The following is a 72,089-nucleotide window of genomic DNA, read 5'->3' on the forward strand; positions in this document are numbered from 1 at the left end:
TTGTTTACCAAAAGTGGCTTTTTCGACCACGAAGGAACCCAGAAGCTGCCATAACTTGAAATGTTCCAGAATCCGTGAAGTTCTGTGATTTAATTTCCATTATAATAGCCAATCTACAAGCTCACAATGCGTCGCAATGTGACAACGAGTTGCGAGCTTGTAGATAGCAATTTTGTAACCCTTTTGTAAGCATAAATTATGGGTTCCTATAGAACTCCGGCTTAGTACCACCTCCTGAGCAGGGCCCAAATTAGGTTCTGACAACCTTATCTGAAACCAAGCGTGTAGCATATGGAAACAAAAAAACAGAACCTGTGAAATATTATTAACAAAACACGGCACGGTTTGCTTAGTTCTTGTAGTCGAAAAGAGCCAAATTGACATCACTCAGTGAGGTCATCATCGCCCACAGGTTGAGAGGGGCTGTCTTGATCAAAGTCATTCCACTCTTCATCCTCCTCCACCTCCATCCATCCGTCTGTCTCCTCCTCCTCCTCTGGGGCGTCAGGGACCTCCTCGCCGTCCACCTGGCTGCTCCTCAACACCATGGTGAGCTCCCTCACTGCCTCCTTCACCACCGACAGCTCGTTCTTCATCTTCAAGATGCTGTTGTGAGCGTGCACGGCGTCCAGCTCCTGTCGAATCACTGCGATCTCGTTCAGAGACTTCAGCATGCTATCCTCCGTCCCGTACACCTGCATGGTCACCTCCTCCAGGCGCCTCTCCGCCGCGCTCAGATCGCCCGTCAGCTTCAGGATGGAGCGCACGGCCTCCTCCACCTCCGGCAGATGAGCCTCGCACTGCAGAGCCTTGGGGATGTGCTCCTGGAGCTGGGAGCTCAGCTCCGCTTCGCTCCTGGCCAGCTCGCTGATCTGACCATCCAGCTTGTGGATCTGCTGGGTGTTCCAGTCCAGCTGGTCCTGGGTGCGCTTGAAGTCCCCCTCCTCGGCACGCTCCAGAGCGCGGGCGTTCCTCTTTGTACTGTCCTCCAGCTCCTCTAGCCGCTCGCTGAGCGCCCGGGACCTCTGCTCGGCCTCGTTGACCCCCTCGGTGGCGGTGGCGTGCGCCTCCCGCGCCTCCGCCTTGAGGGCGACCAGGTCGGAGTGGACGGCGGACAGACGCGCCTGCCACGTCTCCGTCACATTGAGGAAGCGGCCGTTGACCGCTTCCAGCTCCCGGGAGGCAGAGTTCTCGTCGTCCTGAATGGCCTTGACGGCAGTGTGGAGGACAGAGATGTCCTGTTGGAGTCTGGCTGCCAGGGAGGCGGTGGAGAGCGCCTCCTGCAGGTCGTCTTCAGAGGCGTCAAGCTGCAGCCGCAACACAAAACAGGATGCCGTTTCTGTGGGCGCTCTAGAGTCCTCGTATTTACAGTATATATACACAATATAGTAACAATAAACGAGCACATGTACACAAGGAAATGCGGAAGCATGCTTAGCGTGTTTTTAGAGAAGTGCTTTTTTTATGTCAAAGACCTCCATTTGAAAAGATTTTGTCCCAGGGACCCCTATATTATTTTTATTTTTTGTTAGATTACATTTAGTACAGAGTTCTACCACGGTCTAGTGATTCTCAACGTTTTACAGCATGGCTCTGTAGGAGGCACGCTGTCTATGTGTTTCTGTTTGTCCAGACCTAACCTCTCAAACCACAGGACCAATCAGTGCCACATTTGGACGAATCGGCCTGAAACCTTGCGAGATTTTGGTGTCATGCGCTAAAGATACGGCATAGGTGACTGACATCATAGACTGGCCAGTGGCCACATGAAGCCAAGCCATTATTAGACCCCATTTTGTTTATCTCGGCACCTGGAAAGAGTCGAAGTCATTCTTACACATTCTCTCATTGGGCTAATAATACCTTAGCTGCTGAAATAATAGTAAAATTAAACTGTTTTCCCTTTTGCTGGAGAACCCCAGCACCCCCTCAACGATCCCTGGGGGTCCCCGCCAGGCCCCACTCAGAGAACCACTGTTTTAGAGAACAGAACATAAATGTGTACCATTGACTGCACATTTGCTGCCCCCCCACAAAAAAAGCTTAACAAAACCAAAACATACGCACACAGACATTATTAGAGTTATAGAGTAAAAAGCAAAAATTCTCAGTGTTAATTTATCTATTTGTGACTCGAGCGTCCTTTTGGTTACGAAAGGAAAGTTACCAGGGCACTTCAAAATAGACCCAAATAAACAACGCTGAAGCGCGTTGGTTACATTTGTACACTCTCAAGAGTTTAAATAACACTATGGATTTTTTATGAAGTGGTTTCAAACAAACCTTTTTGGACACCTTGAGGACATCCTCTTCCATAGCGTACAGACGTGCCGTCTGTCCATGTAGAACGTTGTACTTGTCCTCCATCTGAGAGAAGCGTTCATTCTGCTGTAGAACCACCCTGGAAGATACAACCACAGTCCAAATGATCCATTTAAAATGATCCGTCCAGCCTAATATTGACTATCTGGCTACTACCTTATAGGGTGATATGTTTTTACAATAAGTGTTAAATAATCATATTTATATAACTATTTACTATATTAATAGAACGTTTGCTATAGTGTTTGTTCAGTAACAGGAGGAATTCCCCGTCTCTCCAGCTCTTCAGTAAACAGAAAATGCATTTTCAGGTTAACTTGGGATACCAATTTAATTAAGTCAGGACTCAGAAAGAACTCATACAGATCAGGGTACAGGATAAACAAGTGGAATTGGAATTGATGACACAAAGGAGGGAGCAGACAATATTTAGACTGGAACACTATGAAATTGAAGCAGATAAATGGGTTCGCTCTCCTGATTCATGGATGACATTTGCAACCTAACCTGAAAATGTATTTTCTGTTTATTAAAGAGATGGAGAGACAGGGAGAGACCCTGAGATTGAACAAACACTCCATTAGAATATAGAAGAGCTTTAACTTGGTAACAAAAACTTGTTTTGGCTTAAACAATATCACTTACCCATACCTTTAAATAGTATTGATGGTTTTTAACAGTAGTGTAAAGTAACTAAATACATTTACTCAAGTACTGTACTTAAGTAAAATGTTGAGGTATTTTTTTTTACTTTACTTGAGTATTTACAATGTTCAATACTTTTACTCCACTACACCTCAGAGGCAAATATTATACTTTTACTCCACTACAATTATGTGAAGACTTTAGTTATATAGTTACTTTATAGATTTTGATTATTATTACAAAACATACAGTAACCACTTCAGCCATATACATTTCGGCCATTTGAAAATAGCAGATCTACAAGCTCACAATGCCATGCGTCACGTACCATGCCAGGCATTGTGAGCTTGTAGATCTGCTATGTAGATATATGTAGATATGCCAATACTTTTGTGCTTTTACTCAAGTACATTTTGAATTCCAGACTTTTACTTGTAAGTTGTAACAGAGTATTTCTACATTGCAGTAATGATACTTTTAAGTAAAATATCTGAGTACTCCTCTCCTTCCACCACTGGTTTTTAATGAACTTACCAGCTCAGAAACGCACACGCCGCCACAGAGAGGACACACACTATGGTTCTGACGTCCACGCATGAAGAAGAGGAAGCTGAAGAAGAAGTCTTCACCTTCTGCGTCTCATCTTTGCCGTTTGCGTCCGACGACGACGCTTCGGGCGACTGTTCGTCGTTTTGTTTGGGCGTCTTCTTCCTCTGCTTCACCTCATTAGCAGGCATTTTATTGATTTGTTTCGGCACAGAGGCCACTAGTCTAGTCTAGTCGTGTTCACACAAACAAGGTCTATGCTTTCTTTCGTATATTAAAACGCTCGCCCCAAAACACAGTCGCCCCCCGGGCAAATCCAGCGACCTCGGAACGGTCGCTATACCTGGTGTTCGTAGACGTTACTTCAGTAAACTATGCTTAACCTAACCTTATTCCTAAACTTAACCTCAGTAAACTATGCCTAAACCTAACCTTATTCCTAAACTTAACCTCAGTAAACTATGCCTAACCCTAAACTGATATCTAACCTTGTCCTCCTCAGAGTAGCCTCGATCTCCAGGCTTTTATTGTTTAGTTTTCCTAAAAAATCCTCAGAGTAAAGCAAATACAAGAACCGCTGGGGGCGAGCAGTCCGCGAAAAAAATAAGGAAATGGGGGTGAGCGTGTTTTGGGGCGAGCGTTCCGGTTACTTTTCTTTCTCTCCTCAAAGATCTCAGTGTGGGGGGGAAAAAACTTTAGTTAACTAGTATTATTCTTCGCTCCCTAAAATAAGACGCACAGTTCACAAATAAACTCATAGTAGCCTTACAAACAAGTATTATTATTAACACTAGGCCTACTGCTGACCATAAACTAAGGATTATTAAGTGTCCATAAAACTGCTGGAATTCCCTGATCCTGATCCCTCCTCCTTGGAACATAGAGGAAAATTGTCAGCCACGTAGACGCACTGCCCAGTGTTGCCAGATTCTGCGAGAGAAATAAGCAACCATACCAGTAACCTGTGTATGACGTTCTAGAAGGCTCTGCATGTGAGAGTTGTCAATGTAACTCATTTAATGTAAATCGAAAACCAGGAACTCTCGGTTCCATGACGCTTGTGGCAGACGAGCGTCATGTGAACCATGGCTACCTTGTCTACTGTAGGCTATGTACTTATTCTTCTGCCTACTGATATGTCATGTCCTAGTATGAGCGAATAGGGGAAGGGAATCAAGGTCACGTGATGCCTTTGTTTGGCCCGGCAAAAAAAGATGTGTTTCAAAGAAAAATATTTATTGGCAGAATCGCGGGAACGTTTAGAATATTTGGCAGCCCCATTTTCATTTTTCACAAGATCGGTGGTTGTTGCAATGACCTGCACTGCTATACTTCACCATGTGTTGCGCCATGACGAAATAATCCCATAAAATGTAACAATGTGTAAATTCCCTAGTGCAATTTGTGTTGTTTCACCCGAAAAGGTAATGGTGGATTCGGCCACGCCCCGAAATACCCGTATGTGTGTCTCAAAGAAAGTATGGACTGTTGATTTATGCAACAGGTTTTTAATTGTAAAAATGTAAATGCATATTTACTTTATCTTGAGTACTTTATCTTGTTTTTATTTGCCCACTATCCATGGAGCTGACTAAAACTTTACTTTACAACTGCAAAATTAAAATAAAACTTTGATTAGCCCCAAACTAATGTGTAATTGTTGCTGCAATCCGCATTGAAAAATATGAAAGATACACAGATAATAGTTTAATTATGTTTTATTCAATATAGTACAAGTTGAAAATGATACAAGAAAGCAAATATTCATTACCTTTTTTACAAATATGGTATTTATCTATCCTCCAAATAAACATTTTCACATCCAGTAAGAGGACCTAAATGATAAAGTATGCACACACATGATCCAAAACTTAAGTCCTTGCCACCCCAGTTGCCACCCCAATTTCAGATATCATATAAAGTTGACATAAATCGCCCCAAACACCACTTTATAATTAGCTGTTGCTATGTTAGTCGCTTCATGGGAATGGGAAGTTAATTATTACAACTCACAGCAATGTCATGTTATATTATTTTGAAATCACAATTCTGTAAGTAAAATATATATTTTTAAGAGCAGCATGGTGAAGTTGTCAATGTCAAATTGTTTGCTCAACTGTGCTTACAGTATTCTGAAGAAGACCTATCCAGGTCGAAACGTTGGTACTTGGTACTCAATAAATTATCCTGCATCGTGGCTATGAGCAACCCTTTCTTCACTTTTATATTTTGGGTTGAGACACTCTTGATGAAGGTCCAGAGGGACCGAAACGTCTCAATTTGAATAAAAAACGATGCTGCTGAGCAAGAGCAGTGTGCGGGACCTTTATTCATGAAATACCTTTTTCATGTTTGCTTCAGTTGATGCAGCATATTATCAAATTGGCTTCCTTTACAAAAACAGGTCCTGTTTTTCTTTTACCAGCAGAAATCTGTAACAATGTCTGTATTTGACTATGGGGATATACTGTATACTGTATGCATGCTTCACTCTCCACACTGAAGCCTCTGAAAGCAGTCTACCACAGTGCTTAGCGTTTTATTACTGGCGATGATTATCTCACCCATCACTGTATTTTATATGATAAAGTGGGTTGGCCATCTCTCGCAGTTCGTACAGAGCAACATTGTATTTTATGTATTTATAAGGCCTTGTGTGGTAAACTTCCTTTATATCTATCATCGCTTTTGGAACCAGAGGTTACTGTACATTCAACACGTAGATATACCAGTCCACGTAAGAGCAGTGAACAAGGAAAGACTGCTGTCATGTATTATGCTCCACACAAATGTAACAAACTTCAGGACTCTCTTAAACTGGTGCGATTGGTCTCAATAGAGACATTTAGGGTGCTTCTTGAGGACACACTACATAGTGACTGCACCTGTTTCATCTAGCACTATGTTTATTTGCATCTGTGACATTGTAATGTGATTCAAATGTTTGTTATTGTTTCTCATTATATATATATTTCATATGTTATTATCAGGGCGTCCTTGAAAAAGAGAGCTTGCTCTCAATAGACCATATTCACACGGCGGCCATATTGGAATTTAACATTGAAAGTGCCGCCACCCGGGGTGGCTACTTTCATTGACTTCATAGAAACATGGCCGCCGTGTGAATATGGTCTATTGGCTTCCCTGAATAAATAAAGGAAAAAGCAAGAAAGAAAGTTGTCACTGTCCAACGCACCTGCATCTGAACAAAGTGGATGTGGTAATATTTCCTCTGCATATATTTTGGGTTGACCCATAGCTACTAATCAACTAATTGATTGTCATCTTATATGAATTAATAATTAATATATTCATTATAATTATACCTTTCAATCTGGGAAAGCGTCTGTGTCATTTCATGTGTCTATCTGCTACAGAGGCTGAGAAATAATTAATAGTTAACAAACATTGAGTTTTTCAGAAAACTGGTGGCATTTAGAAGGCGTTTTTAGAATCGGCCTCAGGTCTGAATGGGTTAAAAGTAGCATCATACTTGTTCGTATGACAGTATCAAACAGAAATGGCTAAAATAGCCAATGTACACACTCACAATGTGTCACATTGCAACGCCCCCCCCCCCCCCCCATTTTTTTAAAAATGGGGGGGGGGTGGGGGCTAAACTTAAAAGTTTTCTCTCAAAATCGATTATTGTATTATTTATTATCAATTAAATAGATTAGTTCGATTAACTGTTGCACCCCTAATTAAAAGGAGGAACAATTCTGCAAAATCTTCCAATTATTATTAATTATGTGAAGAGATGACAAAATATTTGTATCATTTTGGAGCTCTGGCAGATTCACTGCAGCTGTGAGAGAAGGACTGTGCAATCCTCAACTCTTTCAAGCTCTTCGACTGCCTCAAGCAGCCCTTCAACCTTCTCAGGAGGAAGTATTGCTCCTGCGTTATCACAGAACTTCTGCCTCAGGCTTTCAGCGCTCAGTGGGTTGCGCCAGTGACCGTAGAAGGTGTCACAGCGGCCCTTCAGGATGTCTCCTCCGGCCAGCGTCACCTGGACCTCGGCGTACATGCGGTCGAAGTTGGCTGGGTTGTCGTCCGGATGCTCCACACGGACGCGACTCAACAGGGCCAGCAGTTCAGGGCGCTGCAAGGCGGCCGGGGAGAAGGACCAAATCGTCACCTCACCGTCCAGGAGAGCACTGCAGGCGGTCAACTGGAAGGAGTGGCGTGCCTCGTGCTCAGAGTTGGGGAAGGGCCTGTTAACAGGCAGGTCACAGTTATTACAGAATCACCTGATGGCTTAAGGGAGGACCGGCCGGCGGGTGGGCCGGCGATAATTAGTAATAATCATCAGAATCATTTCCATTCATCTGTATAAATTCATCTGTTAAAAAAATACGGAAATAGCCCATCTACAAGCTCAGCGTTACACTGCGACGCATTGTGAGGTTGTAGATTCCACTATTTGTTTTACAATTTTGAAAGTATCAAATGATTAAATACGGCCTGTTTTGGCCATAGTACATTATTTATTTTGATTCTTTGTACCAGTCATTGTCAGTTATTTTGTTGTATATTTGTTATTAGTCATATCTGACCCGTGCAATGTTTGTTTACAAAAGCAGAAATGTAATCTTTATATGTTCCAGTGTGCAATGACAAAAACACAATCGCAATTATTTGTGTGACAAATGAATCAACTAAAATGTCATGATCATGACAACCCTACCTGTTGATGTACTTAGAGTGTGGGATTCGAAGCAGGATGTCCTGCACCTGAGCGGGAAGGACGGTCGAATGGGACTCACCGCCCGTGAGCCGTTCGCGGGCGGCGGTGGCGGCCTCCGCCACCCAGTGCATCCCCAGATGAGCAGGGAAGCGTTTGAAGGCTATGTCCTGCTCCTCCAGGAGGAATGCATGTTCTTCGTCGTCGGGGGAGGTCATATGGCGTGGCACGTAGTCTTCATAAAAGGCGTTGAAGGTGCTAACCCCTGGCACAGCGTCCAGGACCAGGGGGCTGGCCTCCAGGCCTCGTGAGGCAAGCAGAGCCGCCTCCATCCCTAGGCGGGAAGCGTTGCCGATGTGGAAGGGTTTGGTCTGGGTGGCGGCGTTGCACATGGGTGCTCCAGCTAGAGAGGCAGCTATGGCCAAGGCATGGCTGCACTGAGAGCTGTCCAGCGACAGGAGATGTGCACACGCTGCGGCGCTTCCCATGGTGCCGACTACGCTGGGAGGGTGGAACCTGAGGATGGAGAGGGTTCAGAATTCAGCGAGGGACTGAGAGACCCCTAGGTGATTTTATTTATTGTTATTGTATCTAAGAATACAAATTATTTTGTTCTGGTTCCTCACCATATTGTAGTAGCAGCATTAATACTAATAATAAATATATAGCTGCAAGCAGCAATACCGGAGGCCGGTATTGCTGCTTGTAATGGTCGCAATACGCTTGTAATGGTCGCAATACGCTATAGTGACAGCAGGCAGTAAATCGGCTTCATATTCCTACAATGGTCATTAAGCAAGGGATAATCAACATACAGCCGGTCATCATGTAAGGGATAAATAAAAGGATTTCCCTTCAGGCTAGTGGTTAAGATGTTTGGCTTTAGTGTCCCTTCTCACACAGGAGACCCGAGTTCAAATCCTGGACATTGAACTCAAAGGGGCTTTGCTTAAGATTCCTACTCCTAGGTTATAAATATCTATTTTAACCAACTGTGTGCATGTAAACGCCTTGTTCCTTGGTTCAGATATCTTGCTCTAATGCCCGAGGAGCTGTGTTTTTTGTTTTGTTTTCATTGGGTGCATCAGCTGAAAAAGCCTTCATTTTGTTGTGACAGCAGAGCTGCTAGGAATAAAGACAGCTACTGTAAGCATGTGTTGTGTGGTGGAGCACCATGAGTAGAGACGCTGTGTTTCAGGACAGCACATTTGACTCATTGCAGTACTCTTTCATAAAGAAAATGTATTGGGTCACAATATGTTTTGAGTCAAATATGGCTCTTGAACTACCCTAGGAGCACTTCAAGCATTTTCAACCTATCTTCATATAATTGGTCCTTACTAATGATCATTATAAGATGGCAACGTTTTTTATTTTTCTATTACGTTTTTCATTAAATACTCTATACTACTACAAAGTTACATTATTTAATTTAATTTTAAAAAAGGGGGGAAAAGTAATTGACTTACCCTAACGCATTAGAAGAACAATATCAGTCACCAGAAGCAGGGACGTGTATTTTCAATGAGTAACATGGTAAATAACATGGAGTTTGAAGTTAAATGGATTTATATAGCAGTTTTTTTACAGCAGGTTTTATATATCAAATACATATTAAATATCTAAATACTGAATCAAGCAACTTAAAACCGTCTGGGGTGCACACAAAAGCCAGAGTAGACATTAAAATTACCCCAGAAGTGTTTTAAAGTGAAATGCCCCTTTAACCCCCTTTACCTTTGTATCCTACCTGTCTGCAAGACCACTGTTTCTCAACGTCGGGTCCAGGGACTACAGAGGGTCCAAATGGACCCTTACAAATGGAACCAAATGGACCCGTACAGCTTCAGTTGGTTACATTTTGTACACTCTCAGAGTTAAATTAATGCTGAGGATTTTATAATGTAGATTGGGGTCCCAGAGATGAAAAAATTAAAAGGTATCAAATGGGGATCCGTGGACTAATGCATATCAAACTGGGGGTCCATGACAGATGGCTGAGAATCACTGTGTAAGACCTCTCACCACTTCGGTATGTTTTGGGCGTCGTTGGAGAACCTCAGCAGTTGGCCCTGAATCTCGATGCCTACGTTGAAGGCCGTTAGTAGGTCCAGGCCGCGGGGCCTGCGGTACATAGGCAGCAGGTCACAGATGGCCAGGAGAGCAGGAAGCACGGCACCCGAGGGGTGAGTGGCAGGATGCCACGTGTCATCAAAGTCCATAGAGTGAGTCTGCAGACAACAAGCAGCTTATATAGGTAAGTAATAAGTATTTATGGTACAGTAAATGTTTGAGGTCTCCTGTTGTGTCAGTACCAGGTTCTACAGTATTCGGTTGTACTCACTGCCACCCCGTTGACGAAGGCTGCCAGTGTTGGGGACAGCCTGGTGCCCGTGCGGCCGTACACACGGCTGATGTCACTGGCAGCGTATGCGTGCTGAGGGGCGGAGGCAGAGGACAGGTGACTAAGCACGCATGGCAAGCATGCACAGATATGTTTTACAATACAAACACAAGACTTTTTTTCTTTTTTCTAAAGTCTAGTTTTTTCCACACCACGGTCTAGGTTGTAGTTTAGAGTTAACTCTAATAACTTTGGTGGGAGGTTTCTGGACAAGCCCTGATGGAAGCTACTCAAAGATACTCAAACCACAACATCTTCTCCTATTCCTACGTTTCACTTTATTTGTATTTTAACCTCTTGAACCCCAGTGTCCCTATTCTGGGGGCGAACATCCAGCGAAAACAGTCGATTCAGCAAAGAGATTTAGTGTTGAGGCAAACACTAGAGTACCTAGTATAGAGCCTCGAGGGACCCCGGGTTTAAGTGGCTCATTACCTTGCAGTGTTGCAGGGCCAGTTCAAACACCTCTGTGGTGCTGCCGATCAGGCCCACCCCGATGCTGTCCAGCACCATCCTCTTACTGCGATGCAGGACGGTGGGGGACAGGTGCTGAGGCTTCACCTCGCTGATGAACCTCCCAAAGCTGCCTGTCACTGTCTCCTCAGGGGCCGGTGGGGCCACTGTGTCCTCCACGGCCGGCCGCACCGCCGCTGGAGTAAAGGGAAAATACATTTAAAGGGATAGTTCACCCCCAAAATTGCGTTTTATCTATCGATTAGTCACCCCATGGATACTTGAATTCATGGATATTTTTTTGCTTTTGTCGCATTCCTAAGCCAATAATTTGATGACCGGCATGGTTCCCGGTAGGAGACACAAAGAATCTCCTTTGTGTCTCCTACCGGAACCGCTGCCTACCCGGTCCGCTGGTCATCAAATTATTGGCTTAGGAATGTGACAAAAACTAAAAAAGATCCTTGAATTCAAGTCTCCATGGGGTGACCAATCGATAGGAACTATCCCTTTGAGGTAAACTTTTGAAATCCCACTGGGGAAATTCAGTTTCAGCTTCTGATTACCAGACAGCCTCTCTACCCATTCAGATATGGCCGCCCTCCAAAGTGATGATGATGGGGGAGGACAGGAGAGACATCAATCAATCAATCAATCAATCAATCAATCAATCAATCAATCAATCAATAAATCACATTTAACCACTTACTGTAAGTCCTTAAAGGACGACTTCACCGATTTTCAACTTATCTTCATATAATTGGTCCACACTAATGCTCATTATATATTTTGTCTACTAGGTCTGTGTCTCATAGGAGGGCTGTGGACAGTTCAGAAAACCGCCTACCAGTGACATTATCAATGGGGAATCGAAGCTAATTGAAACTGCAGGCTTTCTCTTCCTGGAAAGTTAGCATGCTATAACGGATGCCATTGTTCTCGTGTTAATAAAAATTGAAATAAAAAAAATTGAATTTTGAAAACGTTGTCACTGGTATCAGAATCAGAATCAGAATCAGTTTTATTGTCACATCACAGGTTTACAAAGTAAAAAAGTGGGTGAAATTCATTTTAGTGCAGCTTAATAAAAAACAACACCACAGCAGCCGTAAACAGTGGACTGGCACGAACGATGACATGATACAAGGCGGCAACTTCGTTGCCTCTCAATGAAACATGAACAACAAACATAACCATATACCACCATGGCGCTAAACGATCCCTCTTAGGAAGAGTTTTGGACGGGGAGCGGGGGTGGGATAGAATGGGGTACACAGGCAAAAAAAAGCACTGCTCGCACGCTCTGCTCCCAAAAGGGGGCAGAGCGTCCGAGGAGCAAAAAAACACCAGGGTGGAGTGGGGAGGGGAGCAGGACGGTGATAGGAGCAGGGGGGGGGGGGGGGTGCGAAGGCATGTAGTGCAGACATGTGTGTGTGTGTGTGTGTGTGTGTGTGTGTGTGTGTGTGTGTGTGTGTGTGTGTGTATGTGGAACTCTGTGACATGTCCTTGGGCTTCACCCAGTTCAGAGCAGTCTCTTGGCTGATGGCAGAGCTTATCGCATGTTGTTGTTGTGCGATAGCAGCGAATTGTAAGGCTGTGTGAGACGTCCTTGAATGGCTTCCGAACCAAAGTCATAACACCAGGTGTCCATGAGGGGGGGCTGGTGGAGGGGGGGGTGGGTTCTTGGTATGGGGACGGTTCTGGGGGGGGGGGGGGAGGGGGGGGTGGGCATCTTCTTCTCTGCATTTCGCTGGGTGAAAAGTCCAGGTTTTTGGCTTGGGGGGGTCCAAATCGATCCTAAAAAATCCAAAGCAGACAATTTATCTACTATTTATCCAAATGTGGGCCTTCCAGTCTGTCCATGCCCGCTCTGATCATGGTCAAATAGCCTTGCAGCACGGTTATGTCGGCGCGAAGAGCACCGGCTCGCTCAGCGGCACCTCTAGCTTCGACCTCCGCACGTGCCATGATCTTGTCTAGCTTCGTGTCCAAACCACGGACCCTTTCGTTGTTGTTGTCCATCTCGTGCCTCAATTCAGTGATGTTGCCAATTCAGTGATGGGGTGGGCATCTTCTTCTCTGCATTTCGCTGGGTGAAAAGTCCAGGTTTTTGGCTTGGGGGGGTCCAAATCGATCCTAAAAAATCCAAAGCAGACAATTTATCTACTATTTATCCAAATGTGGGCCTTCCAGTCTGTCCATGCCCGCTCTGATCATGGTCAAATAGCCTTGCAGCGCGGTTATGTCGGCGCGAAGAGCACCGGCTCGCTCAGCGGCACCTCTAGCTTCGACCTCCGCACGTGCCATGATCTTGTCTAGCTTCGTGTCCAAACCACGGACCCTTTCGTTGTTGTTGTCCATCTCGTGCCTCAATTCAGTGATGTTGCCCAACTTTGCGTCCAGTTTGGGGATCCACTCGGTGATGTTATCCATGTCGCGTCTTAGCTCAGTGGCCATACCCGTCAGAGTAGCCAGCGCTCTACCCGCCTCCGCACCGTCCCGGGCAGCTCTCATCTTGGCAATTTTTCGATACACAAGTGTAATGCCCGCTCCAATCAGCAAGAAACCTGTTATCGTTGCTGCGAAGATATATACATCTTCTGCATCCTCAATTTGGTAGGCGGGTTTCTGAAGTTTCCGCAGCACTCCTATGAGACAGACTGAGTAGATTTTTTTTTTTTTTACCATTTCATCATGGGTATTAGTGAGGACCAATTATATGAAGATGGGTGAAGTCGTCCTTTAATTACTTTGTCATACAACGAATGGCAAAAATTGCGTTCAAGCTTGTTTTCGCCAACAACAATTACATGCCCAAAGTAGGGACATCAGGTGGTTTGTTTTGGGTACAGCTCATCTCAGCAGCATCAGTGTCATCAATCAGACAGTATCAGTAGGCCTATCACACTAGTGACAACACAACAATATCGGACTGGACAGGACAGGACAGGACAGGATAGTGCAGCCTCAGAATCTCGCTTCACATTGCGTCCAAATCTACAAAGTCACTTGTAAGTACAGTACTTTCCACCACTTTAGTTAACTCATCTGTCAAAACAGACAGAGCAGTTTGACAGAACCAACATGAGACCGGCCCAATATTTACAGTAATGGCACTCTTTCATTATAGCCAACCTGAAGACAAATACACATATTTGTCTTGTCTTCTTGACATAAACGATAAACAAACGCATCGGTCCGTGAGAGAACAGAAATTATGAAGTATTATCATACTTGACCTTATTAGTCAGTGGTTCTCAAACGTTTTAATTCTCAGAGAGTTGGTTCTCAGAGTTACAGACCTGTAAGTAAGTAGTCGGAAAGGCTTATTGTCGGTGTCAGCCAGGGCGAGGGAGTCTATCCTCGTTTCGCAATGTGCTAGACCCCTGGGAGATGGATTGCTGAGGTGGAACGCAACCAACACTGTCTCACTCCCCAAAAGGCATACTGTGAGTTAGTCACCAAATGTCAACATGTGCCTTGAAGGGAGGCGCAAATAAGGCACATGTTGACTTTTAGGGACTTCGCATTAGCGAATCGGTAAATCCAGTTCTCAGCGTTTTTGACGATCCGACAACAAAACTGTTAAAACGACGGAGCCGCGCCATCTCAAGTGTGGCGGTGCCACGGGAGGCACCGCCAAGCAAGCTAAAGTGAGCAAATATATGCCTTTCTTCCTCCACAGTTTGAGTGTCAGTGGTGTTATGAGAGTTGAGATGGAGTTAGTTCTTACATTCCTTGATGTACAGGTGCATTCTTCTGATTCCACAAAGTGTCCTGATGGGTTTCTGTAAGAGAGGATGTCAAGTGATTTCACTGAGGTGTGTGGGCTTACAGAGAAGCTTTGTGCGTGTCCATACTGCATACCGTTGCTGTCGGGCCAGAAACCTTGTATCTCCACATTTCAACTTTTAATGTTTTTGCTCTTGAATTAATGGCCTACTTTCTTCGTACAAGAGTGTCGCACGAAAGTAGTGAAAATATTTTCGTTACTTTTCAAAACTTTTTAAAGTGAAAGTGGTTAAGTCTGTCTGTGGGTTTTATAAATAGTGAACCAGTGAAAAGCATTAACAAGTGTTGGTGACTAAATAATACATCAATCCTTTGGAACGCAGGTTCTTTTACATTTACTGAAAAGTAACAGTGTTGGACATACAAGGTTTCCAACCCAAAAGCAAGGATACAGTAACATGTGACGGAGGACATCAATTAGAAGCAGTGGATGAGAACAGTGACCTTCTGGCTCTCTTTGTCAGACAGATCTTATGAATTCAACCTTTAGCTCTTACATGGGTGTCGTTATGAGTGTTGCTCTGCCAGCATGTCTCTCATGAAAGAGCCATTGTGTGCGTGAGTCAGCTGAACCAGGTGCACAATGACTACTGCACCGTCCAACTTCATCAACATTAAATAAAGATCAAATGACAGATCCAGAATGATTCAAATATCCCAAAACATTAAACATGATCAGAATGTGAAGCTTTCCTTCTGAGACTTTTTACTCCACCTTTTTACAGGGTAATAGCTGAATGGTCAGTGAGCCTGCCTAGGGAGCCAGAGGCCCCAGGTTCGATTCCAGGCCAGGTCAGCATATGTGTCGATGAAATGAAATTTGTCCCTGAGCAAGACTCTTAACCCTTAATTGCTCACAGGTTCTCATTGGAAACAAGACCGCAAGGACTTTCATGAACGACCTGTTAAAAGGAATTATCCTTATCCTTACTGCACTAAAAGGTGGAATATCCTTCTTTTAGTGGGGGGTCGGGCATACATGAGGCTTTGTATCTGTTTCGTCCATACATGGGCAGGGGTCATTTGTCCTCCGGCCCCAGCCAAAAAAAAGTTTGTGACGTCTTTTTTCGTCACAAACTATTCATGACATCATGAACTTCAGTTATAAAGTGGTTTGTAGGTGTGTTACATACTAGGACTTCATTTGGGGTCTGGCAGAACCAGGTCTCCTGGTCTTGTTTAGAGACACAGACGAGAGGCAGAAGATGCAGCTGAAGGCTTCTAACATAACCCCCAAAACCCCTGAAAAACAGTATAAATGTTTACCTGTACTTTGGTGAGCATGGTGTCATGGAGGGGTTTTACTTCAATCTGTTTTCTGCTCCTTCCAGCCGTTGTGTTGCTGTCCTTCTGTCAGGAGGTGATGACCGTTGATACTGATGCTGTTCAGGTGTGAGTCTCATTATATAGTCCGGCGTTGATGAACACAACTGATAACGAGCCAAGAAGTCATGAGGAAGATTTCTCCCAAATAAATGGGAGGGATTTCCACAGAGGGCATCATCATCATCATCATCATCATCATCATCATCATCATCATCATCATAATCGTTGTCGTCGTCAGCTGAGGAGTGTGCAGGGCGATGGAGGAAGTGGACTTCTTTAGGTGTGGGGTGGGGGGTGATGTCATCAAAAGGATGGTCCCGGGGCATTTCCTTCAGCCAGTAAAGGTATATGAACTCACAGCATGTCTCCAGACCAGGCAGCTCTACACTCCAATCTCTTCCAGCCTCCACTCTCTTCCAGCCTCCACTAGAGGTAAATATCAGACTACATCCATTCTGTGGAAACCTTGTATGTCCAAAACTTTTCAGGAAATGGGAAAAAAAAGAACCTGTGTTCCAATGGAGGCAGTTAAATATTGGTTGGTTAGATATTTATAAAATATGACTTTGGGCATGTCATTGCATGAAAAATGTCTATTTTTCAAAAATAGCTGATTTATAAATGCACACCTGCTATTTTGACTTTTGTGTGACACTCGCATGTGACGAAGTACAAAACGGAGCATAAATTAATTAATACTACTGCAAACTATTTCTTGTGTCACACAAAAATGTAAATCGGAGACAGACTTCTTGTTTTGTGATGACCATGAAGTCATTAAACTAAACTATGTCTATGTCTCTATGAGCCTGGTTGTTGTGACAAAATGGGGAAAGCACACAAAATTAATCAAAGTAACAGCACTTACAGTTACTGCTCTGAGTTTGTTTGTGAACTTTCTTACAGTATGAATACAGTTAATTTCCTATGGCTTTTCACAATATTCTAAGTGTATTCTAAAACACAAGTGGAGACTTTGAAAGTTGCTGACCCATACGGTGCTGAGGTACTCTACTCTATTCTTTTTTATTCTTAAGTAAAAGTATCAATACTGCAATGTAGAAGTACTCTGTTACAAGTAAAAGTCCGGAATTCAAAATTTACTTGAGTAAAAGTACACAACTATTGGTATCAAAATGTACTTAAAGTACCGAAAGTAAAAGTAGTAAAATGTTTGAAAATAGACGATCTACAAGCTCACAACGCGTCGCCATGCGACACGTTGTTCACCTGAGTAATAATTTACATCTGCAAAGTAACTAGTAAATAAAGTTTTCAAATAATTGTAGAATTTAATCTTACCAAAAAACAGCTTTGAGTGATGTGTAGTTTGTAGGAAAAATGCAAAACACAAGACAGATTAATATCTTCATTGCAATGCAAATACAAACTGGTGTGCCACCCAAGGAATAATAAGAAATATCAAAGATGTGTGTGTGTGTGTGTGTGTGTGTGTGTGTGTGTGTGTGTGTGTGTGTGTGTGTGTGTGTGTGTGTGTGTGTGTGTGTGTGTGTGTGTGCGTGTGTGTGCGTGTGTGTGTGTGTGTGTGTGTGTGTGTGTGTGTGTGTGTGTGTGTGTGTGTGTGTGTGTGTGTGTGTGTGTGTGTGTTGGAGTGCATGTTAGTGCATGTGTGTTTGTGTGTGCGTTTTCTGTGTGTGTTTTCAGTGTGATTGATGGCTTTGCTGGCCGGAACAAGGCAAACATTTACAGTACAAAATTTACAGTATAGGTACTGTGTACAAGTAAAAGTACTTTTTGAAGTACTTTTACTTCTTCTCCACTACATCTCAGAGGCAAATATTGTACTTGTTACTCCACTGCAATTATTGTGGGCTCACTGCAGCAGCAGCAGCATATAACTATTTATAGTAGGCTATCTTCCCAAAACTTTGCCACACTACTAGTCCTACATACTTTCGGCTAGAAACTCCATTCATACTATACTATCAGCTTACTGTGGACACGTGCGCTTGTTCATGTCACTTTGAAATGTTATATATAGGTTTGAAGTGCTCATGCGGCCTATTATAGTCGCTTCTTTTGGGCTTGTTTTCATAGACCTGGTTGCTTATTTTTTGCAAATTCTGGCAACCACTCTGCAGCCGCACTGTGGGGATTTAACATGGTGCACACACCCAATGTTTGGCTTCTAAGCTCTGGACTTTGTTTGCCTTTCAATAAACCCACATTTGATAGACATAAGTATCACTACATGTTACTGATTAGAGAGAATTTTATATTTTTGTAATCAGTTCATTATTTCCTGCGTAATCGATGAATAAAACTGACGTGTCTAAGTTGGAGCATTGCATTGTACTATGCACAAATTGTCTTCTTTAAATAGACTATCATCTTATTAAACACAATTGACACAAGGAATTGACACCCTCCCTTCTGCTGATTATAGTCAAATTATAATCACAGAGATTTGTTGACAATAATAGCATAGTAGAGAGAGGTGCGCGCTGTGCGCCCTGGCCGTCTCCACGAATCCATTGCAGTCTGTGCGCTCTTGCGGGTGGTTTTAGAATCCGCTGTGCGCTTTCCCAAAGCCACCCCCGTGTGTGTGGGCAGAATAGCAATTTTGGGGATATAGCAACAACACGCCCACGGGCACGCCTCCACCCGCATATAACGGTGTTGGCATAATGGAGAACGGGTATAGCAGGTGCAGAATAGCGTTTAGGGACAGCGCTAGCTCCCTTATCCGTATTCAACGGGTAAGTGGTAGAAAATTGTGGGTAAAGGTTAACGGGTAGGGGTATAGCGTGCCACAGAATAGAGCCCTATGTATATTTTGATGCCAATACTTTTGTACATCTCAAGCTCCAATTTTACAAAACATAACCCCACACAACCCCCCCCCCCCCCCCACACACACACACACCCCATAACCCTCACCATACACATAACTCCCACCCCCTATACCCCCCACCTCCACCTCCATACTGCCATACTGGCCATACCCTCACCGCTCCCTCTCACACCCACACCACATGCTCCCACTAGCCCACCACCCCTGTGGGACCTCACTTTGAGAAACACTGGATTAGACAATACATTATTTCAAAAATGTTAAATGATGAAAGTATTATCTTCAGAACATAATTCTCTTTCAGATTTACGTTTTCTTTTCAATTGTTTTGTTGCTTCATTTTTCCATTGTTTTAGCTGAGCCAAAACTCTAACTTGTCAAAGGAGAAAGCATGTCAACATCAGATGGTTTCCCAGCCAGCTTCTATGGGGAGCCTGGAGTCCTGGGCTTGCTGTCCAACGGCATCAGTGCACTCCTGGTCCTCCTACAGAACTTCAACACTGCTCGCACCGGCGTCCCACCACAAGGTGTGGAGAATATTCTAGCAGGTAAAACCCAAGTGAAATGACAGCGGCCGAGTTTTGCCCTGGACACACAGACAGACACACATGCACACAGGTTTTGTGAATTAATAGATAGATTTGAAAATGTTCTGCAGGTGTTCACCTCATCCTGATCGGTGGTATATGCCAACTGGTAGCAGGCCTCCTATCCTTCCGAAAATACGACCACCTGAGTGCCACTGCCTTCATCGGATACGCCGCTCTCTGGAGCAGCTATGGTGTCACCAGAATCTACTTCGGAGCCGCCGATCAAGCTTCTGCTTTAGAAATGTTCTCGCCCTACGACTCTATGAACAACACGTCCCTGTCGAGTCACCTGCCCAGCAATCTGTCTGTGACAAACATCACCCCAGCATCATCAGCTCTGTCCCTAAAAGAATCTGCCATCTCTGGTCTGGTGCCGTACATCCTGCTGTCCTTCCTGCTGGCCTTCTGCTCGGCCACGGTCAACTACATCATGCCTTTCGTGTTCGGTGCCATCACTGTCACGCTGGTGTTCGAAGCGGTGGGCGTGGTGACCAGCCAGTGGGCCCTTGTGGTCTCTGGCGTTTTTGAACTTCTCATCCTCGTCTTTGCCATTTACGGCTCGGCCATTCTCCTGGTGAAAGGCCTGACTCAGCGTCTGGCCCTCAAGGGCTTCGGGACCCCGCTGTTCAACATTCTCCTGATAGGGACCGCCAACTCTACGAACGCTCAGAGCATCGGGCAAGAGAAGAAGAAGAACACGAAGTACGCCGATCCTGTGGCCCTGGGATTCTTTAGTGACACCGTTTCTCCCTTCATCTTTGCTTTCTACAGCTTCGGATACATCCAGACCTTTGCCTTAGGTCTGTATTGATTCTGTTTTTATTAGCTAGTATTAGTATTTTTCCTCCCCACTGATACATAGTGTTGACATACCCTTGCATCTTTGAGCACCATTATTTATGGGTATCTTGTTGCTACAGTTATCTGTAGCTGTATCTGCCCTGTGTTCTAAGCTGCCGTGCTGCATCTGGCAAAGGAATTTCACCTGCAGGATCAATAAAGGTCTATCTGTCTGTCTGTCTGTCTGTCTGTCTGTCTGTCTGTCTGTCTGTCTGTCTGTCTGTCTTTTCTTTCTTTTTTTCTTTTCCTTTCTTTCTTTCTTTCTTTCTTTCGTTCTTTCTTTCTTTTCTTTCTTAGGTGTTGCCTGGGTCTCGATTATCTCGGTGGCCCAGCTGTTCTCTAGCTACTACGGCCACCTGCGCCAAGATTGCTACCATACAACAAAGTTTGGGCTCCACGCCACATACTGGTTGATCAGGGCTTGGGAGGAGTTTGTGGTGTCTGTTTTGATCACGGAGCCCAGTAAAGTGGCCTCTGGGAGAGAGTCGATGTTGGGGGACTGGTTTTTTGTGGCGGCTGCGTTGGTGCTCTGTGTTTTATGCCTTAACACAGACACGCTGGAGCTGACCCACAATGCATTGTTCCTCCTTCTCACCATCGCCACAATCCCGTCCATCCCACTCCAGAGGTACTGCTAGTCCTGTCACAATTAATCACCTGATCCGTTATTTGCAACATTTCACCCAATTTCAACGGCATGGTCCTCCCTGGTCATTATAAGATGGCGCAATGTCCATCTACTCACTCTGTTTCTCTTTGGTGAGCTGTGGACAGTTCAGAAACCTGCCTACCTATGTCATCATCATCGAATTATTTTTGCATGAATAAAAATAATATATATATTATATAATATATTATTATAATATATTTGAAATGTTGTTTGAAATGACCTGCCTACCGATGATGTCACTGGTGGGCAGGTTTTTGAACTGTCCTCAGTACTCCTCTGAGACAGAGTGAGTCGACAGAAATGGTGTCATCTTAGAATGAGCATTAGTGAGGACCAATTCATAATGGTAGAAAATGGGTGAAATTATTTGTCATGTCTGCTCTGCGTTAATTTGTTTTACAAAGCCTCAAAGGTAAACAAAAATGTAATCTGTATATACGTACAGTATATGCTCTAATACTCAATTGCAAAAACACAATTAAATAATTAATTACAATTATGTGTATGACAATTAACCGTGAACTAAAATGATGATGGTGACAACTCTAGGTACTACACCTTTTTTGGAGTGGCGTGTTCCCTGTTCACGGCGGTCTCCCTCTACGGTACGTTCTGCCGTCTCATCAACTCCATCGCAGAGAAGACCCTCATCCCCGTCGGTACACAGGTGGTCTCCACAGACCGACTCAAGATGGCTCTGGGCTGCTACAGCCTGGAAGCTGGAGACCAGCAAGGTTATTATAGTTTTTAACTTTTCATTTTATTGTTTTCTATTTCGGATTAGTTTTAAAGGTACAGTAAGTGATTTACTTTTGTTAAAATAAGTGTTAAATCACTATATATTCTAATAATTATTATTATAGAGCAGTGGTTCTCAACCTTTTCAGGCTGCGACCACCCAAAAGAATCATGTTTGAACTGTGTTGAGGCATTACATTTAGTTTGACTCGGTTCCACCACAGATGAATATTGTGAAAATAGCAGATTTACAAGCTCGTTGTGAGGCGTTGTGAGCTTGTAGATCTGCTATTTTCAAAATGTTTTCCTCTTTCTTATTTTATTTGACAATTAACTATAGTATAGTTTGTTGATTACTTTTGATGCAGCAATGGTCTTTTTTCTTCTTTTAGGTATCAAAAAGGTCTTAAAAGTCCTTACATTGTCACTTCACTGTCATATGCCCCCCCCCCCCCCCACTGGAACCACTGGACTACATGGCTTCACACTGTGGCCGTTCCAGCGGTCAAACAGCCCGGGACAGCAGCTATACGGAGAGCAGGACCCGTTTCTCCTCACGTTCACAGCGGACCTTGATTTAAATGTTCATACAATTAAGGCACGCGGTGAATGCCAAGAGAGGGGCCAAATATCGTCAAAATGTCAAATCGACCGGCTTCACCTGTGCTCGTATAAGAGATTGGTTGTATAGTTTAATTGATGTTAATTTATTAGTGAATGAATTTTCCCCATTGACTTATAAAAGGAAAACGCAAAGACTCCTATTCAAGTATTTCTCTCTCGGAAACCGTAAGGGCTACAGTTACAACACTTGGAGGGGAGGTTCATAGTCCAGTGGCCTATATACGAAATAATAATTACACCAGTTGGCCTCATGGTGGTGCTAAAACAGCCCACTTTACGTTTTGGCCTATAACTCTTGAACCGTATGTCGTAGAATAAAAACATCTTTCTCCCTGGATTCCTTGGGTCATGACGCATCCCATTTGTGTCTGTATAGATTTTCCTCCATTTTTAATTTTCTTCAAAAGACACTTTTTGCTCCTCCTACAGCGGAGGTTTGATGGTCCATACCGTTCGTCCGTAATAGGCTTCCAAAGTTTGTGGGAGGGGCCTATTTTACAAAAAATGCCTAAAATCCCTAATGCAACGTCCAGTCTATCCCAAATTTGAATCACATGTCGAGGGTCGTGTACTACTCATTGAATCGCCAAAAGCATTTCCACTGCCACAAATGCACAGAATGTACACAAATGCGCAGAATGTAACCGTTTGATGCAAAAATGGAGAGCAGGGCCCGTTTCTCCTCACGTTCACAGCGGACCTTGATTTAAATGTTCATACAATTAAGGCACGCGGTGAATGCCAAGAGAGGGGCCAAATATCGTCAAAATGTTGCCATTGAGTCTGTATCGTCGTCTGTCACATTTTTAGGCCCGTTGCACGGTAGAGATCTTTGCAAAGGGTTCCTTTTTGGTTCCTCCAAAAAAGTTTTTATAGATTCATATAGCTTCATCATAGACTTGTTTGATAGCACTATCATCAGTGTATGTTGGATTCAAATCATGTGTATTTTCAGACATTTAAACCGGCGTCAATACTTAGTAAATTTGATCGATTTTTCACTCTGTACCAAACCTCTTTGCCTAAAATAGCCGATCTACAAGCTCACAAGCTTGTAGATCTGTTGAAGACCCCTGTTAGAAGACCCTGTTGAAGACCCCTGTTATCGAGTGTTCAGTAACACGGGTCTCCTCATCTCTCCAGCTCTTTTGTAAACGCAAAATAAATTTCTCAGTTTGGGATAACAATTTCATCCAATCAGGAGAGTACAAATACCGGAAATTCGTTTATTATTATTTTATTTTTTCAGTGTGCATAGCATGCATTGTCTGAGCTCTGTTAGCAGCAAGCCTAAAACAGAAACACATTGAAGGTATTCTTCAATATTTGTTTACTTATCGACCGTGAGTCATACCGTCATCACAATATTCAACTCTGTTATCGCATATCACATGTTTTCCTAATATTGTGCAGACCTTGTTGGAGACCCAGGGCTGACTGAATCCCAGACAGGCCAAATCCCAGATGCCCTGTTCTACCTGTGCAATGGGGTGGCAGCTTTGTCCGCACTTCATGCTGGTGTCTCCAGCACAAACCCCTTTTTCCTGCATCTGACTGTCCCGTGGGTGCTCATCTCGGGGAGCATCATCCAGGCTTACGTCAGCCGTCTACAGGTCAGGGGAGGCGTCCGCTTTGGCTCGGTCGTCCCGTCCTTCTACGGGGCCGTGTGGGCTGTCTGGACCTGGTTTCGTTTTGCAGGTATGTCAGTCAAAATAATTAGCGTTTTAGTTGGACAAGGATTTGTCGAGTGACTCTGACACTGTTATTAATATTATCATTATTATTATTTGTGTGGTTGCCCGAAAGGGCAAAGAGTACTTGGGCGACCTTTATTCTTTATTATAGATAAACTTTATTTTGTCCCGCTACTCCTCCCACAGTTTTTGCGGCACACACTCGAGCCATATGTCAAATCGACCGGCTTCACCTGTGCTCGTATAAGAGATTGGTTGTATAGTTTAATTGATGTTAATTTATTAGTGAATGAATTTTCCCCATTGACTTATAAAAGGAAAACGCAAAGACTCCTATTCAAGTATTTCTCTCTCGGAAACCGTAAGGGCTACAGTTACAACACTTGGAGGGGAGGTTCATAGTCCAGTGGCCTATATACGAAATAATAATTACACCAGTTGGCCTCATGGTGGTGCTATAACAGCCCACTTTACGTTTTGGCCTATAACTCTTGAACCGTATGTCGTAGAATAAAAAAATCTTTCTCCCTGGATTCCTTGGGTCATGACGCATCCCATTTGTGTCTGTATAGATTTTCCTCCATTTTTAATTTTCTTCAAAAGACACTTTTTGCTCCTCCTCCTACAGCGGAGGTTTGATGGTCCATACCGTTCGTCCGTAATAGGCTTCCAAAGTTTGTGGGAGGGGCCTATTTTACAAAAAATGCCTAAATGAAATACAAGTGATCTCAGGAGTGATGTGACAATGTAATTGGCCTGTAAAATTTGTGGGAGGGGCCTATTTCTTTAGTGGGGGGGCCTATTTCTTAAAATCAAAACGGCATGTATCACGAACGCAGGATCCGATCAGCACCGAATTTGAAACGCACGTTGCATGGTCTCCGACGGTATTCCTCCCAGCAGATTCCTTGTGTCGCGGCGGCCGCAACCCACTACCTGCGTCGGTGCAACCACACTTGCAATTTCCCAGAATTGCGCCTTTCTAGTTAACTACAGTACTTATTATTATTATTATTATATCTTTCTTTTTTTTATGTTCAGGTTTTTTTATGTAAATGTTTGTATAGCCTAGGCTATATTGTTTGTTGGCTGCTATCCTAGACCTAGACAGAGCTTGTAGAAGAGATCTAGTATCTCAATGGGATAAAAAAAAAGAAAAACACACACATTTAATATGTTTGCTATATCAGGTAACCTGCTCCAGCTTTCACCAGAGACAGCCTACGCCTTTACAGCTGGAGCCGTGGCTTTCCTCGTCATTAATGCTTTTCTCATGCTAATTGGTGAGTTAACTAGCCTCAGATTCTGTTCAATAGAAGGGCTACTGTAATTGACACAACTAGTTTTGAGCTAATTGTCCTTTTTTTTTTACTTTGTCTTTCAGCTGCATATAGGAACCTGGTTTTGCTGTTTCTAACGACAGTCATGGAAGTGATATTGGTCTGCTTCCTGCTTTCCACACTGCAGAAACTACCATACCAACTAGAAAGTAGGTGCTGGTTAGGATTATAGCAAACACCATATCAAAGGGAACATAACTATACTCTGAGGGCGTACACGGGTACTGGGCTAAAAAGGCTTAACTTCAAAGAGGTAGAGCCTGCACACCAAATGGTATAAGATACTTCCTTATTGCACAATTTACAACGTTTCGATCCACTGTGGTAATCCAACATACCAACTAGAATTTAAGAAAGTAGGTGTGAGATAAAATGTATTTTCATAATAACTGCAGTTTCACACTGTTCAACTCTACGGTGCATGAACATTAAGTAGATAAAAGTAGAATCTGTTTCACTAACATGATTTAAGCCCAATTCCTGACTTCTCGTCACTTCATAAAAGGGGGATGAAACCCAATCTGACGTCAAGCCGCACCCACTTAGGAGACCGGAAATGTGTAACATTTCATACTAGTGACGAGGCATGGGATTGGCTATCATGGTAATATATTAAGGATCTTTGCTTTGGCTGACCGTATACTAAACCCTGAAGTAAGCAACATGCTGCAGCTAATCAAATTGAATTAGATTCATAACATAGGTAGGTATGTCAAAGTGCATGGCCAATACTGTTAACTACTGTCTATGCTTGGACACACCAAGGCTCTGGTCACACCTAAATAACACACCCATTATTGATTTGATTAGCTGCTGCTGAGTTGCGTTCTAGCCTGCCATTAATCTGCTGTCATTTTTAACCTGAACAGGAGAAAAAAAATCCAAAATCAACATAGGTTCATTAAGACACTTCAGCTCAGAAATAACTAGACCATTAATTAACCATTTACCATGTATTAACTATTACCATATTAACTATTTACCATATATGCCATGATATTGCATTCAAGTTTGGCGGTGTGCTCATGTGATATTACAGATTACTTGCGCAAGCAGGACAACAGATCTGAAATCACAAACCCCCCAGAGCAGAGCATAAAATACAGTTTTACATAAACATAACATTGAACCTTCGATGCATAATTAAACTACCACATATCATAGTACTATCCATAGAACCACAGTAAAATACACAGAATCATAGAACCACAGTACAACACAGAATCAACCTATAACAATATTAACTAAATGCCACAGGGAGGAGGCCGGGAGGGGGAGGGAATATGAAAACAACAGCTGTACAACCAGCTTAGACAGCGAAGCACGTAGACTGAACAGAGAACAGAGGCTGCTTAAATGAACCGCCAGAGTTGCACTGTGGGTATGAGGGCGTGAGTGAGTTGGCCACTGCCAAGTAGCGAATGAAAATGACAAGAGGTTGTACTGACTTAAAGGAGTACGACTGTTAAGCTTGTTAGCGAATGGGGGGGTCCGGGGAGTGTGAATGAAGTATATAAACATTCTGCCTTCCGTGTCTACATGAACTATCGCTACACTGAATTTTCATGCCCCTTTTAGTGGAGACATCTGTGAAACTGGCGTTTCATTTGTTAAGACTTTGTGATATTGTCTTTACAGTTGCCATGCTGTCAGTGTTCTCCATAACATGTTTCTATGGAGTGGTGGCATCACTGACAAACTGCATGTTCTTCCAGAGACTGTTACCACAGGGGCCGCCCTTACTGAAAGTGAATACTTCTATTATTTTCTAATCTATTCTATTCCATTCTATTCTATTACCAACTCATCAATGTAAAAACGACATTCATATTAATAGTCCGGGCCCTTAAGTCCATTTTTATGTTACAATAGTTCACTTTGTGATACAAGCACCAAATTTGGCATGAACAATGCCATGTTGTATTTTTTAACAACATGGCTAACGGGCTTTTGTGAAAAAGTAGGTCCAGAAGAAACTTTGTGGAAAATTTGGCGCTTGTATCACAAAATGAACTATCGTGTCACTAACAGCCCCTACTAACAGATAAGCGACAACTACTGATATTTATATTTAGCTGTTCAAATATATTTTTCCAACATTTCTGAAACATATTTATTGTTTATGAGAACGCCAAATTATAACTCGGGTACTGGTTTTCACATTATTTGCATTTATAGCATTAAAAATGATCTGTTGCCCTGCCTCTAAAGACTATTAGGACACAAATACTGCTTCATTTGGTCTCCCTCCATGTGTGTTTTTTTTGTGTCAGAATGAGAAGCAGACGGCAGTAGATGGGCCGTGTCCCGTGGCTGACTCCCAGCTGACCAGCGGTCTGCTGCACATCGCCAGCCTCCTGGAGGATGGTGGGGTGTGTGGAATCCCCACTGACACCGTGTACGCCCTGGCTGCATCTTGCAAGCAGTCCCAAGCCATTGCAAACATCTACAACATCAAGGCAAGATGTGGTCGGAATGTTCGGTTACGTTGTAACCTTTGTTCTCTGAGTGAAGAGAATATCTCTCCACCCAACATATTTCATATGTATGGGGAATGACCCCACTTCGCTTGTGACGTGGCTATTTCTTTAAGACACACCAGTCGTACTGGCACACACGGGTATATAAGGCAAATGGTCAGGTGTGCGTGATTACACTGGCTTTACTTGATAGACACCACTTCCGAGCGACGTTGAGGTGGAGAGATAGTCTCTTCACTCAGAGAACAAAGGTTACAACGTAACCGAACGTTCTCTATCGTATCGAGACTATCTCTCCACCCAAAATATTTCATATGTATGGGGACACCTTGCGAGGAAGCGAAGCAGTCCCAGAACCCCAGAGCCAACACCAGTGGGTTCCGGTCCATGCACATACTGTATTTAAAATATTTACAAGTATGTTGAATTTCTTATATTTACAACCCCGGGACAACCAGACGCCATCCGATGCTAAACACTCAAGACGCTACCCAGAGCCTGGCCAAGACCAGTGACCACAGAGGTGAAGGGCCGCTCAAGCCAGCCTGCCGGACACAAGGCCAACTGAGTGGTGAAGGTGACACAGGTACCGCTGGGTAGCACGCAAGACCGACTCCCTAGAGGGAGCGGATGCAGCCATTAAGATTGTGTTCTACTGAAATAGGCTATTAATCAAGAAAACAGAAAATTATTAAGGTTATTTTTAATAAAATATTTTTCATCTAATTTCCCCCCCCCCCCCTTTACTTGGGGGGGGGGGGGGGTACCGCAATGTATGGTAGAGTATAATACAACTGTGTACAACTGTAAGAGCGGTAGAAGTTACACGGGAGACAATCTAAAAAAAAAATTTACCCCCTTTTTTCTCCCCAATTTAATCATTGAGTCAATAAACCCTCCCCAGTCTCCACACATTTCTGTGTTGTCACTGCTGTTGTAAGCTATTGCCTCAACTGCCAGTGAGGGGCCCCACTCCTCCCATCCAACACCACTCGCTGACAGGCCCCGCTCCAGCCCGTAGGAGTGTGTACAATGATCACCCTCCCTGCCCAGCTGCCCTCCCCAAACACAGTGTTCGTATAGGGTCTAGACACTGGGCCAAGCCGGATGCACCACAGTGGATTCTAACCCCTATTCTCCGCGGCGGTGGGCAGGTACTTTACCTCTGTGCCACCAGAGGATTGCAGCTTTAAGTCCCCCATCAGTCAGTGACTTTGTGTTAATGGTGTCTATGTGTGATCTGCGCCAATCAGGAGCGACCAGCGGAGAAGCCCATCTGTATCTGCATCTCCAGCATCGAGCAGCTGGTGAGCGCCAAGCCCCCGTTCAGCCCTCTGCTGTGGGAGTTCATGAGGAGTGTCTACCCTGGAGGAATCAGCTGTATCGTCAGCAAGGGAGACTGGCTCCTCAAACTGGGTAAACTGGGACCAGGGCTGCAACTATCCATTATATTATTACCAGTGGTGAGCTGTGGATTTTTGAGCTATGGGGGCTCTATTTTATGACGTCACGGCGCGCGCACGCGCGCGGGCATGTGCACATAGCCACTCAGCTCAGTGCTAGTTAAATGTGATTAATAATGTAATTATATTTCTTATTATTTTGTTGCATTGTTAATTCGTTGTTTTTATTTCAATTAATTAATTATTTTATTTTCCTTTTAGTTTTATATAAAAGCCCTTTACATAGACTCACCCACACATAAGTAGTTAAAATAATCAGACTACTTGTCTTTGTCTTGTCTCAGAGAACTGGGTCCTCTGCAAAGCAATCCCCTTCACACTCTGCAGTGCAGAGACTGTTGTCTCTCATTGTGAGAGGAATGTAACACATTCAATTCAAGTCCATGGCTTTTCTCGAGTAGCCTAATGTTATGCAAAGCACTAAGCAGCCAGGTAGAGGCTATTGAGAACGGCTCGCCACTGACGGCGCGAACCTTGAGAGGCTATTGTTTAAACTTTAAGGTGTTAAAGACCGCTGCTGACGGTGCGTGCATGTGGAGCATGCGTGAGCCCCCAGCCCCCATAGTGTCAGAACTAAGGGGTCGCCGACCCCCCTGAGCACCCCCTAGAGCTCTTTATTATTACTGATTATTCTACTCTACGTTTTGCATATCAACGAATCATACAGTTAAACATACAGCATATCATACAGTATATCAACGATATACTGCATATATCAACGATATATGCAGTATATCAACGAATCCATGTAAAAAACAATTTTAGCAATCTTCTAAATCGATTAGTCTGATTAACCACTTATTGCCCTATTTTAAACTTAATCGTACAACAGTGTTGCGCAAAAATAGCGGAAATAGGCAAACTTGTAGATTGCTATTTCAGGTATTGTTACTACTGTCTTTTAAGGGGAAAAAAAGGGGTAATAGATTAATAGAGGATTTTTTAAATTCCTTTAATAAAATCGACGATTTCTTATTATTAAATGGATTAGTTGTTGGATTAAGTGTTACATCCCTACAGAGAACCAGTTATACCGTGATGAGACACAGGGTGACAGTATTGACGTCTTGTTATGCGTTTGTAGGTGTGGCGTCGGCGTATGACCACGTGGGCACCAGGGACAGCATCATGATCCGTGTACCCGATCACACGGTCACCTGTCACCTGTGTGACCTCACCGGACCCCTCGCCATCACCTCGGCCAATCCCAGCGGAGAGCCAGACAGCACTCACCACAGCATGGTGATCAGGTGGGAGTGTCTGCTGTCATTCAGTTTAAAGGACCTACGTATATTCCATCCAATAAGGAGAGAGAACCCATTTATCAGCTTCAGTTTTATAGTGTTCCAATTCCAGTTTTGTCTGCTGATTTTATTTGTTTCATAAGTTCCACTTTCAATTGTTTATCCTGTATCCTGTATAATTTCTCTCTCCTGATTGGATTATTCATATGCTGACCTGAACATTTATTTTCTGTGCTGGAGAGATGGGGAGACCTCTGTTTCTGACTCTCTGTAGCAATGATTACTATCAGAATAAAGAGCTTTTTAACACATACTGTATTACTTTCTTGTATCCTCTGCTAACATGTCTGTGTTTGCTGTAGCGTAGCCGTTTGGGACACAAGATCCAAGGGGTTCTCTGTGATGGAGACTCCAATGAAGTGGTGGCCTCCACCGTGGTCAACTGCCTGAAGATCGATGAAGGTATGATGCATAATGATTTACCAGCTGTTTTAGAACAATTTAGGCATTTAGCAGACATTCTTATTTAAGTAGAGTGCAGAGTTAAACTAGGAATTCCAGGTAAACATCAAGGCCTAGCATCTGTCTAAACAACATGCTATCTACGGTAAATAACATTCTCAACATTTGTGGTCAAGACAAAACAAAAGATAAGATATCTGCATAGTAGACTAGCATTTATCGTAAGAAAAGAAGGGGCACAAGGAGAGTTGAGTTCTAGGAGGTGAGGTGGAGTCTGAAGAGGTGAGTTTTCAGACAACGGTGTAAAATTGGCAATGAGGAAATGTTTGAGTGATGTCAACTATTACACAGGCCATGATATCAGTATTGCTTGAAAAAGACAAAGACCCCCCTGCTGTGCGAGTCGTATCGCCCAATAAGCCCGTTGAATTGTGACTACAACATTCTTACAAAAATACTAGCCACTCGTATCGAATCTGTAGTTCCAACTATTATCAATCCGGACCAATCCGGCTTTATACCAGGCAGACAGTCGTTTTATAATATGCGCCGGCTGTTCAATGTTCTATACACCTCACTCTGAAGGGCCAGACCCCCCAAAAAAAGTGGGAGATTTCGTGCTCACCTTGCCTCCATTGGCCAGATATGCCTTTGGTTACCTTGTAGGTCATCACCAGTGTATTGTACTGGGTGCGGTCGGCAACCGGAAGCCAATGACTGGAAGAAATGGCACAGCAATACTTTTTTTTTGGACTGTTTCATCTTTTAAAAATGTTCTTCTGTCTTCACAGGGACCATAACCATTGTGAGGGAAGGCTGTGTCCCTGCCGCCAAAGTTTGTCAGATCTTTGACAGGGTGAAGAGCAGGATGCTGTGATGCTGTGTCCACAACTATGATACTGAAACCACAAAATCTGAAGACCGCAGTGTACTCAATCCTAGTCTTGAGTCACAGTATAGATAGTCTTGCGAGCCAGACTGTGGCCTCCCACAATTTTCAAATTTTTCCGTCATACAGTCTGGAGCACGGAAGCTCTGATGAAATGATCAAGCGATAAAGCGGATGTGAAGCCTCCTCCCCACTTCCGTTTCGTCTTTACAGTCGCGCAAATGTATGTCTAATGTCTGATGTCTAATATAAATCTAAATCATCTAAGCATACAGCTTGCTGCTTAGCTGAGACATTTAGATCCTGTGTGATGTCCTATACTGTAGCTTGTCACTGTGTTCCCTTGGTTTGAGTACCTGATTTGAATGTATTAGTCTTGGGATACTTTAAATGTGAATGTGTTTATTGCTATTTGGATTCAGGTACGGATGCACACTGTTTATTTTGTGTAAAGCCAGTCAATTGATTAGTTGATTGTTGACTTGCCGTATTAGGGTTAGCCTATCAGTGTGTGGATGGTGTACTACTATTGTGTACGTATGTGTGTACGCCCATTTCCATCTATATGTCCTGATGAAGATCTGATTGATCAAAACACATAAATAAAATACAGAGGAGCTTTTTTCAGTATTTCCAGTGTGCAGATTTCCTTTTGTGACACTGCTCCTTGTCCTGCACCTGGGCCACGGATGTGCGTGCACTATCTTCCTCATAACGCTTTAACATTGCTAAGAGTCATCTGCTGAGAGTGACGGTGTGGTGGTCTAATGGAATTAACTTTACTAACTGAAGGCCAGGCACGTGCAGGGGGGGGGGCACTTTTGGTGCTACTTGAGGGCACCTGCCCTTTTGCCTCAAAGTGCCAAAGTGCCCTTTTCCCAAAAAATAAAAATATAAATGTTATTTTATTTGTTTAACTTTTTGACAAATAATTATAATTTCACTATCATTATTATTTATAATTATAATTTAAATGACCTGGCTGCCATCGGTCGTTTTACTTTTCACCTGATGCAGTGATGTCAAGTGCCCTCCCACCTCTTTAACCTTGCAGCTGCAAACAACTTGATTTGAGACAGGCAGCAAGCATGGTAAGTAACTTACATAAAGTGTTGCTTTTACACTTCACGTTTTGTGCAGATTAGCTACAAATTTTAACTGAGATATGTTCATTTCATGAGATTTTGTTAGCTTAGTTTGTACAGAGTCAGGTTAATTGTTTCCCCCTATTTCCAATCAATGTGATAATTAAGTAAACTGGCTCCTGGCTGTAGCTGCAGAAATGTCTGCTACTGCTCAAGCATGCATGTTACTGCATTAGCTGTTTCTCACCTCAAATGTTTTCAGGTACATATTTTAGTGTAGCCTACTGTTTAAGTTTCTAACAAGTAATAGTAATATAATACTAATAATACTAATATAATAATAATACAGTACCTCTATAATTAAAATCAGGTGTGTTTGGAGGAACATGAGTTAACATTTTGTAATGTCATTTATAACTGCAACAGAAAGTAGCACTTTATTGGGCAGAGAGGGAGAGAGCGCAAGATTACACTGGGGATGTCCACAGCATTCATATCACTCAACATATACTTTGATTTAAGTGAAATTAGCGTTTTGTAACTTAATACATGAAAATTCGCGTAGCTGTGTGTGACACAAATGCAGCAGCAGACAGGGACGAGCTGCTGGTTTTATTCCAGGGACTAATTTGAACACCACCCGCCACAAGGGGGCTCAGTTACACCAGAGGGAAAAAAATTAGATTAACAGAATAGGCCTACACATGCATTTTGACGGACTTCAAACACAATAACAACCCTGTTACAGTAGCACAGGTGTTTTAGGGATAAGGCTGGTGTCCGAAGATAGCAACTTTTGCACAGGAACGCCCCTTGCGCAATGCTAAATCCCCAAATAGGGCAAGGGCCCTATTTTGCACGCCGCCTTAGAATCAGAATGAGGGTTATTGTCACATCACAGGTTTACAAAGTAAAGAAGTGGGTGAAATTCATTTTTGTACATCGTTCCCATCGTAACGTTATTTCCATAGAAAGAAGAAAGGGAGGAAGGGGGGGGGGGGGGGGGTCAGGTGGGTCAGGTGGGAAGGGAGATCAAATTTTGGTTATTTGCCATATTTTACTATTTTGAAACATATTTGAAAATAGTTCAAACCGATCTACATCGACACGTTGTGAGCTTGTAGATCGGCTATTTGAACTATGTTTAACAAAATAGTAAAAAATGGCAAAAAGTGAATTAGGGATATGGGATAATGCGGCACGATAGGGCCCATATGTCTTATCCTCTATTTGCACTCAGACAAACTGCGAAGGTTAGTGTTAAGTTATTGTTTGTTACCCTCTGGTAGTACTCTGGCAGGGTGTGGTCTAGAGAAGGTGGAGTTCTCTGCATCAGGATCCAGATCGACTCCCTCAACAATGGATTCACCCTGAGGTCAAAAGCAAAGGTAACAAACCCATGGACAGTGATATTTAAAATCCATTCATTTCATAGTCGCTCTTTATAGTGCAGCAGGTTAATGACATAATCGTTCACTTTGTGATGCAAGCATGAAATTTGGCACACATACTCTGTAAGAGCCACTCTTATGGAAAAGGGTGCTGGCCACTCAAAATTCCAAGATGGCGACCATTTTTTTCAAGATGTCCACCACCTTAGCGGAGCAGCTAGTGATATAATCTTTCAGGTTGTGATACAAGGATGAAATTTGGCACAAATACTCTTCAAGGTCCACTCTTATGAAAAGGGGAGCTAGCCACCCCAAAAAAATCAACATGGCCGCCATTTTTCAAGATGACTTCCAGGGGTTGTATCATTATGTCTTATATAGCTTATTATAATAGAGTGAATGTCATTGCACAACCAGGGCACAATGGTGGCATCACTGCTGTGTAACTCAGCATGGGGTTCAGTGTCAGCTGAGTTTTAGTAATACTGTAGTAATAGTATAGCTTATCAGTGTCCCAAATGCTGTCTAACAGCCCCGGTCAATTAGCTAGTAATAGTTAGTAGATGTAGTTAGATAGCCGCGCCTGAATTGACAGGGTGTGCCAGCGTGGGAAGCCGAGCCAAGGGTAAGTGGGGCTATTCATGACTTATGCATGTATACTTACCCGGAAGGTGTACAGATCACACAGGACTTAAATGGCACTGTGCAAAAACATGGCACCAGATCTTTAACAATCAACCAATCGTAAAGATTATAAGGATCAGATCCTAGATCAGTCAGATTACAATTAATCAATAGCACCAAAACTAATATTTACATGTAATTAAAGCAGCGTCACTTAGATGAGAAAGAGAAAGAAAGATGGGAACAGAATAAGTGGATCACTCTGCTTTTATTTCATAAACAATTTTAGCCTGTTAACAATCCTGTATGATTTGCAAAAACTGCCTATAATCAGCATACCCAAAGTAAATTGATTGTTGTTCTTAAACCATTTGGAATAAATGCATGGGATTGGTTTCATTTTGAAGGTAACACGTTGAAGTTTTTCCCCAGCAAAAATAATCAACTCTATGTTCAACTGACATTGAGTGTGTGTGCGTGTGTGTGTGTGTGTGTGTGTGTGTGTGTGTGTGTGTGTGTGTGTGTGTGTGTGTGTGTGTGTGTGTGTGTGTGTGTGTGTGTGTGTATAATACACACATAATACACACAATATATATATATATATATATATATATATATATATATATATATATATATATATATATATATATATATATATATATATATATATTGACTGAAAGTCAGACATCAGAGAATAATGTATTTGTCATGATAAATTCAAATTCCTTGTTAAAGGTTACAAGTAGGTGTATGACTGAACTATCCAGTCCATGACATAAGTCACTTTTATTTTACTTCCTTAAAATAATCAAGAGAATGAAAACAAGGACACCAGGAAAAGTTTCCTTGAGTCAACGTAGGGAGCCAAGTCAAATCATCTTTATTTATATACTGTAGCACATTTTGTGATATTTAGTATGTGCTGATTTTTCCCCCCCGTGTTTTGGGGGATTGTTTTATATGTACACTGAAATTCTATCTATCTGAGCTGACTTGGGAACTAATAGACCCTGTCAATCTGCAACTAACAAAGTGATATGAGACAATAACCTATGGGTTCAACGGTAGGAAAGACATAAAGACATCTAGTCCTTAATATCAGCCTAAACACACACGAATCGCAAGATGACCTAAATCATTTAGTTTGGTTTACCTTCAAGTACAGCTGATTATCATCAACCTTTGAATTGAAAAGCTTTAATGTGTGTTTGGTTAATATTGACAAATATAAATATTAAACTTTACACTGGATTAATGCAATATTGTTTCTCTTTGTAATGATGAGTACTGGACGTACTGTCAATATTGTGTCATATTGTGTGGTCAGCTTTAGCTGGTTTCGCTTTGTAATGATGAGTACTGGATCTACTGTCAATATTGTGTCATATTGTGTGGTCAGCTTTAGCTGGTTTCGCTTTGTAATGATGAGTAATGGATGTAGCCTACTGTCAATATTGTGTCATATTGTGCTGTCAGCTTTAGTTGGTTTCTTTTTGTAATGATGAGCAGTGTTGGGTAACGTTACTTTTAAAAGTTACGTTACAGGATTACTGCCATTAAAAAGTATTCCGTTAAGTTACAGGATTACTGAGAAAAGTAGTTTGTTAGATTATTTTTGCGTTACCGACGATTAAAATCCCTCTGAGAGGAAGTTTGATGAACGTAGCATCAAGAGTGCAGCTGCAGGACCACATTGGAAACAAATGTTTCATCATGCTTTAATGTGTTATCCTGGGTTTAAGATATATTGTGAAGGATTTTACTTGTAAATCTTTTACCAAAATCAAATCAAATCAACCAATGAAACCTACCGGCCGGAGTGACCACCAGTGTTGCGGAGCTGTGCTGGGCTTCACCAAGGCTAATTTGCATTGACGTTCTCCTCCTTTCCCCATTAATTCCAAAAATAGTGTGAATACTTCGATGACCGTACTAAAGGGCAACCTCTCTGTCTTCTCTCAATCTCTGCCATGTCGCACAGGTGCGACACAATTAATATAATGCTGTGCAAGTCTCAGTTGACAGAGACAAGTCCATTTATCAGGATTTTCCTTTTCCTTTGTGGCAACAGAAAGAACAGGGGCGGTTTTATGTACATTGAAATACAAACATAACCTTAATAGACCCTGTCAAGGGACAAGGAGGGCGGGGCTATGTTTGATTCCTTGTTTGCAGAGAGAAAGCTAGAGTTACTTAGCCTATACATTTAATATCAGCCAAACACGAGAATGGCAAGATGACCTTGTTTGGTTTACATTTTAAGCACAGCTGAGTATCACCTCATAAGTTTAACTAGAATTTTCGCAATTCTGGGAAATTGCAAAGTGTGGTTGCGCCGACGCCGGTCGCGGGTCGCCACCGCCGGGACTCGAGGAATACGCCTGGAGGAATACCGTCTGAGGCCGTGCGACGTGCCATTCCAATCGGGTGCCGACAGGATCCCGCGTTAGCGACACGTGCCGTTTTGATTTTAGGAAATAGGCGCCTCCCACTAAAAAAATAAGCCCCTCCCATGAATGTAAAGGGCAAATTGTATAGTCACCTCACTCCTGAGATCACTTGTATTTCATTTTGAGAGGACTGATCCTCCCAAAAATCATGTTTTTGCATCAAACTGTAACGTTTTGAGCATTTGTGGCGCCCCCTATAAGTGGAAATGCTTTTGGGGATTCGTTGAGTAATCCACCCTTGACATGTGATTTAAATTTGGGATTGACCGGAGATTTTGTTCGTGATTTTTGGCCTTTTTTGTAAAACAGGCCCCTTCCGCTAACTTTGGAAGCCATTTACGGACGAACGGTAAAGACTATCAAAATGCCGTTTGGATATGTTTATTGCATGGGCCCAGAGATCATGTGTACCGATTTTTGTGAAATTTGGACAAAATATGTGGGAGGAGCTAAAAGTGTTTTGAAGAAAATTCAAAATGGCGGAAAATTTATCCTGACGCAAATGGGCGTGGCCTATATGGGGAGTTGCGTCATGACCCAAGGAAAGATTTTTATTCTATGACCTACGGTTCAAGAGTTATAGGCCAAAACGTAAAGTGGACTGTTATAGCGCCACCATGAGGCCGAATGGTGTGATTATTTTTTTTATAATTTCGGACTAAATTATAAACCTCCCCTCCAAATCTGGTATCTCTAGCTCTTACGGTTTCTGGAAAATACTTGAATTTGAGTTTTTTCACTTTTCCATTAAAGTGGATGGGGAAATTTAATGCACTAATACATCAATATCAATTAAACTGTTAAACCAATCTCTTAGCAAAATACAAGCGCACGATTCCCGGTGAAGCCGGTCATTTTGACATATGGCACTAAATTGGGAAAAATAAACTGTGGGAGGAGATGCGGTTTGAAATAAAGTTTATCTATAAATAAATAAAGTGGGAAGAGTAGGCCTACTATAGTCTGGTTGCCCTGTTAGGGCAACCACACTAATTACAAAGATGAAAACATGGATACAGATCAGGTCACTACGATCCTGCGAGTGCTTCGTTTTTGCCTTCGTTTTTGTGCTTCGTTTTTGCCTGATTCACTGCCTTTTTTTCTTTTATTTTAATGTTGTTTTATGCTTTTTCTTTTTTTGCTTTATTGTTAAATTAGTTGCACTTTTTCTGTAATTGTATTCTTGCTCTGTAACGCACTTTGAGCTGCATTTCATTTCATGAAAGGTGCTATATAAATAAAGTTTATTATTGTCTCCGCCAGGCCGATAGGCATGGCGAGAGAGTATGTTTTACCCCCTGTCCGTCCGTCCGTCCGTGTGTCCGTGTGTCCTGTCTGTGTGTTACCAGCTAATCTCCGGCACCGTTGGCCCGCTCGCTGCGAAACTGTGCACACACACTCCCTGGATGCCAATTCAGAACCTCTGCCCCAAATTTTTCACATGGGCCTGTTATAGCGCCACCAGGAGGCCGATTTGTGCAAAACCCATTTTTTGACATTACTCCTACAGATTTTATCCAAACGTCATGCAAATCGGTACACAGTATCTCTATTGTCATGTAATCAACCCGGATCTGTCCGATTTCCCATATTCCATCCTGATTGGCTACGGTTGGCTTCCAAAGTTTGCAGGATTGGTCCATTTTGAACAAAATGCCTCAAATCATGAATGCAGCTTGCAATTTCCAGGAAATTTCACACGCACATTCCCATTAGGCCGAGGAAGAAATGCCACCCATTTCACATTGGCCTGTTATAGCGCCACCAGCAGGTCTAATTTAGCAAAACACATTTCTGGAATAAAATGCCTCAAATCATGAATGCAGTGTCCGATTGCCGTGAAAGGCCTAAGAAGAAATGGCACACTTTTCACATTGGCCTATTATAGCGCCACCAGGAGGCCACAATAACGTACCTGACCTGGCGGAGACCTGTGCTCCGAGGAGCACTTTTTCTAGTTATTATTATTATTATTCGTTGCCCGAGCATCTCTGAGAAATGTGGGGTTGAGCACCCGTGGGCACGAGCATAAATAGGCGTCTAAGGATCTGGTTGCTTTTTATGCATGTACGGTCAATATTGACAATAAATACGAAACTTTACACCGGATTAGTTCTTTATATATATTGATCTTTGTAATAACGAGTGCTGGATGTGTTAAGTAAATATTGTTTCATAGTGTGTGTTCAGCTTGAGTTGAGTTATCTTTGTAATGAATACTGGCTGCAATGTCAATATTTGCTCATTATTGTGCGTTCATTCAGCGTGAGATAGTTTCTCGTTCTAAAGACTGGTGTGCTTATCCGTTATTAATCATGCCAGGATTGACATAATGAACCAATAATTGGCATGGCACTGGAAAAGCAGCTAAGTTTGTCAATGTTTGACAAGTAAGCCAATTCATTTTTGTCCATATTGGTTGAACATTGGTCACCATTCAACTAAAATAGTTGAACATTGTGACTACCCAATGAAGGGAGGAGGGTTTCCCCTGAGAACTTCCTGCAAATATGAGTCTCTTGATTCCCCAGGACCTACTGTAAATACACTTTTCTCATTAGTTTTCAATTAAAGGAACCCATTTTCAACTTCATCTTCATCTACTTAGTCCTTACTAATGCTCATTATTAGATGGTACATTCTCCATCGAATCACTCTGCGTCTCAATGCTATGGACAGTTCAGAAACCTGCCTACTAATGACATCATCGATGAGGATTTCAAGCTAAGTTACTGGAAAGTTACAGTCGCATACTGAAATGGAAGCCATTGCATTAATTAAAATAACAAGTTTGAAATCTTGTTTGAAAATACTGTGGTCAATTAAGGCTTAAATAGACTGCGGGTTACCAGGCCTAGCTGCTTAAAGAAAGTGTAGAAGAGAAGAGACGTCCGGACCAGGTTCAGAATCGTTCAGTTATTTATTCAGCATCAACAGCATCATAGCAACAGCATAGCAAAGCTTCCAGGGGCAGAGCCCCTGTCAACCCCCAGCCTCACGGCGTCTGGAGACAGCAACTCACAAGTCACATTTCAGTTCACCTTTATACTGTAGGTAGCTCACATTAGAATACAGGCGGTGGGGGTCAGAGAATCTCCCCACCAGTTGATCAAGGAGATCAAGGAACATCTTTGAACATTGTCTCTCTAGCTGCTTGAACATTGTCTCTCTAGCTGCTCCCTGCATCCTGCTCAAGGTGTGACCAGGATGGGGCCTTTCTCTCAATCACACTTCACAGCTATGCAGACACTTCTCTTCAAACAGGGACAGTGTAGACAGTAAGATTTCCCTTAAGACCTCTACACACTGTACGATATTTGAAATGGTCGGCGAGTGAACAGATCGTTGAGCATTTCACATTGCACAAGTTTCTCTCTTGAAATCGGGCTAAATATATCGTTGTGATTCTCGCACGATTGATTGCTCGGCGACAGGGATTCACTGATTACAAGATATTTCACCACGATGTGATCCCGACCCAATACATACATTTGTTTTTATTCCAAACGTCTCACGAAAACGTGAAAGGCTCCCGTGATATATGCGCGAGACCGAGACAAGACGCTAATGATTGACATTAAATAATTCTCAATTTCTCTGTATTTCTCTCTCTCTCCCTCTCTGAAACAAACGTTTCAAAAGTCAACCAGTGTTGCCGTGTCCGCTTATTATAAGCGAGTTGCTTGTAAAAAATATTGGTGGTTGCGTTTCTTTTTAGCTTATTTCCAAATTGTAGTTGCTTATTTGGCTTTATTTCTTAATGTTGCTTTTTTTCTTTGAAAATAGCTGCGACGCGTTGTGAGCTTGTAGACCGGCTATTTTATTTGTATATAGGTTTAAAGTGCTCATGCAGCCTATAGTCGCTTTTGTTGGGCTTGTTTTCATAGACCTGGTTGCTTATTTTTCGCGCAAAACCTGGCAATACTGTTCAGAGACACATACCTGCGTCACACACACACACACACACACACACACACACACACACACACACACACACACACACACACACACACACACACACACACACACACACACACACATCTGAGGTTTGTGGAATTTATAGTTATGCAGTGTTATATTATATTATATTATATTATATTTGTTATATTAGTGTATATCTGTCCTCTGAAACAATGGGTTTATAGTTAGTGAGAACTTCACTTCTCCCTTAAAGTTGTACAATGCAGAATCCCAAATAACGATTTTTAGCAACCTCTGCTGGTCACTACCGTCACTGCATACAATTTCCGTAATCCTCGATTACCCAGAATTCCATTCGTTTTCACCGGAAGCCGGAAGCGTTTCAAAAAGCGATCTTTTAATTGTTTTATACTATCTACGGATCGTTTCTCTTAGCCAGTGGAGCATTAGTTACCATGAGCTGTGCTTTCTTTTTCTGTTCTTTTTCGATCTTCCAATCCTACATTATCTTAACATCAGCGTGAGGTTCCTTTTTGTTATAGCGCGGTAGTTCCTGGCCAAACAGGAAACCGTTGCGGTAGTTCCTGGGGACGTCGGCCACGACGTCATGACGTTGGCCAGGAACGTCATTTCCCCGGGAAAGTCCCCCCAGTCCACTTTCAATAGAAAATATATAAATAAAAGGCTTCCGGGGGTGAAATTCACGGAGTGGGTGTTGTGAAACTTTTGCCACTCGCAAAAGATATACAATTTAACTTTAGTTTTGTTGAAAACGTTACCTAGTATTACTTTAAGCTTGCACAAATGTATTTATTTGTGTGTACAAAGCACTTTGTAATTGTTTTTTAAAGTGCTTTATAATTGTTATTTTAAACTAAAGATGATGGCCAATGTTGATGATACATGAGAAAAGAACATTAATAATGTATCATATCGATATCATATGCCCAACATCATGTATGTATCGTGAAATTAGTGTTATCTTGACACCCCTAACCCTCCCCATCAAATACAACAACATGACATTTAAAACTGATAATATGTCAGATGTTTTGCTTTCCACAATGATTAGAACATTACTGTAGTCAGTCTTGCTAAATGCACAGTGTAGTGTCTGTAGTGGTAGCAGAATGGACAGTGTTCTAAACTTACATGTGGGAAACCCATTGAATCCCATAATTATTAACTACGGTGACTACACTGTTGCCTACATCATGGGTTTTCAACTGGTGGTCTGTGGAGGTATTGCATGTGGTCCCTGACCATGCATTTAGTAATGTGGGAAAGTGAAGATTTGTATTATATTTTATTTTATCGATGGTGGATACTGTTAATGTGCGTGACAACAGAAAGGAAATTCAACTCAAGGATGAGGTTTTACACACGCACACAGCATAGTGTGTATTTAAGGGAGGTTTTAGTACATCAAGGTAAATACAGGCTTTTATTTGATGTATGATGACGCATCAATGTTGTCAGTTACTTGGAAGTCAGACATCCGACTCAGAGTCAGACATCCGACTTCCAAGTAACTGACAACATTGATGCGTCATCATACATCAAATAAAAGCCTGTGTTTACCTTGATGTACTACAAAAAAACACTTAAAAGAGGATATCTCTGTGTTGGAAATTGGGATAATGCATCTCTCTAATATGCCTAACACCTGTTGAAGTGTTGCATAATTGTTCAACCACCATCGTTAAGACCGAATATGACTGACGTTTCGGTCTTTCGACCTTCCTCAGAGTAATGACTCTGAGGAAGGTCGAAAGACCGAAACGTCAGTCATATTTGTTACTTGCACTGCATTAAATAAAAGGCTTAAATAGTCCGTGCTGCTCCAGCGTCTTTCCCTTTTACAAAAAGTGTGGCATCTTATAAACAAATATTTGAAGTTGAAAAAGGAAACAATGACATGCACACTTCAAAGATTCTTTATTGTTACATCCCATTGTACACATAATTATAAGCCAAGACCAATATATTACAGTATGTTCAATATGCAATAATATAGAGAATATCAACTTTGGAATACACAAGGTACAATAAACTGAAGAAAATATTGATACTGTACAGTACTGTACAGTATGTCAGACTATCTGAAGCGAGGTGAAGTATTTTTTAGATCCTTCTACTAAAGGGGTATTTCACTTTAAAACACTTCTGGGTCCTTTTAATGTCTATAGGCTTTTGGGTGCACCCTCGATACTTTTTAATTTGGTTGATTCAATATATATTTTCATTTGACATTAATTTTACTGATACGCCCCCTCCTTTTTAATAATAATAATAATAATAATACATTTTATTTATAACATACTTTACATTTTCGCAAAGTGCTACAGGGTTTAAACACATTGGCATAAAAACAGTAAAGGCAACCAAACCAAAGGGTCAATTTAAAAACTAGGTACAATCAGTGCATAGGAAAAAAGCCTTGCTCTGAGGCCCACCAGAATGGATGGTTAATTGTGCATTTGTTGCAAAGACAGAAGTCTGATCATTGGAAGTTTATTTACAAAAATACTAATGCAGGCTCTCAATATAATTCTCTGATGTCCACATTTGCCAATTTTCACTGTAGAAATCAACATTATAACACATTTTAAATGATCTGTATCAGCATCAAGATAATAATAGGGGTGCAACAGTTAATCGAACAAATCAATTTAATAAATTATAAAAGAAAATAATCAACAATTGATTTTAATTCAAGTTATCAATTTGGGGGACATTTTTTAAGGTATATTTTTTGGAGATTTTTTTTGCAAAAATAGCAGATCTGCAAGCTCACAGTGTGTCATATTTTCAGCTTGTAGATCTTCTTTCACATTTTTGAGCGGCACTGTTACGATGAAGTACAAAATAGGACTGAAAGACGATTCACTAAGCAATTTACGACCATATTTTGATCTTACCGGCATTTAAGACAATTTTCTTCATGCAAAATATTGTCTTAAATGCCGTTAAGATAAAAATATGGTCGTAAATTGCTAAGTGAATCGGGGCCAATGTCTAAAGTCACCATACCAACTTTGATGAGGCAGTATTGTGTTGTTCTACAAAACTGTTTTTTTCTTATTTCCTGAAAAGTTAATATTTTGTACATTTTGGTTTCTGTCCGACACCAGAGATGTACAATTTCTCCTTTGTGTGATAGATGTAAGACAGAAGAGGGCACTATATTACATATTTTCTGGCTCGGTCCACTCTTACAAAGATATTTTAATCGTTGTCTAGCTAGCATTTACAAAAAATATATAATTTTCGACTCTCAAATTGCTATTTTTTTTAAAACAAAAGGCTTTGATGTATGAAATTGTTGCATATAAAAAAAGTATTTTACTGGACTGGATTTCTAATGCAGAAAATACATTCTGAGAACATGGGCCCCAATTATAGATTATAGTATCTAAAAGGATTGGTGAAAGAATAGGCAAATGAATACAAGGACATACTGCATGTTTGTAAAAGGTAGTGGCTGTGTATGATGTATGGCAGTGTTTGTATTATTCCCGCGTTAACTCTGTATTTGTCAGTACTTGTGCCTTTTATTCCCTGGAGATCCCTGATGTCATGAGTAGGCCTATGTAATCAAAGTATTAAAGGGTCTACACCATGAAAATCAATTTTTTCTTGGTTTTTTGTATTTTTTGGGGTCCCCAGTGTCTCTTGTACCCCAAAAAATGTTTTTTTTTTTAAAATTCAGTCATTCCTTCTCATTTCATGGATTTCCAGAATGGGCGTGTCTGAACAGGCGATCTCAGAATGGAAATGTTTATGATGTCACAAACATTTTTGATGGCAAACCCAATGTTAAATGAAAAGTGCCCGAATCGCTCCGAAACCTTTTCTACCCCCCCTAAGTGGGGGTCTACGAACAAATACTTCGGGCTCGGATTTTGGCTCCGCCCCCCGGAAGTGGGTGAAACAGGCACCTCAAACACTTGGTGGAATTGTTCAAAAATGTTCAAAGTGTTTTTTTTTTAATTTTGTATTTTTCTTAGATGCTTCTTTTTATGCAGAATTTTTCAAATTTTTTTTTTTTTAAATAATCTTTTAATAATTTTTAATAATAAAACAGACAGAATTTCTCAGTAGCCCCCCCCTGCCCAAGAGGACGTTTTGGTATTGCAGCTGAAAGTGCTGTATAAGCCAGAGACAATTGACTTGGGATGAGTATATCTGAGTGATGATTTAGGCTCAAACCTTTTGAAAAAGGTTTGAGGGACATACACCATATGATATTAAATATCAAATATTTTTTTTTAATTCATGGTGTAGATCCTTTAACAAACTTTGGGTTATGTGTTGCACAGCAACAGTCCTTTTTGCCCCCAAGGACCACTTTCAATATATTCAATACCATATTCATTCCCAACCCCCCACAATGTATGTCAAATTGTGTGTTAAATGCTGAAGAAACTAAGAAACATTTATCCATTACTAACCAACAATGTATATAACATTGTACTTTATAGTTACATAATGGAGATATTTGATATTGGTATGAGTAATGTGACTGCATCTCGTTGAGACTTTGATGAGACAGGGGTTATGAGTTGGTGTCCCATTAGCTCTGTGTAGACCAGTCAAAGTCAGTCCACCTTAAGGCCAGCTTAGCTCATTTCATTAGATTGTTTAGCCTACTCTGTGACATTGTGTCTAATGTTGGGTTTGAACCAAAAGCCAATAGATATCAGCATTATTGTTATTATTATAGTCCATAGGCCTACTATATGTGCACACTCTTTGTCGGGGTCCCTGGAACTCCAGCGAATGCTTCGCGGGGGTCCCCGGACCTGACGCTCTGCAGGGGTTATGGAGGCACCTAAATATTCATGGTCCGCTTGTTTCACGCATGTGGCAACAACAGCGCTTGTTTCACAAAAATTCAATGAATAGCTGGGTGCGGGGCAGTCCGCCCTCTAGATATTATAACTCTATGACTTAACCCCTACCGTCATGCAAATTCTACACTGAAATTCTATCCATCTAATATGACTTGGGAACTAATAGACCCTGTCAATCTGCAACTAACTAGCAAAGTGATATGAGACAATAACATTGAGGCTTAATCAGGAGTTATAGGCCAGGGGTAGGCTGAGTGGTGGACATTGCTCTTGTCTTTGCATGTCTTTATGTATGTATTTTGTTGTTTTCTTGTGTCATGTCAAATGTGTGTACTGTTATATGTTGCATACATGGCTGTTGGGTCGCAAGACAAATTTCAGTGCAAACTGACAATAAAGTATTATCGTATCGTATTGTAACCTCTGGGTTCAACAGTGGGAAAGATATGTAAAGACATAGTCCTTAAAGGTTTAATGACATTCACTTTTACACCACATTCAAAGTCTTTGTCCTGGTCCTTCAAAAGTGTACAAAAGTTTTAAGTGAAAATTCCATTCCAGTGATCAATGGCAGGTGTTTTTCTCTCACATTTCTAAAGCCTTTTCAACTGCAATGAAAAAATAAATCTTTGCCTGCGGGTGTCGCTGGTGAGGGATTTTGCCTGTCAATCATCACCTTTGCTCCGCCCCCCCCAAAGGAAAGGATAGGGGAGGGGAGGGGCGAGGAGGAGAGTGGGCGGGATTAATCGACTGTGACCTCACTGTCGAAGGGCCAAGCTCAGATTACTTTTCAGGCTAATTATTCAGAAAACCCCAGACCACAGAAAATCCACTGAATGTTCTAAGTTCAGGTTTTTTGGGTGTAATTGAGGTCATAAAACCCCAAATAAAACATTGAAAATAAAAAAAGTGAAAATGAATGTCATGATACCTTTAATATCAGCCTAAACACACAGGGATCGCAAGATGACCTAAATAATTTAGTTTGGTTTACCTTCAAGTAGGCCTACAGCTGATTATCATCAACCTCATAAGTTGAATTACAAAGGTAAAAAAAAAACTTTAATGTGTGTTTGGTTAATATTGACACATATAAATATTAAACTTTACACTTACTTTACTTAGGCCTTTAAATTCCTTGAGGAACATAGGCCATTGATGAAACTCCTCCATCCCCTTCGGTCTTGTGCCTTCCGCTCCAGTTGTTGCCAAGACAGCCCTTGCGCCTTCATCTCCTGCTCTGTGGTTCTTCTCCAGGTGGCTCTAGGCCTTCCTCTCTTCCTCTTGCCTTGCGGGTTCCATGTTAGCACCTGTTTTGTAATTGATTTATTGTGTCTTCGCAGTGTGTGCCCTATCCAATTCCATTTCCTCCTCCCGATTTGTGTTCCTATTGTGTCCTGTCTAGTGAGGTCCCACAGGTTGGCATTGGAGATGGTGTTGGGCCAGAATATTCCTAGGAGGCGTCGGAGGCAGCGGTTGAGGAATGTCTGTATTTTGTTGAGTATGATGGTTGTTATCTTCCAGGTTTCTGAACTGTAGAGTAGGGTGGATTTGACGTTTGAGTTGAAGATTTGCAGTTTGGTCTTGCATGAAATGTCTTTTGCTTTCCAGATTTTATTTAATATGTTGAATGTGGTCCTGGCTTTGCCTATTCTAGCACTGACATCCTCATCCGTTCCTCCGTCCACCGCGATTATGCTTCCTAAGTATGTAAAACTGGTTACCTCCTCTAGCTGCTTTTGATCCATGATTATTGGGGTGTTGTTCTTATTGTTGATCCGTATTACCTTAGTTTTTGCTGAGTTGATTTTAAGCCCAAGTGAAGCAGCTGCTGTCTCTAGTTTGCCAGATTTTTCCTGCATCTGTTGGTGTGTGTGTGTGCTAGGAGTGCTAAATCATCAGCAAAATCCAGGTCTTCCAACTGTTCGGTCAGGCTCCACTGTATGCCAGTTCGGCTATTGTTCGTTGCTTGTATCATGATCCAGATCCAGTCTATATAGAGGAGGAACAGGAAGGGCGAGAGCATGCATCCCTGCCTCACCCCAGTCAGGACCTCAAAGGCCTCTGAACTTTACACTGGATTAATTCAATAATGTTTCTCTTTGTAATGATGAGTACTGGATGTACTGTACTGTCAATATTGTGTCATTGTGTGGTCAGCTGTAGTTCTCTTTGTAATGATGAGTACTGGATGTACTGTCAATATTGTGTCATTGTGTGGTCAGCTTTAGTTGGTTTCACTTTGTAATGATGAGTACTGGATGTACTGTCAATATTGTATCATATGGTCATCATCATCATCATCATCATCATCATCTGTTTAAAGTCCGCTTTCCAGGCTCCGCTGGGTTGGACTGGGTCGCTATGGCTTTCTTCCACCGGGAACGGTCCATGGCCATCTCGTGATTGATGCCGAGTGCTTTCATGTCAGCTAATACGGTCATCTGCCAGGTCTTCTTAGGCCGGCCACTGGGTCTTGTCCCCTCCAAGTTGATCGACATTACTTTCTTCACCCAATCATTCTCCTCCTTCCTTACAACCATAGAGTTAAAAATAATAGAGAGGGCACCCGAAATCTCCTCCCATCCACTTGCATTGAGTTGCTCACCCAGCGCATGGGCCTAATTCAACCCTTCTTCCGGGTTGGAAATTTGGTGGGCGCGGCCTATTATGGGCCCAATTCGTCACAGATGTGACGCGTTTTGCGTCATAGTTTATTCGTGAGCGCGCTGGGGCTTGAGTCATGAACGAGCACAGTCTCTATCGAGTACGAGCTCTTGTTGGGAGCGAGCGCTCGCATACCCCAAGTACTTGGCTCTTCTCCCCGTCTGTGGAGCGCTCTGCTCGGGTTAGCTCTTACAGTACGTCCCGCTGGAGCCTGGAGGCATCGCCTGGAACGCCACGATGAATGAATTAACCATTAAGCTATGGTTTTGATAGATTAGAATTTAGAATAGATTAACAACGTGTTAACAACATCAACATTGTTCTTATAAAGCAGTTGGTTTGTTCATAATTACGATTATAAAGTTAGCTTTTGTCATTTTGACAGGAGGCTCTTAACATTGACTTTCTGTACTGCTGTAGAGCATTGGTTCTCAAAGTAGGGTCCGGGGACCCCCAGGGGTCCTTGGGGGGGGGGGGGGGGGTACCAGGGGATCACCAGCTAAATGTGTTAATGTAGCATCACAATCATTTTAACCACTTTGACCATAATTTATACTTTGGCTAGCAGATCAACAAGCTCACAGTGCGTCACATGAGCTTGTAGATCTGCTATTTTTTTTGGGGAAAAAAGACAATTTGTGCAAATAGTATATATATATATATATATATATATATATATATATATATATATATATATATATATATATACAAACACACACACACACACACACACACACACACACACACACACACACACACACACACACACACACACACACACACACATATAAGAGTATATATATATATATATATATATATATATATATATATATATATATATATATATATATATATCCCATTTTGGTCCTGTGTATTCAATTCATGAAGACATTTAAATTAAGACATACAATTATATATATATATACACACACATACATATGAGATATATATTGTCTATTCCCGGTGCTTGTGAAGCAGACCTGTTGGTACATTCATTTACCTGTTGCAAAGGAAGGCATTAGTTTTGCCATTAAACTTAGTCCTTATTTGAGTTAGCCAGCTTTTTTAATGACCTCCTGGGTGACTTAATATGTTAATCATACACAGAGATTAAATATACATTTAGGTCTGTATAGGGCAGGCCATATTTGATGGTTAAATAGTTCCATAACACTGTTAAAGCTACTGAAAATTATCAAACTCTTTCTGTGATATTACCACTTAAAATAAAAGTATGGTTAAGTGTAATGACATATTTATTCAGTTTGGACAAAGTGCATTTAACAAAATGTGGATCTAAATACAGAATGTCTCTATATGTCAACACACAAAAAGTCCCCAGTTCACATATGATTATTTTGGGGGGTTGCGGCCTGAAAAGGTTGAGAACCACTGGTCAAGAACAGATCAGCATTAGTTTTGTCATTAACCTTATCCTGCCAGGCTAAAACTTAGAAGAGCTATTTTTACTTTAGTCATTTTTTTTTAAAGAAGGGATTTCTAGTTTTACATTGTTCATGATAATTTAAGTATCAGGATTATACAAAAACTATTGTGGTATCTGAAAACCACAGACTTAAAGGCTCTATTGCACTTTTGTAGTTGCCAACAACGCCATATTGTAGTTTAGTTTGTTGTTCCAGTGGTGAGAATGAATGGTTGTAGAATGAATGGAGTCATCACTAGTCAGTGAGGTTTCTTTGCTTCCAGTTTATTGCATAGTGCAGAGTTCCACAGCCATCTCCACAGCCTAACGGCCTGGAGTGGCCCACACACTACAAGCTTACATGTCATAGTCTTTATAGCATAGAGATCTAAAGAAGATGCATATGTGGGTGTGTGAGCTTTGGAAGGTGAGACCCCACCCACTGGCCCAGACATTTGCAAACTGTATAGGCCAGGGAGGGGGATGCCAAAACCTTCTGTCTCCCAGGTAAACAACAAAGAGGATGTTAATTGTAACTCCCACACCCAGCTCAGACCAACAGGCACCTCTCTGAATACACTCTCATGTCTGTAGGCTACTTGTAAGCAAACATATGACTGAGATTTGTATATTATGATATGAAATATACTCCATTACCCCCCATGGGAGACATTAAACGTCTTCCACAAACACGTATATTTCAAAAGAACCACAAAGAACCGCCCCCCATGAAAAGCGACTGGAACATCAACCAGGACAAAAAGAAAACATTCAGGAACACTAAAACAGCACACAACATCAATACAGAAGAATGCACATACAAGAACCAAGATTTACATAGTACAGCGACAAGGTGATTTACATTAAATAGACAGAAAACTCAAACACCCCGAGGAAAGGTCCCAAAACCCAGTAAAGTAAGCTTTTTGACTTCTTGCCTTTTGCTCCTAAGTTAGCACATTTTGGAACATTTCCAGAGGTTTTAACATTTTACAATTATATCTCCAACCAATCAGCATGCAGGATCCCTCTGTTAGCCCTTTAAACTCCAGGAGAAAATATTACACAGCCAACACCCAGTGGAAGCTGACAGCATACAGTCGAATTACGCTCACCAACCGATAACACCACCCCCCAAGATCAATGTCCCCCCCGCCGAGCCACCAAAATATACTCAAAGATAGCCTAATACTTATCCCTAAGTTTTACACCGTACCCTCAAGCACATATGACAACTACCAACGGAAGTGCCTACACGGATAAAAGAAGGCAGTGTACCCCCAATGAAACAATAACCCACAAAGTAAACTCACATTAAACACAAGAGACCAGAGAGTGAAACAACATCCCCACACCACTCCCCATGGCAGCCAATGCCCCACAGGTTAAACCACCCTCATCACAAAAATGTAACCCCAGGTCCCACATGCGCAGCGTCCCGCTCGATAATGTCTCTCTTGCAGTCTCCCCCAATGTCATCTTCTCACCCCAGCCGTGCTGTCCAGTGCCGTTCCCAGATTGTCCAACAGATAGCCGCATTTTACAACAGAGCGCTCTACTTGCGACCGTAGGAGAAGTGTCACCACACTCCCCACGAAGAACCCCTCCATTGCAAGTTCTCCACTCTGCTGGCACCCGCTGTCCTCTCCTCACAACATACCCGCCACGAAGAACCCCGTCCATCCACAGGTTCCCCGCTCTGCCGTCAGCACCGCAGCGCGCTCCTTTAGCGATCGCAGAAGACAAGTTGTGCAGCCAGATGAGTCGTGCAGTTATCCTAGATCCGGTCATGAGGTCCTCTCCCTGTAGATTCTCGAAAAGTTGTCGTCATGTCGTGCCGATGTCCATCATTACCTTGACGGTGGTCCCCCCACGCCTCAGGAAGAGAGCATGATCCGTTCACCCACCGCAAGGCAAAGACTTCCCCGACCGTCCGCCGCATGTTCTTTCGACGCCTGGCTCAGTATCCCTGGAGACTTGCGCCCCCAAAAAAACAAACCAACGCGACTGCCGACTTAAACGCCATATGTGGTATCTGGAAACCACAGACTTAAAGGCTCTATTGCACTTTTGTAGTTGCCAACAACGCCATATTGTAGTTTAGTTTGTTGTTCCAGTGGTGAGAATGAATGGTTGTAGAATGAATGGAGTCATCACTAGTCAGTGAGGTTTCTTTGCTTCCAGTTTATTGCATAGTACAGAGTTCCACAGCCATCTCCACAGCCTAACGGCCTGGAGTGGCCCACACACTACAAGCTTACATGTCATAGTCTTTATAGCATAGAGATCTAAAGAAGATGCATATGTGGGTGTGTGAGCTTTGGAAGGTGAGACCCCACCCACTGGCCCAGACATTTGCAAACTGTATAGGCCAGGGAGGGGGATGCCAAAACCTTCTGTCTCCCAGGTAAACAACAAAGAGGATGTTAATTGTAACTCCCACACCCAGCTCAGACCAACAGGCACCTCTCTGAATACACTCTCCTGTCTGTAGGCTACTTGTAAGCAAACATATGACTGAGATTTGTATATTATGATATGAAATATACTCCACTATACATCTAGCGCTGGCCATATTTGATGGTTAAATGGAACTATTTACAGCAGCATAAAATCTACTGATCATAATGCACATTTATTCAGTTTGTGTGCAAACAAATTTTATGTCAACACACTGACATCTGCAAAACTCTCAAAATGTCTCAACAATATGAAGTGTTAAAACCTGGTTCAGGAACATATCACTACACTCTGCTCATCATCTCTATCAAGAGCATTACAAAATGTAAAGTAGGCTCACTGAAACTCGACACAGATTTTGTTCTGCTGTTAATAGTCATACAGTCTAAACCAGTCTAAATAAACATGTTCTATAAACATATAAAAACATAACTAACAAATTTGATCGGGTAAAACCAGCGGTTCTTGTATTCTTGTATTTGTTTTTACTGAGGATAAGGTTAGAAATAAGTTTAGGATTAGGCATAGTTTTGCTGAGGTTAAGTTTAGGAATAAGGTTCGGTTTAGGCATAGTTTACTGAGGTTACGTTTAGGAATACCAGGTGAATACCAGATGAATACCACCAGATATGCCCCAGGGCGACTGTGCTTTGGGGCGAGTGTTTTGGTTTTAGTTTAGCGTCTTCCAGCCAGCTTCATCCTGCAGGTGCATGAGACTGTGGTTCTGTGAGAGCTCCGATTTCTCCATTTTAAAAGGTATGGAAGATCAGATTTTCTCTTTCAAATGGTAAATAATATTGTTTGCTATAAGCCATATTAAAAACATGCTATTTTCAATAACTAACAAACAAGCAATGACTTCTTTTCAGGGTAGCTTATCATTTGAAAGGATCATTTGGGGTAGGCTAGTCCTATCCATGGAGGTTAACACACAGAATTCCGGACTTTTTTGCCGAAAACCTTCCACTCGGCTGGGTGGGGGGAGGGCTTCCCTTTGTTCCGGCTGGGACAAACGGGAAACGGCGAAAAAGACGACCAGGACGACGAGGGACAAGAGCGGGTCTCCTCGTAAGAACAACAAAACGAGGATATAAACCTGCACTGCCTTCAATCCTGCTAGCGAACGTTAGATCTCTGTGTGAATCAAGAACAGTGACCACTATGGACGACTTACTGGCGCGCGTTAAATATAACACCGAGACGAGGAACACGTCTATTGTTGTGCTAACAGAGACGTGGCTAACGGAGTTAGCATCTGATTCTTCCATCACTCCCCCTGGCTTCACCGTGTATAGGAAAGACAGAGACCCTGTACTAAGCGGTAAGCAACGTGGGGGGGGAGTTTGTGCCTTGATCAACAACAACTGGTGCAAAGATGTTAAAATCCTAGATAGTCACTGCTCACCAGACCTTGAACTTTTAATCATAGCCTGCCGTCCTTTCTACCTACCACGCGACTTCAGCATTGTGATTGTAGCCGTTGTTTACATTCATCCTGGAGCTAATAAGGACACAGCTATGAGGGAATTACACCAGGCGATCAGTGCACAAGAAAATCGCCACCCGGACTGCGCAGTCATCTGCCTAGGCGACTTCAACCGGACAGACTTAAAAAAGGTCTTTCCCAAATTCCACCAGCATGTCACCTGCAGTACCCGTGGTGACAATATTCTTGACCACTGCTACACGCCCTTCAAGGATGGATACAAAGCTCTCCGCCGCCCACCGCTAGGAAGCTCTGACCACTACGCCATCCAGCTGCTACCTGCCTACAAACAGAGGCTAAAAAGGGAGCCGGTCGTTGAGAAGGAAATCCGAATCTGGTCTGAGGACACAGACGCTATGCTACAATCCTGCTTCTACCAGACGGACTGGGGGATGTTTAAGAACGCCGCTGGGAATAACATCAACGAACTCTCAGACTCAGTCACTGGCTTTATCAGTAAGTGCATAGATGACATAGTCCCAAAAAAGACAGTTCGGATCTATCCCAATCAGAAACCATGGATGGACAGCGGAGTACGTGCACATCTGCATGAACGGGATGCTGGTTTCAAATCTGGCGACGTGGAAACGCGCAACACGACGCGCGCGGCCCTAAACAGCGCCATCAGGAAGGCGAAAAAGGCCTACACAAAAAAGATGCAAGACCAACTCAGCAATGGCGACATCAGGAGCACATGGCAGGCGGTACACACCTTGACAGACTGCAAAACAAGAACCAGAAGCGAGGTGAACCCGCCTGCCTCCCTCCCCAACGAACTGAACACTTTCTACGGCCGGTTTGAGATCAGCCCCAACCGCGGCAGCCAAGCGGGGCCGTCAGCAGCACCAGCAGAGGAGAACCCTCTAACCATCTCAGAGAGAGAAGTGCGTACAGCCTTCGCACGGGTCAACATCCACAAAGCAGCCGGACCTGATGGGATTCCAGGCCGGGTCCTTAAGGCATGTGCAGACCAGCTGGCGGGTGTCTTCGCTGACATCTTTAACCTCTCCCTCTCCCAGGCTGTGGTCCCTGCAGGGTTCAAAATGTCAACCATTGTGCCCATTCCCAAAAAGGCCAAAGTGGCATGCCTGAACGACTGGAGACCTGTCGCTCTCACCCCGATCGTCAGCAAGTGCTTCGAGAAACTGGTGAGGGAATACATCAGCTCCACGCTACCTGCCTCGCTGGATCCGTGGCAGTATGCATACCGCAAAAACAGATCCACCGACGACGCTATTGCCATGGCTCTCCACACCGTCCTCTCGCACATGGACAACAAGCTGCTGAAGGACAAATATGTACGTATGCTGTTCGTGGACTACAGCTCAGCATTCAACACCATTGTCCCAGCAATACTTGACAAATAGCTCAGAGACCTAGGGCTACACCCAAGCATGTGCGACTGGATACAGGACTTCTTGTCCAACCGACATCAGGTGGTGAGAATGGGCAGCATCACATCCGACCCCCTGACCCTCAACACCGGAGCACCCCAGGGATGCGTGCTGAGCCCTCTCCTCTACTCCCTGTACACGTATGACTGCATAGCCACACATGTCTCCAACACCATCATAAAGTACGCGGACGACACGACAGTGATAGGCCGAATCGTCAACAACGACGAGTCTGACTATAGAGAGGAGATCAACTCACTGGCACTCTGGTGCCGGGAGAACAACCTCTCTCTTAACGTCGACAAGACCAAAGAACTGATCGTGGACTTCAGGAGGCCGCGGAGAGACCATGCGTCCATCCTCATTGACGGTGCTGCAGTGGAAAGGGTCAGCGAGTTCAAGTTCCTCGGAGTACACATCGAGGAGGACCTCAAATGGGAGACGCACACCACACACGTGAGGAAAAAGGCTCAGCAGCGACTGTACTGGCTCCGCCGCCTGAAGAAGCTCGGAGTAGGACATCGCATCCTCAGGCTGTATTACAACAGTTCTGTTGAAGGCATCCTAACAGGCTGTGTCACGGCCTGGTACGGGAACTGCACTGCCCGAGAAAAGATCAGCCTACAGCGAGTAGTGCGATCGGCAGAGCGAATAATGGGAAGCGAGCTCCCAACGCTCCAGGAACTGTACAAAAAGCGGTGTGTGGTCAAAGCCAAGCGCATCATCAAGGACAAGCACCACCCAAGTCACAGACTGTTCAAACCCCTACAACGACGCGACCGGGCAAGGGGCTCTACCGCAGTATCAAGAGTTCCACCACCAGGCTCTGGTGCAGTTTTAATCTGGCTGCTGTCAGAATGCTGAATGAGGCATAAGCCTGAATGAGGCATAGGCCTTGTTCAGCAGCCTGACAACAGGCGGTGCAGACTTTTCTGGCTCTTCCTGAACACACCTGTGGATTATACCAGGGACAATGACTTGGACTTAGCTCCCCCTCGGACTCACCTGTGGACTACACCAGGTACAAATGACTTTTTGTTGCACTCCCTCATGGAGCTACTGCGGATTATACTAGGGTCAGTCCACCCTAGGTGGACACGCACTGACCTTTTGCACCTTAATCCCATGTATAACGCACTGACTTTTTTTGCCTTTTTTTTTATTGTGCTCTTTTTCCTCTAAGCACCTTAACGTCCATATGTATATCATGCACAGTATAAGTATAACATGCACAGTATACATACATTGCTGCTATGCTCAGGCACCTTAGTTTTTTATTATCTCAGGTACTTTGTAAATATGTAGATAACTTGTCTGGCCTTCTGTTGCTCTCTTGTTTTGATCTCCTTCCCACTTGCCCCCCACCCCCTCTTCTTCTCCCCCCCCCTCTTTCTATGGAAACTAACGTTGCGATGGGAACGATGTACAAAAACGAATTTCACCCACTTTTTTACCTTGTAAACCTGTGATGTGACAATAAAACTGATTCTGATTCTGATTCTGATTCAAGGCTATTTTACAGCCATTGATTTATTCAAGCTGTTGTATTACAATGTGTATTTGGCTAGGATTGCTAACTTTGCAGATTTTAATAGTAAAATCGAATACAAAGTTCCATTTGGACAGTGCAGTGGTGGACTCAACTTCAGTAGCCTACTTGAGTCAAAGTGTATACTCCTCCCGGTCAAATATACTCAAAAAATGAAAGTTGATCTCCATAATTTGTACTTGAGTATGTTGATTGATAGAAACCTTTGTTTATTCTCGAGCATTGAGCATTGGGTTTGCCCATAGAGTTAAAAAATAGTCCCTTTGCAATGCTGTCGACACACACCCACACACACACACACACACACACACACACACACACACACACACACACCTTCAGGAGGATGCAATTCGAAAATGGCCCCTGTCTAAGTCTTAACCTACCCAGTCATACCAGTAACCTGAAAGCTGATTGTATGACATTCTGTATAGTAGTGTGTATATCTGTCTGTCTCTTATATGTCATCATGATTTGCGTGCATGGGGTTCTCATCTTAAACAAGCTGCGTGCTTAATGAGAGTTCCAGTTTAGTAGACCTTGTATTGTGAATTTGTACTTCCATGTACTGTTATGTACTGTCATGTACTGTACTGTTCTCATGTCTTACTAAATAAACTACATCAATCAATCAATCAATCACACACACACACACACACACACACACACACACACACACACACACACACACACACACACACACACACACACACACACACACACACACACACACACACACACACAGAGAGAGAGAGAAATCAACATTTAAGACACACAAGTAGGCTACTGTACTTTACTATCCCCTACTGCCTATCTAGAGATACACCACAAGATTGGCTGATATATGGACCTGACCTGATGTAGGCCTACAGAGCTCCAGAGCTTTTATGAATTAACTCATCTCTGGGGGCAATAAATGCAGTTAGGAGGCTATTTAGACAGGTCTACAGGTGATCTGTTATATTAAATAATAGTGTGTGCTATGTATTGTGTTTCACATTATCCCTCTAGAATTCTAGTGGTTTCCAAAAATGGCTTCAACCGCTGCAAGCCAGGAAAGACCTCAAGAACGTAAGTCTCTAATTAAATAAACAACTTCATTGAGCCTTATTGATATAGTGTTATTATTGCTAGACTGCATGGATTTAGGTATGAATCAATAAATAAATAAAACACTTCGGGAGTCAATAATAATAACACTACAATGTTAATAATTAATAGGGGGGTATTAAAGGAGGAGTTCACCCAAAAAATGACTTATTTTCTATCAATTACACACCCCATGAAGCCTTGATTTCATGGATTTATTTTTGTTTTTGTGGCATTCCTAAGACAATAATTTGATGACCGTGTGTATTTCCGGTAGGAGACACAAGTAATCTACTTTGTGTCTCCTACCGGATACATTAGCCGGTAGGAGATGGGAATCAAATTATTATCTTAGGAATGCGACAAAAACTAAAAATAATCCATGGATTCAAGGCTTCATAGGGTGTGCAATTGATAGAAAATAAGTAATTTTTTGGGTGAACTCCTCCTTTAAAGTGTTATTTTGTAATCCACAGACAAAAGGATATGGCTCATTGGAAGTAGCTACATCCGCCGTGGGCAGGAGAGAGCTGAGCAGACCATGGGGACCAATCTGGGACTTCATGCACAGGTCTGGTGGTTCGGCTGGGGTGGATTGTAATGGAGCAAACTTCTCGCCTTCTTCTATCAATCCCTGGAAGGAAGAACCGCCCCGGATGTCCTGCTGATTCATTGTGGAAGCAACGACCTCGGGAAGGAGAAGAGCATTGAACTTGCCACAATGATGAAGCGGGACCTGCAGCACCTCCACGAGCGTTTCCCAACGATGAAGATCATCCTCTCCCAGCTCACCCAGAGACGCCAGTGGGGTGCTGCAAATCCGGGGGCCATTAACAAGGCTAGAAAATGGGTGAACGTGAGATGGGTGCATTTGTTAGAGGTTTGGGAGGGATCATTGTGGCTCACCCTGACATAAAGTTTGACTGCCCTGACCATTTTCTGCATGATGGCGTTCATTTTACCCCTTTGGGAAATGATATATTTTTAAACAGTATTGTTCAGTCCCTTAAAGCTACAATCTAGAGTGGGTGAAGCTGCCTCTTAAACTTGTGATGCTAGTTGATTTTTGACTACTTTTTCAGGACTCCAAGCATAATTGGCAGCTTTACCTACAATACATCATAGCTTTGGAGACTAGAGATTTTTGTTTTTGTTTGTTTTTAAATAAAACAAGCCCATAAAGTGGCCAGGGCACATTTCTTTGTGTGAGGATTAAAAACAAATTTAAAAAAAAATACCTATTTGTACTCGTCCCACTGTTCACTCATATTATATGTTCTTCCTCCCTTCCCCTTTCTATCTTACTTATTTTCTACCTTATCTTACTCACCTTTCTGTTTCCTTCTCTTCTGCCCCAGCCATACCAACCCATGGTCTATTTGTTCTCTCCAAGCCTCATTCGGATGTGGCTGCTTCTAATGGTCATATATGGGGGATTTGCTGTTTTTCTATCCTACCAGGAAGTAGTACTGCTGTTTCCATCTCCTACCAGGACTTCTAGTACTGCTGGATTTCTATCCTACCATGACCTCTAGTGCTGCTGGTTTTATCTTCTACCAGGACTTCTAGTACTGATGGTTTTATCTCCTACCAGGACTTCTAATACTGATGGACAGTGGCGTTCCCAGGAATTACATTTAGGGCAGGCGAGATTCCCCCCCCCCCCCCCCTATGAAGGGGGGGTACTCGGGGAAAAACGTTAATAAAAACAATATGCAAGTATAATCAATCAATCAATTCTTCAGCGCCAGCGGTGGTCTTCATGTTGTAGTTTAGTAATGAATGGCTGAAGCTGGCACTGCTCTCAGAGCCCCTTTTATGCCAGGTGAGTACAGGTGATGGCCCAGACCCCCACCCCTGGCACTCCTGGTACCCCATGAAGACAAAGGCATACATTTGCATCACTATAGGCGAGGGTCGCTCTGCTGGATACGGTGGTTATTAGCTGCCTTCCAGCGTGAATGGACGAGGAGGCGTGTTTGAATTCTGTTATTTTTTTTGGTCTTTTACTTTATTTTCTAGGGGAGGCGAGATTTTAGTTGCCTCTATGGTGGGTACGCCAATGCTTATGGATTTCTATCCTACCATGACCTCTAGTACTGCTGGTTTATAAATAATAAATCCTTTGTAATACATGTGTTGGTTGTCTGATAACATTCTTAAAACTGTTATGTGCACTACTTGAAATGTAGTGTATTTACAGTCAGTTCAAGTTGACAGTCATAGTGAGTAATGTAAATACTTTTCCCAGTGAGGTTTGAAAGATGTCTTTGAACCAGGTTTGGACCATTAAGTCTAGTTATATAAAAGGTTTTGACTAGCCAGGATGGCTACCACACACAATAGCACACAAGTTGGGATGAACTTCAGTCTATTTCATAAATATGTATTTAAAAACATTAAACCATCGTCAATGGATTATATCAGTGGTTCCAAAATATGGTTGGGTTGGAATACCAAAAGTAAAAGTACTCATTATGCAGAATGTCTTTCAATTTCAAATGTTTTGAAAATAGCAGATCTACAAGCTTCCTGAGCTTGTAGATCAGCTATTTTACAAATGGCTGAAATATATATATAGGGCTGAAGTGGTTAATGTGTTTTGTAATTCAAATATAGTCTGCCCTATACAGACCTAAATGTATATTTAATCTGTGTATGATTAACATATTAAGTCATTCAAACAGCTGGCTAATAACTCAACTAAGGACTTGAATAAGTTTAATGGCAAAACTAATGCCTTCCTTTGTCAAAGGTAAATTAATGTAGGCCTACCAACAGCTTAGTCAGTCAGTAATGTGTTCTGCAGTGCTGTTGGTTTAGTTAATCTTCACCAGTACAAGTTAACACATTCAACATTCTATTTTACATTATGCACATAATTGTGTCAAAGGTTGGCACCTGTCAGTCATGTCTCAATGGTGTGCATGCTTGGTGTGGTGAAAAAAAAACATCTCTTTAGGCTATATATGGAAATTTCACTTCCCGTGGCTTGTTTGCAATAGATTTTTAGACATTAAATATGCCATGTAGTTGATCAAGCTTCCCAACCTTCAATACTTTCACATGCAGAGCTGTTAGTAGTTAAAATGTTTTATTATAAAAAAAGTGGCCGCTCTGACACCGTGTTTCACACACTCGGGAGTCGAGAGCAGGGCTGTTCCACACACCACACAGACAGCTTCACAAGCACCGTGAAGGGACACATCCTCTGCCCAGGAACCGGGCATGTAAGGTGGGGTGGATGGAGAGAAGCATAGGCCTACAAGGAACTGGTTTTCGCCTACTACTTTCGCAGGTTATCAAACCATGTATTTATATCAGTAAACATCCATGTCGATGCTGAATCCTCATTCACATCCCACGAACTGCTGCTATCTCACAACACAAATGGAGAGGTGTCCCTTTTGGAACCTCAACCTCTTAGGTACTACTCACGGCCAAAGCACTGCTCCACTTCTCTCCCAACTTGCTACAAAAATCGCTCATGCAAAAGTATAGAAGTACTTCTATTTTATTTTCCACCTTCACATGTGTCTCCTTTTATAATAATCATAAAGTGCTCTATATTTCAGCTCGCAATTTACTTCCGGGTGTTCCGTTTTGAACAGCCAATCATCTGCGAGATAGTGAGCACGGAGAGGGGGAGAGAGAGAGAGAGAGAGAGAGGGGTGAGAGAGAGAGCGCGAGAGAAAGAGGGACGTGCAAGACAGCGACACAGACAGAGAGGGAGAGAGAGGGAGAGAGAGAGAGAGGGGTGAGAGAGAGCTCGAGAGAGAGAGAGAGTGAGGGAGGGGGAGGGGGAGAGAGAGAGACAAGGGCAGCGTGTGTGTGTGTGTGTGTGTGTGTGTGTGTGTGTGGGAGGGAGGGGGAGAGAGAGATGATGAAGGAACGACACACAGCTGTGCGCAATGACTGCACAGACAGAGAGGCGCGCTATGACTGCACGGAGAGAGAGAGAGGGGGAGGGGGAGAGAGAGAGACAAGGAGAGCGTGTGTGTGTGTGTGTGTGTGTGTGAGAGAGAGCGCGAGAGGGAGAGAGAGAGGGAGGGAGGGAGAGGGGGAGGGAGGGAGAGAGGGAGGGAGGGAGGGAGGGGGAGAGGGAGGGAGGGGGAGGGAGGGGGAGGGAGAGAGGGAGGGAGGGAGATGATGAAGGAACGACACACAGCTGTGCGCAATGACTGCACAGACAGACAGACAGGAGAAGCACAGGCTGCACAGCTGATTTTCAGCGTTCGCTGTTGTGATAACTATTAAAGTTTCTAAAACGTAACTTTCAAGTGACGTTTATAGGGGGAAACATGATGAAAGCATTTGTTTTCGCATTGGTAGGTCAGGAAAAAATATATAATACTATAATAAAATTACAATTACATTAAAAAATATATATCTTTTTTTTTAAACTACATTCAAATGGCAATTTTAGCATTCGATTTACAAAAGAGAGAGACACAGACACGGAGAGAAAAAAATACTCGGGGGGTGGGGGGGGGGGGCACAACACGGCCGATCGATCTACACCAGACTTTTCATAGCGAGCGTATGCGTGGTGCGCACAGCGCGTTTGTTTAGATCCAAGTGATTATCAATGATACCGGCTACGCCAGGCGCGCGGATACGCTGTTATATTATCTTATTAATTCATTCGAACTCTGTAGAACTTCTCCGTGTTGTGTGTGTGTGTGTGTGTGTGTGTGTGTGTGTGTGTGTGTGTGTGAGAGAGAGACACACACACTGCAGGCAAAGGGGCGGGGGGCCGGGTGAAGTCAAGGCACTGACGGGTCGCCTATGTTGTTTACGGACAAAGGATGTTATGAGACAACAAAAATTAAACCTGCCTTAACAGTTGCGTGCATTAGCACACAATGAGGCTAAAGGAAACATTCTGTCTAAATCACTAAATCTCCAGTTTGCTAATTCACTACTTCTACTACTACTTCCCTATTTGAAACTTTCAATTTCTCTAAATATTATACACTTTCACGCCAGCCTACCCAGCCAGCACGCCCATTGCGTCCCATATGGTTTCAAGGTGGACTAAACCATATGGGCCCCATGTCGGCAATGTCAGCGGGATCCACTTGGGTCCCAACTGGGATGCCCATGTGGGATATAAGTGGGTTCTATCTGGGCCTTAGGTGGGTCCCACCTAGGCAATTCTATGTGGGACCAAGGTGGGTCCTAACTGGGTTGCCCATGTGGGCTATAGGTGGGTCCTACCTGGGCACTAGGTGGGCCCCAACTAGGCAACTCTATGTGGGACTGAGGTGGGTCCTAACTGGGTTTGCCCATGTGGGCTTTAAGTGGGTACTACCTGGGCCCTAGGTGGGCCCCAATTTGGCAATTTATGTGGGGCTGACATGGGACCCATATGGTTTCAAGGTGGGCTGAACTATATGGGCCCACTTGGGCTTTCCCGTGTGGGCTATACGTGGGTTCTACCTGGGCCTTAGGTGGGCCCCACCTAGGAAATTATATGTGGGACCGAGGTGGGTCCCAACTGGGTTGCCGATGTGGGCTTTAGGTGGGTTCTACCTGGGCCCTAGGTGGAACCCAACTAGGCAATTTTATGTGGGACCGAACCTTATTGGACAGACAGGGGGACAAACACACAGGGACAGAGACAGAGGGGAGCACAGGACACTCAGTGTTGCCATGTCCTCTGATTATAAGCGAATTTGCCTTACTTTTCACCACAGTGTTGCCATGTCCCACAATTATAAACGACTTTGCCCTACTTTCACGCAATACTCTCGCTCACACTGTGAGGTGGCTGTAAGGTGGATCTGCGATGCGAAGTGTACGACGCGTCACGCTAGATGTGAGGGCCGCGCAGCGGCCCGAACTTCTAGTTAAAACAAATGAAATTGAAGTCGGACCTCTACAGCACTATAGAAAGTCAATGTTAAGAGCCTGCTGTCAAAATGACAAACGCTAACTTTATAATCTTAATAATTATGCACAAACCAACTGCTTTATAAGAACAATGTTGATGTAACTAAGAGATTCGCTGAGGGATATATATTTTATAAACACAGATTAATAAGAAATAAGACAAAGTTGTGATGTGATATTTCCGGGTTTTAATGCGGTGCGCTCTTTCAGACCGGGAGACGAACAGAGAAATCTGAATTCTATGCAGTGGGCGGAGCTTTGTCGAAATGCGCGTCCTCCATTTGCGCGTTCGTGTTGAGGCCCCATCTGCAGTACCTCAAAATGGCCAGCATGTCCAATTGGCTTCAATGAAACCACTGGGTTCTGGGGGCTTGCTTACAACGTGTCCGTACCATCGCAGTCTGCCTCTCCTCACCACATCCACTATGGCCTCCACTCCCATCTTCTGTCTCAGCTCTGCACTGGTCTTTCTCTCCCTCAGTGATACACCGCACATCCATCTGATCATCCTCATCTCTGCTCTGTTCAGCTTCTCTTCATGCTCCACCCTCAGGGCCCATGTCTCACTTCCATATGTCATGCCACTTCTGACGCAGGCTGAGTACACTTGCCCTTTCATCTTCAGGGATGGGGCCTTGGACACCCTCTCTAGCACTTTCATTCCATGCTCCAGCAGCTTAATTGCCCTGTATGACCCGCATGCGAGTGGATCACCCTTCCCCTTGAATAGTGGCACCAGGATGCTTTTTGTCCAGTCTTCTGGAATGTGCCCCTCAGTCACGACACTGTTGCACAGGTCAGTCATCCAGTGCACACCGACATCCCCTGCCGCCTTCAGCATCTCCGCCACCACTCCAGATGGCCCAGCCGCCTTTCCCTCCTTCATGGCTTTCAGGGCCTTCATCACTTCTATTGGCATGATCGGGCAGCATTCACCCTCCACCTCGTCACATCCCACCTCTCCATCCCAGTCATTCTCCACATTCAGCAGCCTTTCCATGTACCTTCGCCATACTTCCTTCACTCCTCTGTTGTCTGTCACAATCTTGCCATCTTCATCCCTCACACAGCTTGCACCGGTCACATCACGCCTCTCCTTCACCATCTGCTTTGCTATCTTTTGCCCTCTCTCACTCTCCAGCTAACTTGCAAATCTTTTCCTCTTGGCCTCTTGGGCCTGCCATACTGCTGTCCGTGACACCCTCTTTGCCTCTACATACCGTACTCTATCTGCCTCATCCCTAGATTTCTTCCATACTTTATGGCACTGCCTCTTCTCGTTCACTGCACTTTCAACGCTGTCATTCCACCACCATGTCTCTCTTTGTCTTGCCTCACCCCTTGTCCACCCACATACATCCTCTGTTACTTTGAGCAGGGCTTTCTTCATTGCCTGCCACTTTCCACCCGCGTCTCCTGATTTCATCGCTTCCTCCACTTCCTCAGCTCTTTGCTCAATCTTCTCCCTAAACTCTGTTCGACTCTCTGCTTTCTGTAGCTTCCACACCTTCAACTTGGGCAGATGCTTTTTTGCCGCCACTTTCTTGGCTCGCAGAGTTAGATCTCCGATGACTGGGCGGTGCTGAGACACGCACTCTTCTCCAGCAATTGCGTTGACATTCCTGACCAGGACGCGGTCCTCCTTTCTGACCATGATGTAATCTATTGTGCTCTTACATCCGCCCGAACTGTATGTTACTAGTTTGGCTTCGTCCTTCTTGAAAAGTGTGTTGCACACCACCAGCTCCAGTGCATCTCCAAACTCCAGAATCCTCTCTCCCTCCATGTTCCTCAGGCCATATCCCTGACCACCATGGACTCCATCAAAGCCACCTGACTCCCTTCCCACATGTCCATTCAGGTCACCTCCAAGGATTATAGCCTCATCCTGAGGGATCCCCGACAACACCATAATGGCCTTGTCCCAGAACACATCCTTCTCATCCACACATCTGCCAACTTGAGGGGCATAGAGTGATATGACATTTGTCAGGCGCTTCCCAAGAATCATCTTCACAAAGAGGATCCGCTCATTTACCCTACTGACACTTAGCACTTGGTCTATCCACTTTTCAGCGATAAGAACTCCAACACCACCTGTCCCTTCATTGCAGCCTTGCCAGAAGAACTTGTACCTTCTACCAATCACGCCCAACATCCTTGCGCTTCCACCCTTCCATCTCGACTCCTGAACACAGCAGACATCCACCCTTCTCCTGTGCAGAGCATCGACCACCTCCCCTGACCGACGCGACATGCTACCGATGTTCCATGTAGCAACCCTGACACGCACCTCCTGCTCCTCTCTGTTCCGCGTCTGACCTCCCCGCAGTACATCGAGCCGATGGCCGTCATCTCCTGGATGTAATCCACCTGCGGCTTGGCCTCCTTCTTCATCATTCTGTTTGTCGTAGGCTGATGAGAATGCCCACGGGGTACTTAAGGCTGTACCCCACCTCTTCTGTGTTTGTCCAGCCATATGAGAATATTTGGAGCGAATTTTTACAGCCGGATGCCCTTCCTGACGCCAACCCAAAGGGATTGATTTTCTGTAAGGGTTGTCTCCCTTAGCCTATTCCTCTCCCAAGGAACCCACTAGGCAGTGGTACTATTTAACCCATAGTTGGGGGCTGGTTCGTGGGCACCAGGGCATGTCCACACACCGGTAGGCCTGCGTGCCGCACGTCTGGGGGCCAAACCTCCTCCGAGTCCCTTGTAGTTCAGCCGGGGTCCGAGATGTACCCAGTTACCGTGTGTCGCCACGAGGAGGCACTACATAGGGCTTGCTGTTAGAGAGGCTATGTACTGGCAGGGCATGGTTAGCTTGTGCTTCAGTTGGTTTCTCATTCTAAAGAATGGTTGTTATACGTCATACAGTATGAATTTTTGTTTCAACATCTGAAGGCAAAATTACAGAGATAAATGATAACTGTACAGTCAGACAGTATAGAAACATAAAGAACGACTCAAATAGAATACGACATTATACAGTATCCTGGGTGATTATCAATCTTTGGGCCGAGGTCCATGCGAGGTCTTTTCTGTCTCTCTCTCTCTCCATATATATATATATATATATATATATATATATATATATATATATATATATATTGAAAGTCAGACATCAGAAAATAATGTATTTGTCATGATAAATTCTAATTCCTTGTTAAAGGTTACAAGTAGGTGTACCACTGAACTATCCAGTCCATGACATAAGTCATAAGTTTTATTTGACTTTATTTGAATAACCAAGAGAATGAAAACAAGGACACCAGGAAAAGTTTCCTTGAGTCAACATAGGGAGCCAAGTCAAATCCTCTTTATTTATATACTGTAGCACATTTTGTGTTATTTTGTATGTGTGCTGAGTTTTCCCCCCGTGTTTCGGGGGATTATTTTATATGTAGGCCTACACTGAAATTCTATCTATCGAAGATGACTTGGGAACTAATAGACCCTGTCAATCTGCAACTAACTAGCAAAGTGATATGAGACAATAACCTCATGGGTTCAACTGTAGGAAAGATATGTAAAGACATCTAGTCCTTAATATCAGCCTAAACACACAGGAATCGCAAGATGACCTAAATCATTTAGTTTGGTTTACCTTCAAGTACAGCTGATTATTATCAACCTCATAAGTTGAATTACAACGGTAAAAAAAAAAACTTTAATGTGTGTTTGGTTAATATTGACACATACATTTTAAACTTTACACTGGATTAATTCAATTTGTTTCTCTTTGTAATGATGAGTACTGGATACTGTCAATATTGTGTGGTCAGCTTTAGCTGGTTTCTCTTTGTAATGATGAGTAATGGATGTACTGTCAATATTGTGTCATATTGTGTGGTCAGCTTTAGCTGGTTTCTCTTTGTACTGATGAGTAATGGATGTACTGTCAATATTGTGTCATTGTGTGATCAGCTTGGTTTCTCTTTGTAATGATGAGTACTGGATCTACTGTCAATATTGTGTCATATTGTGTGGTCAGCTTTAGCTGGTTTCACTTTGTAATGATGAGCAGTGTTGGGTAACGTTACTTTTAAAAGTAACTTTATTACAGCCATTAAAAAGTATTCCGTTACGTTACACGATTACCTTCTGAGAAAAGTAGCTCGTTAGATTATTTTTGCATTACTGACGATTAAAATCCCTTTTTGATGAACATAAAATCAAGAGTGCAGCTGCAGGACCACATTGGAAACAAATGTTTCATCATGCTTTAATGTGTTATCCTGGGTTTAAGATATATTGTGAAGGATTTTACTTATCAAAATCAAATCAAATCAACCAATCAAACCTACCGGCCGGAGTGACCACCAGTGTTGCGGAGCTGTGTGCTTCACCAAGCATTTGCATTGACGTTCTCCTCCTTTCACCATTAATTCCAAAAATAGTGTGAATACTTCCACGACTGTACTAAAGGACAACCTCTTTGTCTTCTCTCAATCTCTGCCATGTCGCAAAATGTATGTAATAAAAGACCTGTGATACCATCAGCCGTGTGTCACACCGAAAGTGGTGACCCATTGAATGGAAGGATTAAGTAATCACCACAGACTGCAAGGCGTTGGCCACCGATTTTCGTGTAACATCTGTGCAAGTCTCCAGAGTCCATTTATCAGGAAACAGCGCAAATGAGTCGGATGGATTTTCCTTTTCCTTTGTGGCAACAGAAAGAACAGGGGCGGTTTTATGTACATTGAAATTCAAAAATAAAACTGTCACGGGGCAACCCGTGCCCTATACATAAAGACACATGAGTTAAGGGCATTGCACGCACACACACCACACAGCTGCGTCCAATTCATAATCAAGACCACCGGCCAGTGGCGTTTGGTGGATTCTAACGTTGACCGTGCCAGAACCGGTTTGACGGCTAAACTGGTTTTTAATGGCCACTCATTAACAATTGGGCCGAATGCAAATGAGCCCCATTTGAAAACAAAGGAGACTTTCTTTGGTCGGCTACAACAGAATAGGGTGAGGGGCTGCTAATGTTGCTTTTTAGTTATTTTCCCCTGGATCTTGCCCCTACACAGGGACAAGCTGGGTTTACAGACCGGGCCATGGCCTCGTTGGCCCCAATGACGATACGCGCCTGCCACCGGCCGGTTTGGAGCAACTGTTGGAAGTGTGGCAGATATGTCCTAACAAAATGTCAATACTATAATGTCAATACTGTTGAATGCATTCACAAATTCACAAGTAATTCACACAGACTTTACAGGGATAAAACATTCAGTTTATTGTGTAACCTGTGGTAAAAGGAGTTGCTCATTGTTTGTCACCTGTAACTCCTCTGCAGTACTGGCACTGTGGGTTGAACTGCTAAACAGAGCATGGACCAAACCATGTAGCTTAAGTAGGGGAGGTCCCAGTGGAAGGTGCCATGTACTGTAGAGGAGGAGGGGTGTTTCACAATGTTTATGGGCAAAGTATTATATTATCTATGGAAATGAATTCAAACACAAAATGGGGTTCAGTCTGAAAGTACCATATCTATTTATGTGTTGGGTTATTCATGTTATATTTGTCAGCTTGTAGATAAGCTATTTTTGAAGGTTAATTGCTGCCTCTGTTGTGGTAGGATCCTCTCCTATAAAAAGGAGACAGCAGAGTCAGAGCTTCAGTTATGTTTGGGCAGGCAGAGAGCTGAGAGCCCAGTCAGAGCTGCCAGGGCCCCCTCATAGGGGTGTAGACTAGTGCGCTTTGTTTTGTTCTTTTCCTTTTTGTGTTAAGTTTTGCATTACTTTCCTGAGTCTGTTATCTTCGTATTTTTTGGCCAGTATTATTTTTGTTATTCGAATACATGCACTGTAAAAAGCTACACTGACTTGGTGGAGGAGAAGTGGGAGAAATAAAGACCACAAAAGAGCATTTCTGACTGTTTTTGGAGTCTCGACCTCCGGTCAACTTTACAAAAACCCTAATGGACCCTGTCAAGGGACAAGGAGGGCGGGGCTACGTTTGATTCCTTGTTTACAGAGAGAAAGCTAGAGTTACCTAGTAGCCTATACATTTAATATCAGCCAAACACGAGAATGGCAAGTCTGACCGTTGTTTGGTTTATATTTTAAGTACAGCTAAAAAAGAGGCCACCACAATCAAACTCTGGCTCAACGAGATGACAGAATCCGTACATTTAGAAAGAATCAGATTTATACAAACTGAAAGACTTTTTTAAAGATTTGGAAGCCTTTAGTCTCCTTTCTTAAAGGTTGAATTAGGCTAATCCTTGTGGATGACCCGCGTCGCACGTAATTTGGGTTAGCACTTCTGGGGAGGGGGAAGGGAGGCGGGGGGGTCCTTTTGTTTTTTGTTTAAGTTTGAGTGTATTCTTTTCATTTTACCTGTTTATTTTGTGTGTATGTCTGTTTATTTTTTAAAAAAAGGAAGCAATCCATGTATGTGAACGGAAAATGTATAATCCTATCCTGTGCTTCACAATAAAAAATATACCAATGCTTAGCCTGATTCACTGCCTTTTCTGCTTTCATTTTAATGTTGTTTTGTGCTTTTGCTTTTTTTCTTTATTGTTAAATTAGTTGTACTTTTTCTGTAATTGTATTCTTGCTCTGTAAAGCACTTTGAGCTGCATTTCATGTCATGAAAGGTGCTATACAAATAAAGTTTATTACTATTATTATTATTCGTTGCCCGAGCACCTCTAAGTAATGTGGGGTTGAGCATCGGTGGGCAGGAGCATAGTAGACCTCTAAGGATCAGGTTGCTTTTTACAGTGACGTGTTCTACTGTGTTACGCTATATACGTAGTGTGACCTGCAGAACATTTTCGTAGCCAAGCGTAGCCCTCTACTAACCATTTCATCCATTGAAAAAGCTCTAGTGCATACCCATGTCGTGCAGGGAATGATTGTCGCATACCTCAGAATAAAAAAACCTAGAACACACCACTGGTTTCTTATGCGTGTACGGTCAATATTGACAATGAATGCTAAACTTTACACCAGATTAATTCTTTATATATATTGATCTTTGTAATAACGAGTGCTGGACGTGTTAAGTCAATATTGTTTCATAGTGTGTGTTCAGCTTGAGTTGATTTCTCTTTGTAATGAATACTGTCTGCAATGTCAATATTTGCTCATATTGTATGTTCATTCAGCTTGAGTTTCTCGTTCTAAAGACTGGTGTGCTTATCCGTTATTAATCATGCCAGGATTGACATAATGAACCAATAATTGGCACAGCACTGGAAAAGCAGCTAAGTCCGTCAATGTTTGACTAGTAAGCCAATTCATTTTTGTCCATATTGGTTGAACATTGGTCACAATGTTCAACTAATCTAGTTGAACATTGTGACTACCTAATAAAGGGAGGAGGGTTTCCCCTGAGAACTTCCTGCAAATAGGAGTCTCTTGATTCTGAGTCCCCAGGACCTACTGTAAATACACTTTTCTCATTAGTTTTAGGAACCCATTTTCAACTTCATCTTCATCTAATTAGTCCTCACTAATGCTCATTATTAGATGGTACATTTTCCATCGAATCACTCTGTGTCTCAATGGTGGGCTATGGACAGTTCAGAAACCTGCCTACTACTAATGACATCATCGATGGGGATTCCAAGCTAATGGCTGTAAGAAACTTACAAAGGCTATAAGAAACTACAGCCTTTGTCTTCCTGGAAAGTTACAGTAGAATGCTGAAGAAGTGGAACCCATTGCATTCATTAAAATAACAAGTTGTTTGAAAATACCAAACTTGCGTACCGATGATGTCAACGTGTAGGGAGGTTTCTGCACTGT

The 72,089-nt window shown here is 42.9% G+C and overlaps 3 protein-coding genes across 4 annotated transcripts in view; 1 reads left to right on the forward strand and 2 right to left on the reverse strand.

Annotated features, from left to right (window-relative positions):
* ikbip (IKBKB interacting protein) overlaps positions 1-4,366 on the reverse strand; it is a 9,856-nt gene extending 5,490 nt beyond the window's left edge. The window contains exons 1-3 of one of the 2 annotated variants that reach the window (XM_080420892.1): positions 3,502-4,366; positions 2,284-2,401; positions 1-1,307 (exon numbers count right to left, since the gene is read on the reverse strand). The exon at positions 1-1,307 is cut by the window's left edge and continues 857 nt beyond it. In XM_080420892.1, coding sequence (XP_080277018.1) covers positions 384-1,307; positions 2,284-2,401; positions 3,502-3,704 — 1,245 coding nt within the window. In that variant the 5' untranslated portion in view covers positions 3,705-4,366 and the 3' untranslated portion in view covers positions 1-383. The remainder of the gene's footprint in view (positions 1,308-2,283; positions 2,402-3,501) is intronic. The other variant, XM_080420893.1, reaches the window with a different exon arrangement.
* Positions 4,367-7,199: 2,833 nt separating this feature from the next.
* LOC308079512 (cis-aconitate decarboxylase-like) lies at positions 7,200-16,217 on the reverse strand. Its single transcript, XM_080421058.1, has 7 exons — positions 16,116-16,217; positions 14,791-14,845; positions 11,040-11,254; positions 10,545-10,637; positions 10,226-10,431; positions 8,204-8,716; positions 7,200-7,730 (listed from the first exon to the last, which is right to left on the reverse strand). The coding sequence occupies exons 1-7, from the start codon at positions 16,131-16,133 to the stop codon at positions 7,313-7,315; spliced, it is 1,518 nt and encodes a 505-aa protein (XP_080277184.1). The 5' UTR covers positions 16,134-16,217; the 3' UTR covers positions 7,200-7,312.
* Positions 16,218-22,304: 6,087 nt separating this feature from the next.
* Positions 22,305-32,024, forward strand: LOC308079541 (uncharacterized protein; the record flags this gene model as incomplete). The annotated part of the gene is made up of 10 exons (XM_080421090.1): positions 22,305-22,386; positions 23,866-24,150; positions 25,337-25,429; positions 25,531-25,635; positions 27,125-27,234; positions 27,760-27,945; positions 29,220-29,382; positions 30,514-30,679; positions 31,041-31,135; positions 31,927-32,024. 10 exons carry the CDS (start codon positions 22,305-22,307, stop codon positions 32,010-32,012), a joined length of 1,371 nt encoding a protein of 456 aa, XP_080277216.1. The 3' UTR covers positions 32,013-32,024.
* Between the last annotated feature and the right edge of the window lie 40,065 nt (positions 32,025-72,089).

This window comes from Gymnoscopelus braueri, assembly GCF_963280865.1.
Source record: "Gymnoscopelus braueri genome assembly, chromosome: 23".
Taxonomy (NCBI): domain Eukaryota; kingdom Metazoa; phylum Chordata; class Actinopteri; order Myctophiformes; family Myctophidae; genus Gymnoscopelus; species Gymnoscopelus braueri.

What these genes read in the sequence shown, in the direction of transcription:
- LOC308079512 (XM_080421058.1), bottom strand. An exon ending in GCACCTGTACATCAAGGAAT is followed by an intron (nt 11,255 to 14,790) that starts GTAAGAACTAAC and finishes CCTTTACTCCAG; the next exon opens with CGGCGGTGCGGCCGGCCGTG. An exon ending in TGGCCCTGCAACACTGCAAG is followed by an intron (nt 10,638 to 11,039) that starts GTAATGAGCCAC and finishes TCCGCCCCTCAG; the next exon opens with CACGCATACGCTGCCAGTGA.